This window comes from Castanea sativa, chromosome 5 (genome assembly GCF_040712315.1).
Source record: "Castanea sativa cultivar Marrone di Chiusa Pesio chromosome 5, ASM4071231v1".
Taxonomy (NCBI): Eukaryota; Viridiplantae; Streptophyta; class Magnoliopsida; order Fagales; family Fagaceae; genus Castanea; species Castanea sativa.
The window spans coordinates 286054-358142 of NC_134017.1; the positions used below are offsets into that span (position 1 = coordinate 286054).

Below are 72089 nucleotides of genomic sequence, written 5' to 3' on the forward strand. Positions count from 1 at the left end.
CCAAGGACATCGAGCCGGACCTTACGAACAAGGTCGTCACCCCCGACTCGTCCACGTGATCCGTCACCCTAACGTTGTTGCGTAAGGGGCATGGCTTACGAACGCGAGGTGTTAATGACAGCAGTTGACGGACAGCGTGTTGTCGTCAGCTTCTTGACGTGCATTCAATATGTAAGTGAACTTCCGTCACCTTCTTCATGTGTCGTCACCTTGTAATAACGTCACTATCAAAGAAAATTTATTTTTATTTTTTTTGAGGTAATAAAAATTATTTTATAATAGATAATAGTAGTTTTATTAGTGGTATTTGATTGAATGAGTACCTTGATAAAGAGAGAGTAAATTTAGAAAGTCAAAATTGTAATTGACCAAATTTAAAGGGTGAAATAGGAGTTTTACTGCCATAACTCAGTTGGTTAGTATTTATTGGTATTTTCAAGACATCAAATTCCCCATCTTTATTAGACTGTTTTGTAAATATTGTTATCGTAAGTTTCCTCTTCTCACTTCCTTCTTCCTTTCTTGTCGTAAAAAAAAAAAAAAAAAAAATTCCCCACCTCTATCCTCTCAAAAAAAAAAAAAAAAAAATCCGGAGTTCAAATTATCGACTATTTTAAGGGGTGTTTCATGAATTCAAACACCAGTGACACTAAGGATTTTGACCGACAATACAAAGGCTGCTTTGCAGCCTTGTCTATCTGAATAAGGAAGAGTGAAGAGAGAGAGAGAGGAGAGAGAGATGGATAATTTCAACTCAGGAGGAAATTGGAGTATGATCCCATCCATCCCGACCCACAGCCACAGCAACACCTCTACACCTTCCAATCAAGACCACCTCTACCTCAGTCCCCAACAACCACAATCCCAATCTCAACAGTTTCAACTTCATCCACAACAACAACAACAACAAATGCATTATCAGCAGCAGCAGCAGCAACAACAACAACAACAGCGTATCCTTCAACAACAACAACAGCAGCAGCAACAGCAACAACAGCAACAGCATCAGCACCAATCACTCGCCTCTCACTTCCACCTCTTACATGTACATGTACCCCTTTTCTTTCTTTCTTTCTTTCTTTCAATACCCTAACCCCTTTTACTTTCCTTACATTCTTATTCTGTTGGTGGTTACAGATGGTGGAGAATTTAGCGGAAGTTATTGACCATGGAACCAGGGACCAGCAATCAGATACTTTGGTACTCTATTGCTATTGCTACGCCTTCTAATTTCTATTTTACTATTTTCTTTTCTAATATTTTGCAAAATCCTTTCTTTTTTTCTTTTTGGGGGTTTTAATTAGCATATGCAATTGTTATGAAAGGTGACTGATTTGAACAACCACTTTGAGAAGTGCCAGCTTCTGTTGAATTCAATTGCGTCTTCAATTCCCACCAAGGCTATGGTAATTGCCAACTCCTTTTTTTTTTTTTTTTAGTCAAAGTTATTTATTTATTTTATCCCCTTGGGTTTTATATGAATTTATGTGATTTACGAATTATTGGTGGTGTTTGATTATATGGTGTTTGTTTTTCCATGTTATTTGCATTGTAGAGTATACGAATCCATTATTTGGAATCAATTGTGTTGAGAATGGTTCAACGAACCATGTTGAGTTGTTCATTTACAATGGGTTTCTCAAGTCTAAACCATGTATATAACCTATAATGTAATGTGGGCTTATTCAGTTTTCATACTACATTTGAGGATGACATTGTACTGTTATTGTTATTATTATTATTATTATTTTTTTTTTTGGCATAATCAAAGATTTTTATGGGGTTCATTTTACCTTGTGTTTTAGTTTGTCTGTGTATTGGGGGAATTTGAGAGTTATTGTTTTGTTTGTAGACGGTTGACAGTCAGAAGCGGAAGCTGGAGGAAAGTGAGCAGTTGTTGAATCAGCGGAGGTTGGTATTGCTTGATAATTTGAAATTTGTTGCAATATGTGCTTTAATTCAATATGTGTTATCTATTTATTATTTTATTTCATTACCAGGGATCTGATTGCAAAGTACCGAAGCTCTGTTGAAGGACTTATCAAGTCCGAGCCATAACCCTATCACCCTTGTTATATGTGGTAAGATATATGTTATATTTTGTTTAATGGCCATGTAAGTTGAATGGGGAATGAATGCTAAGTAAATGACATCAATTTTTGCTTTAGTTTTAGTGACTATTTTTGGTCCTTCCAAATTACATAAGATTTTTTGCTAAATGGTCTTCTTTTTTCTTGATGACCTACTTTGGCCTTTTCATCTTAAAAGTTATTCTTAGGAAACAAACTGAAATATAAATGAAGAAAGAAAGCTGTTTGGGGTTGGAGTTTCATTGTTTTTGAGAATAGAGGTATGTGGTACAACCTCTATGACATAGGAAAAATTGGAGAATTTGTCTACATATGCTTGTGATAGGTTCAGTGTTTTGGTAGGTAAAAGAAAGGGCTTGATTTGGGGTTATAAGGAAGAAGAAAAAGAGAGGTTTTTATGATGTTCAGGGGTTTATGAACAGTAAACGTGAACAATACTATAAGAAATAGAAGAAGAAGAAAAGAGAGAAAATAACAAACAAAGGACAACATGCCTTGATGCTCAAAACACTCAATAATTTTATTACTTGTCTCCATCTCACTCTTTCTTGTACTAGTAGTATTAGGACTCCTAGTGGTTACTTGGGTCTGTCTTGATTTCAATAAAATCATTATTACTTATTAAAAAATGACTCCTAGACGTTAGTAGTATAGCACCCATAGTTTGACTAGTAAACTAAAACTAAAAAAAGACTAATTTGGGTCCAAAGAAAATATTATCTAAGATAATTAGGATTTTAGAAAATTTTAGACTCAATTAAACTACCAAATACCCTTAGTTTGCAGGAATTACAGAGACTACAGATTTGCCCTTGACTACAAAAGTGACCATAACTAATAAAATAAATACCCAAATAAAAAAACTACTATAACCTTAAAAGACTCATTCGTAAACCTATAAAACCTCACAACTTTTACTTCATTTGGACTTCACACATGGACCCAGTAAAATAATTCTTGAATAAGTAAATTTGCATAGTAATGGCTGCATCACTCTAATGGACTTTGTTCAGCTGAGCTAGCTGGTGTAGTCACAAAGCTAATTGACGGTATAATCTTCAGCCTGAATAAGTGTACTATCATCATGTTCTTTGATGCAGAATGCATTTGGGCCTAGATTGTAAGGGCTCACTTTTTTGAGCTTTTTCTTTAACTTATTTTCTGCCTGTGAAGTTGATTGTCCAGTCTACTTGTGTATTGCAGGATGCATCTGACTTTGTGTGAAGTTTTGATTTTCCTAATCCCAGTTTTGTGATAAAGTTTGAGATGCAATTATCTCTTTTATATTTTTTGGTCTGCTTTTGTAGAATTTTCTGAATGGATTTTTTAACTAAAATTTTGCTTTCCCTATATGTAGAATAACAGAGTTTTCACTTTTCGGGCAACAACATTTACCAATTTTTTGGAATTTTGTAACAAATATTTTAAAGAAGAATCAATTTATGTGTATTTGAGTCCCTTTTTATTATTAACAAACAAAAACAGTACAGTAGAACGTTAGACACTTAATAATTACGAGGATAGAGAACTAAAAGTAGGAGAGGCAAAATGAAAAAAGGAAGAAAAGTAAATGCATGAAAATAGCTGAAAATCATGGGATTCCACTTAAGGTGCACAAAAGTTTATCTTCTGCCTCAACTTCCTTCTGCACTTCTCAAAATAGTATTTCTGGTGCAACTCGATATTGTAGATTGTGGAACATTCCTGGTAGCACTTCTAGATCTTCAAAAACTGCCAAAGTCTCCGAGCCTAGTTTTTGTTTATGGTGTAATATATTACAAATCCTGTCCATCTGTAAAAGAACTAAAGTTTCTCTATAGCCCTTCCTTCAAATCTCATAAAGTGCCACTCTGATAGCAAGAACAATCGCCAGGTTTTAACGGGCTAGGAGAAACACCCATTTAATAGTCTAGAGCATTTCGATCTTTGCAAATAAAAGCAGATCCCTTCCAATGGTATTTTTTTCAAATTTCAAAATCCCCTCCAATCATTAATTCCTATATTTACCACGTTATGTGAGGAAGTAGTTTCTGTCTCAGTCGACCTAAGGTTAACAAGCTTTTGGGAATAAAGCAGTACTTGACTAGTACTTCAAATCTTGCCTTCAAAAACAGCACTTAAAAAAAACTAGAATGTGAGTAAATCCCATTGTTGGAAAGATTTTCCAGTCAAACAATGATCCTCTGTGCAATTGAGTGCAGTTGAATCTCATCAGGCTGAATCGATTGGCCCGATCCAAACCAAATAGTCTGCATGTAGTCACAATCTAGAAAAGCTGATCTAAGGTTTCCTATGCATTTTTACAAAAAAGAGCATGAAGTTTCAACAGGAACATTTCTATGCTGTAGTTTCGCTTTGATGGTTTACGCATTATTGCTAAGGAGCTGCCACATGAAAGTAATTACTCTGAAATGAATTTTAAGACGCCACAGATTAGTCCTTGAAAGAACAAACTGGTGAATTAGTTGTAAATTCCATCCAAGTTCTTATTTATCAATAATTGGTAAGTCTTCTTAACCAGATATTATCCAATCACCATTATGCAAAATGGCAAGATTATAGTGCTTGGAAAGCCAAAATTTGAAATGCATTGATTTAGGATGTTCCGAGAATCACCACTGTGATACTGCTTCTTAACAAGTCCAATATTCCAGCTACCTAAATCAGGGATGATCAAATCATTCACTGTATCCATCTGGTTATTTGACACCCTAGATAAAATCTGTAGCTTTGGATGGCATTGATTAGTGTTGTTTAAGTCAATTTCCTTACCTGATCCAATTTGCCACTGAGGTTGGGTTAATAGGATGCTTGACAGGATATAATTCCCTTCCATTTCCATGTAGCACTTGGCTTTGCCTTTGTGTCCTAAATGAAATTTGGTTCTTAAAGTATTACCTTTTAAGTGCCAATGCTAGCAAAGTTCTTGGCTTCTGAACAATTCTCCAAAATTGCTTTGCAAGGAATTATTCAGACGCTAATAGTGGCTCCAATGTCTTACTGCTAGTTTAATATTGTGCAGATAAATGACTTTTCAATGGATGTCTTGGACATTGCTGAGGTTAAAACCTGGTTTATCAGCACACCCTTTATGTTGTTATCAGAGTGCTTAAGGTATTAAGTTCATGTTCTTTTACAGGGAATGTAAATTTTTGTTAGACGGAGCATGGAAGAGATGAAAAGAGCTCACCAAGATCTAATCCTGGTGATCATTCTTGTGATATATATATATATATATATGTGTGTGTGTGTGTAAGTTACACATTTGGTGGGATTAGAACCCATGATGTCACCCTCCACCTTACTCTTTTTTAATGAGGAACTCCCTCAAGGTATGGGCCAGTGGGACCACCTGAGGGGTAAAACCCTGGATGCCTACACACCCCCCAATTCTCCTCACTCTTACAAAAGGAGAACAGGAGGTGCCATTCTTGTAATCACCATTGCCTTGGTGTAATAAGCCCAAGCTGCAATCCAGCCCGATAGCATCACTATGCATGTGTGGAAGACAAGACATGAGACTAGGATCAAGAACATAGTGCAAGACTAAGACTAACCAAGAAATGTTAAATAGATTGTTACAAGTAGTTGCATGAGTTGTTAGTTGAAAAACCGAACTTTAGCTTTTCTTGGTGTTAGCTTTGTATAATCCTAGTATAAATACTAGGCAAACGTGTACTCAAGGCTCATTATGAAACTTGATGCAAATTTCCCTATACTCTTCCTAGACTCTCTTCTTATGTCTTATTCTTCTTCTCTTGGAGGGTGACTTTAGTCAAGGCAGTCACTGACTAGTGACTACCTTGAATAAATTCAAACCCCTTACCCTTTCCCCATGCACTTACCATTACTACAAAACATTTCATCTCCCATCCATGTGCACCACAAGCAGTTTCATTACACTTAGATTGCTCACTGTTATCTCTAAATAGTGCTTGCAACTTTCGCTTAAGATATTGGTTAGGATTTCCCTCAATTCGACCTCAGGTTTGCAAGAACAATGTTTCCTGTCTGTTCTTACCAAGGACTGGATCTTTTCTGCTGAATGTCATTAACTAGCCTTTCTAGGCTATTTTGTTGGCAGACTCCTTCAATAACATAATATCCTCAAGGCTTTGCAATTTCAGGTAAAAAAATATGGATAGGATTGATTTCATGGTTTTAGGATTTTCTGTCAAAAAGCATCGATGCCTTTGTAATGAAATTGCAAGAACACCTAATGTTTCCTAGGGATGATTTTTAAATATGATTGTTTCTGATTTCAAAGTCAGATATATTTTGCTCACATAAAACTTGTCTGGAGATAATATTTAATGTTTTCTCTGCTTGGCATTCTCATTTCAGGTCTAGTTGCTTTCAGAGCATTCTGTACAAGATCTAAAGGAAAGCCAGAGGTCCTAGAACTGGGGATTATATTTTTTTCTGTAGTTCTTCATGTGCTATGTTGTTATTATGTTTACCTATTAACATGTATGACAGCTCCATGAAATGGTCATTGGTTGATCCAGATTTAATGAGTCACTTTGGTGCCTAAAAGCTTTTCTCCAAACTGCTTCTATTTATTCTGTCCATCTTCCCTAACAATGTCGCCACAGCATATTATTTTGAGTAATGGCTTTGGTAGCAGTGTTACGATGAGGTTTCATTAGGGTAAAATCAAAAGTTGTAAACGGGACAAGATGTAAAAAGTAATTTTATAGACAATGACAATTTTAAAATTTTTTTTAAAAAGCACAGTAATTTGTGTTATGCAAGTGACATATTTAACTTGAAACTAGTTTGTAACTATGTGCATGTGTACATATACAATTAAGAGCAATCTCACACACACATATATATATAAGTTTCTACCTAGTTGTAAAGGCTAATAAATTTGAATTAAGGCCTTTTTATATTTTCGAGGTTTAGATAAATGAAATTGAGTCAAATTTGTATAAGATGGAATGTAAAATTCATGTTTTACTCCATCCAATAAGAGATTGCCACATCAGCATTTTACTTAAAATTCAAAAATACCATTCTTTTGGAGGTGTGCTCATGAGAGTATTGGAGTTAAGGCGTGCTTGGTTAGAAGAGGGATGTTGAAGAGATATGTCCTATTTGCAGAGTGGAGGTGGAATCCGTTATGCATGCCCTTAGAGATTGTGGTTGGGCTAAGGCCGTGTGGATGCAGTTGGGTGTTGATAGCACTAACCAAGCCTTTTGGATGACAGATTTGCAAGAGTGGCTTACGCTGAATGGGAAGATGAACCGTAGCTTGCTGCCTGGTCAAACCCATGGAAGATGATCTATCCTTTTGCAATTTGGAATATATGGAAAAGCAGGAATAATGTTGTGTTTAATAGGAAGAACCCCAATCCAAGGTTGGCAACAAACATCATCGCGCAAACCAGGGAGTTTATGTATTGTGTGTGCATAAATAGAGATCCAGCCCGATACTTTATGAAGGAAGTTAGGTGAGAGAGGCCGCCAGAAGGGTGGAGCAAACTGAACACAGATGGTTCAGTCTTGGGTAGCACGGGTCTAGTTGGGTGTGGGAGAATTGTGAGGAACAATCAAGGTGGTTGGGTTGCTGGGTTTTCTAGATGTAATGGATTAACTAATAGCTTTGTGGCAGAGTTGTGGGGTTTGCGTGATGGGTTCATCATGTGCTGCAATTTAAATATTACTTCCACTATTGTTGAGCTTGATACAAAAGCTATTGTTGATATCTTTCAAAATTCAGACTACGAGAATAACATAGTTTCCCCTATTTTGGATGACTGCAGATAGTTGATTTGCAGATTTCAACGAATCCAATTTAAGCACTACTTCCACCAAGCTAACCGGTGTGTCGATGTGCTTGCTAGGATGGCTGTTGATAGGAATTTAGATTTTATTTCCCTTGAAAGTTAGCCTGTGAACTTGGTTAATGTGTTTGAAGAAGACTTTCATGGCATGTATATGACCAGGCTTTGCCTGGAACATGATGCAGCTGTTTAGTTTCTTTGCAATATATCGTCTCTTTTACCAAAAAAAAAAAAAACTTATAAACAAAATACTCATCTGTTGATAATTCTACAGTACCTATATGAAGTTTTAGGATCCCTGAGCTTTCTAGTCAACTATATGAAGTTTTAGGATCCCCTTCCCCTATGTATATATGTGTCTATGTATATATATATATGTGTGTGTGTGTGTGTGTGTGTTTTAAAAAAAAAAAAAAAAAAAAAAAGATGCCGACTTGATATCAAGGCATACATGCTGATTATAACTCTCTCCTCAGCATTTTGGTCAACTAAATGTCAACTTGATATCAAGGCATATATGACATACACAATAAGGCTGCCATCAACATGCTCTACTTCCAACAAAAAAAAAAAAAAAAACATATTACCCATACCCCTTTGTCCAAACAGGTACAGAGTATATTAATATCCCCAACCCGAATGAGATGCAAATGGTAATCAAGGCATATGCATATGCCCTCCAAGGGTGTTCGCTTTCTCTCATTGCATTGAACTCGGCAATGAAGGTAGAGACAGTACTCAAACAGCCCAATCCAAGTTGTATGCCCGCTGCAACAGTATCACAAGTCTGGCTACTCACCTGCACCAAATGATTCAAGATTGTGGTCATGTGCTATGCACGTAACAAACACTTATGGAGACATCTTAATTTTTACATGATTTGGGAAATTCCCAAGATCGAATTTGCCAACACTTATGGTCCGTTTGGATTGAGGAGGAGAGAGGGGGAGTAGAGTAGAGTAGAGTAGATTTAGCACAAAATTAGCTTATTTTTAGCCAACTCTACTCTACTCCCCCTCCTTCCCCCCTCCATCCAAATATGTCATTACAGCTTTCTTCACAGTAGAGACTGCTGCCATGATGCAAGCTGCAAAAACATTGACCGCTAGAGTCCCAAATGGCACCCATTTAAACAAACCAGCCTTGCCTAACCCACGTCCATTAAGTCTGGCTAAGAACCACCTGATCCACACACCTGGAGGTCCAACAAAACAAGCCAACCATAGCTGAGCACCACTGCTGCCGCTGCTAAACTCCTCCCTCAACAATTCTCCACATACACCCCATAACAAGCTTAGCATCAAAGTCAACACCACCATGACTGCCAAGTGACGCTTGAAGCTGTCCACCCTCCAATTGCTGCTTGAGCTTGGAGTGCCACTTCCTGTACACGCATTTCGCCTTGTTAGAAGCCACCTGAAACCCTTGGCTGTCTCAATCCCAAAAATAATGGAATAGGCCGCAAGAAACAAACCTGAATGGAATCATACAGGTTAAAGGACCATCTCACTCTTAAGTGCCAGAGTAGGCTATAGACTGTTGTTAAGTTTTGAATAGACTAAAGTGGGATATACTATTCAAATCTAATGGACTAGATTACCTACACTACTACATCAACATAGTTCTTACAGTATGGATTTTTACCTACAAGAAATCCAAGCACAGCAAGCACCCAGTGGCCATCAACAATAAGATCAAGCATTTTCTGGTTCCAACCGCTGAAAGTTGTAAGACTTCCCAAATAACCAGTCGCCAATCCTATTGCTAGGTAGTCTGACACGCTGGATATGTCTGCTTTGAAAACAACACCCCACCACCCCATCAAGAAAGAACCAACCTAAAAAATGAAAAAATATATTATTATTATTATTATTATTATTATTATTATTTGAAGCAGAATATCTTATGTCTTCCAATTAATGTCTTTTGTGACCTTTATACACACATATGAAGGGTTGAAAGCAAGAAATCCTAGCTATCCTGTACTGTGACAGACCTTCATAATTTATGCCAGACATAAGTTGTAATTAGGAGCATATAATCATATAAGCGATTCTTCAGAGCTATGAAAAATGTAGGCTTAAACACTCGTATAGTCTCATCCACTATTGTAATTGAATATGGAGAGTGACTACCACAAACATCCCAACTCTAGAAGCAGATGTTGTCCAAAACAATTGTATCTTTGGAGTAAATGTAAAATACCTCTCAAACAATTTTACTTTGCATGACCATAAAGAATTAGCTACAATTGACTATAGTTATCATCAGCGCATGTTCAACATATTTAATTCATTTATCATAAATTAACGTATCTTGATTCTTTAATCATATTCTCCAAATACTCATAACTTAATTTGATTTTTAACAAAGTAAACATTGAACTATCACCACATAGTTCAAGAATGAGTGATTCCTCAACCACATCACCTGCCACTATAAATTTTCTCACAAAGCCCAAGCATGTGAATGATATTCACATTGAAAAAAAAGACAAATCGGTGATTCACAATGATTCTTCCAATGGAAATCAAACCCTTAAAATAACATTGAAATAAGACACATCTCAATGTCAAATGTAAAGTAGTTCAGATGCAATTTTTTCCAAGTGAATCCTTTAAATTGCTCTGAATGTGTGTGCATGCATCAGGAGAGAGAGAGAGAGAGAGAGAGAGACCATATTGGAAGGAAGTTCAAGGTACAAAATGTTTTCATCGTTTGTCAAGCCAGCGACTCTGGGACCAAACAACTTTTGTAGTACATACCTTGTCAAAACCTACACATTGTGGCATGTTAAATATCATAATATTACTGAGTATGCTTACCAACATGAAATTTACAATTAATCAAATGCAAAAGTGGAAATTCTATCTGATCCAAAGAAGATTGAAATTCCAACCAGGCCAATCACAGAATCACAATTCATACGTATAATAAATTAATAATTTTAGTTATTTCCAAATTCTTATGACAAAATGGAGGTAGTATGTCCAAATTATTGAGACACTAATTTGAGCCTCTCCAACTTTTGTCAAACACTATTCAGTTACTTCCAAGAGGTTGGATTGTTTAGAACTCCAGCACTATGGCTCATATCTGGTTATGTCAAATATGGATAATTAACAATAATAATTACAGTGACACTCTTAGAGAACTTCCTTTTTCTTTTCTTTTCTTTTTTTGGATATTATATCCTTTGATCTGTATACCTTTGGTTTAAAGAAGTTAGTTTTTAAACATATATTATCAGGCAACACAAAAATACATCTGCATCAAAATTCTTCCCCAAAAAAACCAAACATCACACACTTGTAAAAAGAAACAAGCACAATGGGATTATAAGTTATGAGCATATTGCATTTTGGAACTTGGAAATAAATAAATAAATTATAAATAAAATAAATAAATAAAAACTAAACTAAAAGGAGTGTGCATATATATAGTGCATACTAGCCCAAGAATCCCAAAAACAGCTAAATGAATGAGGCACAAAGCATATTCCAATAACTTTGGCAACCTTTCCTTATCGTCCTGCATATAGAAACATGAAACATGCGCATTACTTGAACAATCTAATTAGAGGGAAACAAGACTTGTTTAAAGTAGCCATTAAATAATCAACAACTACCAAAAAAGTTTAGGAATTTCATTTAACAAAGATAAAGAAATGAGAAATTGTTGATGAAAGCTCACTTGCTTTTTGTCTTTAGAGCACCCAATTGCATCTGTGGAAAGGGGAGATATGATCCTCAGGCAATGGTGTCACTACGGAGATCATAGTCATTGTTGGTTAATCACAAGACCAATACCTACTAAGGTGCAACAGAGTATCCCCAGAAGTGGGGGCAGATACTCCATTCTCTAATGCATGATCAACAGAAAAGTGGTGGCTGCTACTCTCACCGTGCCTGTTGCTATGAAGAGCCCGATCCCCAATATCTCCTGCCTCTGAGACAATCTCACTTTCAATGTCATCATCAATATGAACAGGTGTAGCTACTGACAAACTTATAGAATGCCTTCTCAATGAAGAATTGGCACTACTTGTGCAACTAAATGATCCACTTCGTCTGGGTTCAATGTCAGCAATCCCAATATCCATCACTTCCCACCAAAACCTCAAGGCTTGATTACTCTTGGAATAACTTCAATAGTCACTGAAATAAATTAGGATGTTCGCTCAGAGGCCAAATCTATATGAATATAATAATAATCTAGATACTGCTGACAATGATGATAGTGTTAGTACTTTTAATTCCTGCAAACAATTCTCAACTACTACACTTTTGAAAAAACTAATTATGTGCACACAGGTACAAGTGATGACACCCATTCTAATTCATTTTAATTAAAGGTCAATCTTGAGAAATATAAGCTCATTAATATGTGTTGGCATCTAAGTTCTGTGAGTCATGACATCAGAGAGATAAAGCCACAAAAGTAATAACATATGATAGTCCAAACATTTCAATTTTGATTGGTATTAGTAAATCTTCTCCCTCAAACAACCACTCAGACAAAAATCAAAATACTTTGCCTATAAGATCATGGACTTAATGAGTGATGTCTTTGAATTCAATTTAAAACAATTCGGAACATCGATATTGTCTGCCCAATCTCTAAGATTGCCATAATTTAAGACAAATCTTCTAGCATGGTCATAATTAATTTTTTTTCGTTTTCTAACCCATCAAATTTATCAAAAAAAAAAACTCTCACATTATAAGCAAATAAAAGTTATAAGTTTCTACATTACCAGGGAGAACATGAGATTCTCAATTAAAAGCACTGAAACATAATTAGAAAAACTTCTTAACCATAAAATAAATGACAGTTCACACAACTTTCTCAGCAGTACCTCCATCTCAGATCTAAAGTTCACCAAGAACAAAGAATATTTTTATTTTCTATGTACAAATTCTATTTAAACAACAGATAAATTAGATAAAAACTTTTGTATTTCTCAAAAAAAGAAAAGAAAAAGAAAAACTAGGGAACATAAAAACAAAATAGCATTCCTATCACCTGACACATAGGACATGCACCGGTGGATTTGTTAGAACTTACCCTTTTTTTATCAACTTCACAACAAAAGGGATGGTTAGGCCAAATGGGTTGTCATAATTTTATAGATTTAAGAAAGAGGGCAAAGCTGAATATTATAGCAATAAAATCTGATTCCACTAGTTTTGAAAATCCTTTTCGATAAGTAATAAAGATTTATTTATATATAAAAGAAAAAGACACTCAAGTACACAGGGAGTATGGGGTGTATATATCAAATACAAAAATTACATAAATCAAGTAAATCCAAAATTGAAGAAAAATGTTGGTTTCTCCACACTAAGAACTAGTCCAATAAGGTTCTGAAAAATAGAAGCTTGAGATCAGGCATAGAATGCTCAAAACACCTACTATTTCTTTCCTTTCAAATACACCACATCAAACAATGAGAAACAACCATCCAATATCTCCATTACGATGGCGACCAAATCAACCTTGCCAACAAGCAAGAAGCTCAACAACAGACATTGGCATAACCCAACAAACTCCAAATAAACCAAAAACCATATCTCACAACTCCAGAGCAACCAAACAATGAAGTAATAGGTGGTCAACAGTTTCACTATTACACTTGCACATATAACACCAACCCAAAATCCATACCTTTCTTTTTCTTGAATTGTCAATTGTCAAACATTTCCCCAAGGCAATAGTCTATACAAAGAAAGCCACTCTAGAAGGAATCTTTTGCTTCCAAATGCTTTTCGAAGGGAAAAACTGCTTACTATGGCCAACTAGAAGATGGTAGTACGCACTAACCACAATGGCCAATTGAAAATCCTTGCTCTAGATCTAATGACAGACATTCCAAGTGAAATGGAATAAGCAGATCCCATCTCCATGCCCAATTAATAAATTTTTTAGGAAAAAAACTCAAACTATTAACTAGAAATTTTATCATCTCTTCCAAGCCCCTTGTAATTGGGTGTAAAATATGTTTGGGTAGCTAAGCTAGGCAGAGGAATAGCATTGACTTTCATGTTCAAAACACAACCTACGCTAGATCTCATGTAACAAAAAGTCAAACATTAAAACTTATATGAAAAGATATTAAATTATTGATAATTGTCAGGTTCAGATAATCATGACATGAGAGAGCGATAAAGACACAAAACCAAGCTTAATTTAGTATTCACTCACTTCATTTTCTAAATAATAAAACAATTTACTCATGGATCCAATTTAATCAATGTGGTGCAGAGCATAACACCTGTTTTCTCTCTTTTTACGCTAGCTATGGACTTATCTCACCTATTTGATCAGCAGATTGCAAGATCAAATTTGATGCATATAACTTGTACGTTTCCACCAATTTGAAAAACTAGAATGAACCTGTCACATGGGTCTTCATGATGTTAGAAATTTCATGGTAAATTGGGGTTGAGCAAAACTAGTGTCACAACAAAAATTCTGAACAATTTCACCAAAAGCAATTTGTCTACCAACCCAAACTTGGTTTGTGTTTGGCATTGGATTAAAAAGTCACCTTTTTATACTATTTAGCTTATTTTTGATACTATTTATGGGTCCTATGGTATTTTTTGATATTATTCATGAGTCTCATTATACTATTTATGCTACCTTTTAGCTTTATCTATAGTACTTTTAGCAAAAAAATTTCAATTTAAGCTAAATAAGCTGTTCCAAACTCTTAGGCCTATCACAAATTTACAATCTTTTTTATAATGACCCATGTGTAACTAAGGTGGTAGGTAAAATTGGGTGTTGCTATGAAATTGCTGTGACTTTATCTTTATTGAAATTATTAAACTCTATGACCCAGAAAAATTAATTGATAGTTCGAACAACAAGCAGAATCTTCAGCAGCAAACTCATATTTTTAATAGCAATCCAATCATATAACTAAAAATGCTAATAGCTAAAAAATGTGTCCTCCACTAACAGAACATGAAAAAGGAAAAAAAAAATACAAAACAAACCCCACTCAAATACCATTAGGAAAATTTTCCTTAGACAAACTATCAAGACAAATCCACAAAAATGATTGTTTCTTAATATATTAGGATACAATCACCTACCAAAAAAATTAAAAGACATAAAATACTATTGTTTCTTAATACATTATCCATAAAAGGGGAACTTAACACTCTTTTATAAATTTATCTAATTTCAAATTATTAGTTATAGTATTATAAGTTAACAACAGGCACAAGTGAATCACTATTATCTTATTGAATTTGAGTGACAATTTAGTATATTATATGGTTTGTCTTTATCTTTATCTTTTTTTTCTGTCACTCACCCAGCCCTACTACCGACGCTATGAATTTATTATGGACTACTAACAAACACTTTTCCTAACTTTACCATTTTATTCCAGTGACAGAAAGATAAATCACTGTTCAATCTATTCCTATTTCTGTCATTTGCCCCAATTTGATTGCCCCACTACCAGAAAACAACAGTCAAACACTAATATATTTTCTAATTTCTACAGACTCTACTCTCTCTTATGATCTTTTCTATATAATATAAGAGAGAATCACAAACACCAAGAGTCACAACTCACAAAATCAGAGAGTCACAGAGCCAAAATGCCCAAACAAAAAAAAGAAAAACAATCAAGCACAAATTCATATATTCAATCCACAAACACAGATTCTGAGATTCACAAACACTATTTTAGATTTTGAAAGATAGATTAAATACTAGAGTGAACTGTGAAGGCTGGGCTAGGCAAATCGAGCAACCGGTGGCAAAGTGTAGGGATGGCCATACCCATTGGGTAATGGATATCCAACCCTACCCGATCCAAATATTCCGGGTAATACCCGGTCCTTGATGGGTAGAGCTTAACGGGTAGGGTATGGATATTACCCGAATTATTCGGGTAGGGTATGGATAATATCCATACCCAACCCGTATTTAAAAAAAAAATTTCAGATTTTTTTTAAAATTCAATAGAATGTTTCTTTCCAAACTTTTGTATTGCCTGTCCATAAATCTCTTCCTTCCATTGGTATCTACTTTCTATCAATCAATTGCGTTTTATTTTATTGGGGTTTGTTTACATTCTTCTTATTAATCTACATTCATTCATTCTCTCTCTCTCTCTCTCTCTCTCTCTCTCTCTCTCTCTCTCTCTCTGTTTTATTTAAATAATTGAAGAAATTCTGTATCTCTTGTGTTGTGTTGGGTAGGATCTCACAAGCCGCTCTTATATTCAATGGAAGAATTGGCAGATATGACTGACAATTTTAATGAAAAAAATTTGATTGGAGAAACCTTATTTACCAAACTGTACCGTGGGACAATCCGACATGGCTGGCTTCCTTTTGAAGATTGGGTTGTCACTGTGAAGATTTGGGATTATACTCTACAAACATCGTGTCACCTCGACGGAACTGAAAGCTTTAATGTATATATGGTTTTTACTTAATTAAGTTCTTGCAATTATTTTTTGTTTTTCCTTACTGATGCCATTTTTAAAATTATTTTCTTCTTGAAATTCATAAATGTCTATGATGTACCCTTACTGAGTTGAATGATAAGATTATACTTTTATATGTTGTTAAAAGTATAATGCAACTTTGCTAATTAGAGTTGTTAGATTGCTGAATAAATTATAATGTCTATTGATTAGTTTTTTATTTTTTAAGATAAAGCTATTGGTTAGTTTTTAAGTTAAAATGATTTGCATAAAAAAAAAAAAAAAAAGGGTTTCGGGTTTCGGGTAGGGTATGGATATCCATGGATAATAATTCGGGTAAGATTCGGGTATGGATATTAATGGATATTGATATTCGGGTATCCATGGGTAAGATTTTCGGATCGGGTATACCCATACCCTACCCATGGCCATCCCTAGCAAAGTGCAGATGGGTCTTGCTGCGTTGTGGCCAGTGGCCGTTTGGGTCTCGAGGTGGCGGCGTGGGCAGTGAGATGGTCTCGTGTGGTGGCGGCGGGCAGCGGCAAGATGGGTCTCTCTCGCCTCTCAAGTCTCAATTTCTCTCTATCTGCTGTATCGACTACTCTACTCTCTGGGTCTCTCTAGCCTCTTAATTTTTCATTCCTTTCTTTATTTTCTTTGTTTTTTTCTTCCTTTCTTTGAATTCGGACTTTTTTTTTTTTTTAAGAATATAACAATCAATTGGCTATACATACTTTTTTTTTTAAATATGGCTATTAATTTCCCACGGATTTCTTTTTAAAATTAATTATTCGACAGATTTAAGATGAATTTTTTTTTTTTTTTGAGGATAGATGAATCTTTCTTACTTTGCTGCCTTGTGATGATGCAATTTTTTCTTTTCCGCACATGTATATGTGTCTTTTTTTTTTTTTAATTTGTTTTTGATAAAAATCTTTTCTATTTGCCAATATCAACTAAAACTTTTTTTTTATGAAAAAAAATTAAAATATTTTAATATAAAATTTATCAACAAAATTAGCCGTAACCTAAAACTATAATCTTATTCAATATTTTTTTGTTAGAGGTGAATTTTAACAAATCTATCATTAAATTACATTTTCTTTTTATATTGTCCATGTTTATAAAATTTTTAAAAAATTAAAAATCAATAACTATATTATTAATACATTATTTAAATTGTAAGTTTTTATAGTTTAAAATTATGTATAAAATATAATTTTATAGATCATGTAATAAATAATGGCTCCGTTTGGTGGGACGTTTTCTAATTGAAAACTCGCATTTTTTATCAAAAACGCTGAAAGCTATGCGTTTGGCAATATGTTTTTTAAAAAATTACGTTTTTGGAAACTCTGATATTTGCGTTTGCAAAACACTATGGTGAATGGCTTTTTAAAAAACGCAGGAAAAAAAAGCAACTATCATGTTCGGTTGAAGTTTGAAATTCCTAAAATATCCTCACAAATACTAATATCTTGCCTGCTACCTGACTATCATCTATCTCCTCTACGCCTTGCGACTATCTAATTCTGCTCAGCTTTGATGAAATTTCTTCTCTATAGCTTTTTTCATTAATTGAATATTCTGGGCATGAAAAAATTGGAGCACAAGCAAAAATTACTTTGGTATGGGATGAGGAGTGGGTGACGCAAAAAAGATAAATCTGGAGAAACTTAGATGTAATTGAATGAATTTTTAGAAATTACTAAGGTTAGATGCAGACCATGTGATTGGCGGTAGAGGATTTTTGTCTAGCTACTCCGCAAGTGAAGGAGAAGCTTGTGGTAGTAGGAGATAGACATTGGGAAAGATAAAAATTAGGTGTCCTTCTTGTGTAATTTTTTATTATTATAATAACATAAATAAATTACACTATTAAATAGAACCATATTATTATTATTAAATTTTTATGGGACATTTTCTTGTTATTACATTATTAAATAAAAAAATATATATTATTACTCTTATTATTATCATTACAACATAGTCTGTTAGGTCTTTTTTTGTAAATTTTTCAAGACAGCAATTTTAGAGCAACATGTTTTACCAAACGCTCAAATATTACTTTAAAAATTGTGTTTTCAAAATGCTCATTTTAAAAACGCTATTTTTTAAAAATGCATTTTTAGAACAGCTTATCCAAACAGACTCAATATCTGATTGTCACAAAATTTAACTTATGTATTAAGAACACAAAGAACATGCAATCTAACGATTAGATTTGTAAAATATGTATTAATATTAATGATATTGAGTAAAGTTGTCACCTTAAGCTACAACCAATTTTGTAACTAAACTTTGTCCAACATTTTATCTCTAAAAACCACAAGTTTTATTTAGACTTACATGCCACTATCAACTGAAACATTTTATCTCTAAAGATTACTAGTTTTTTTTTTTTTTTATAGAGATAGTTTTATTTAGACTTTTTTTTTTTTTTTGAGAAGAAGTTTTATTTAGACTTACATTCATCTTCGTATACTTTATAATAAAATAATACAAATAGTATAGCTTATCATAAAACCTTATTATATGGCAATTGTATTGGATGTATTATTTAGATGCAAGCAACTACAAATATAATTATGTTTTGCGTTAGATGAGAGTTCTAAAAGTATGTTATAATTATGTTTAGTGGTTGTTTTTTCAACAAAATAATATTTACCATAAGTTCATAACTAAAACCGTGCAATACATGGGAATTCAATTAGTAAATATATAAAGTTCTAAATATTTAGATGTATGTTTGTAACTCAAAAAAAAAAAAAAAACAAAGTATGTATACTTATTATTATTATTTACTTTTTTGAGAGAGAGTTTCAACCTATGGCGTCCGCTCCTAATAATAGCTCTTTATTATCAGACCAAAACACCAATCAGTTTTTGATATAGGCGGAGATTGAACCCCAGATCTTTTATACAACCATCAGAGATTTTACGAATTGAGCTAACTGGAACCCACAAGTATGTATACTTATTGATTGCTAGAAACAACTCGAATGAGACTTTGAGTATCAATATTAAATTTTAATTTTCATCAATCTTCATTGAATGAAGAGCAATCATTAGTCAATGAAAAATAGAAAAAGTGGTGAATTTTACACATTTTTGTTCAAAAATTACTCACATCTATAGGTTTATAACACAGTACATATACAAATTTCTACAGTATTCGTGTATATTTACACGATTACCGTAACTTTCTATTTGATTATTTAAATCAACTTTTTCTCTATCCTCTCTCTCTTCCCCATGCTTTTTTCAATCCAAAAACAAAACAAAAAAACAAAGGAGGAGGAAGAAGAAAAAGAAATCAACTAAAAAAAAAACTCATCACAAATTCAACTCAAAATCAACCCAAACAATATCCAACAAAAAATATCCATTAAAAAAAAAACTAAATCAACCCAAAACACATGCCGAAACTGCTATCACCACTACCATGTGAGAGAAACTAAAGATTTGAACCTTACCAACCCTAATCAGGTCTTTGATGATTCAAGGGTCGAGTTTGCCTCAAATCTGTCTTCAAATGTCAAAAATATACTTGGATTGATATGAGTTTACGTCTAAGTGAAGTTTGGAGGTTTGTTTATGGAGTTTTTTGGTGTAAGAAACCCCAATCCCCAAACCCACATGGAACCGGAAATAAAATAAAAGAGATGAGAGAGAAGGAGAGGGCAGCAACCACTGTTTGTGGCGGTGCCGTTGAGTTTTGTTGCCACTGATGTTGGTGAAGGCTTTAGGGCTCTTGCCTCTGGATAGAGCTCTGGCTATGGAGGATTGCGAGAGACAGAGAATTTTAGAGATAAAGAGAAGATGGTTGGGTTGGAGAGAGAGAGAGAGAGAAAAAGAGAATGGGGCTGTTTGGATTTTTTTTTTTTATCACTCATTACTCCTCACTCATCACTTAAAATCCCCCAATTTTCTAATACCCACTTGTTTGGTTTTTGTTTTCACCTCACATCACTCAAATATTTCCACCTTTTTGTGGGTCCCATACCTGCACACTTGGTCAGAGACCCATACATGATTTCTGTTAGCCTACCTGCCTCACTCTACCTTGATCCAATCTTCAGCTCTCACCTCGCCTCTCATAAAATACCATACCAGCTTCGGCAAAGAAAAAAAAAAAAAAAAAAACCCGGACCTAGATGTGAAGAACAGAGCAGATAAAGCCCAGCAAACTTTTCTCACATTTCTCTTCCCCTGCGACGATCTCCACCATCACTAATGGCGGCACCAGACATTCCTTTTTTTTTTTTTTTTTTTTTTTTCCTTCAACCCCCAATACCCACAATGACGATCAGACCTGCAACGATCGAACCTGCAGAAACCTAGTGACGATCGGACCAGTAGCGACCCAGCGATGATCAGACTTGCACCGGTGGCGAAGATCAAATGGGTTTTGTGATTAAGGAAAAAAAGCGCCTAAGACCATCAAAAGAAAGAAAAAAAAGAATTGAAGGCAGCGAAGACCAAAGAAAGGAGAGAAGAAAAAAGAAAGAAAAGTGGAGAAGAAACAGTGCTTGAGATCATAAAAGCAGTGTCACGTGCGTTGCTCTGATAGTGGGTCCCTTCATGTGTGTTTAATTACAAAAATATCATTGAAAATTGAAAGCACCTAAAATGTGTTTTTAGTTTGCCATAACTCATCACTCAAAAATTAGAGATTTGAATGATGGAAACAATAACAGGAAACAAATCCAAATAAACTTTTTTTTTATGGGTCCCACTTATTTTGAGTTATGGGTGATGGAAACAGAGTTATGGGTGATGGAAAACATAAATCCAAACAGCCCCTATAATTCCGAAAAAATAAAGAGAGAGAGAGAGAGAGAGAGAGAGAGAGAGAGAGAGAGAGAATGTCTGTAAAGTGGGCAAGTGAATTCATAATAAATAAATAATTATGATTTAAAGACAACAGAGTGTATTATAAATAATTATTATTTAAAGGCTCGATTGGGCAAATCGAGCAACCGGCGGCAAAGTGCAGATGGGTCTTGGTGCGTTGTGGCCAGTGGCCGTTTGGGTCCGCGTCTGTGAGATGGGTCTCGTGTGGTGGCGGCGGGCAGCGGCAATATGGGTCTCTCTCGCCTCTTAATTTCTCTCTATCTCAAGTCTCGACAACTCTCCACTCTTTGGGTCTCTCTCGCCTTTCAATTTTTCATTCCTTTCTTTATTTTCTTTGTTTTTTTCTTCCTTTCTTTGAATTCGGACTCTCTTTTTTTATTTTTTATTTTTTATTTTTTTTAAAGAATAAACAATCAATTGGTTATACATATTATCTCTTAAAAAAAATGTGGCTATATATTTTCCAGGGATTTCTTTTTAAAATTAATTATTCGACAGATTTAAGATGAATCTTTCTTTCTGTGTTTTTTGAGGATAAATGAATCTTTCTTACTTTGATGCTTTATGATGATGTAACTTTTTCTTTTCCGCACATGTATATGTGTCTTTTTTTTTTAATTTGTTTTTGGTAAAAATATTTTCTATTTGCCAATATCAACTAAAACTTTTTTTTGTTCAAAGAAAAAAAAATTAAAACATTTTAAGACAACATTTAGTTACAAAATTAGGTATAGCCTAAAACTATAACCGTACTTAATATCTTTTTATTGGAGGTGAATTTTAACAGCTTCTAGAAAATTTCTAGAAAATTTCTTGCAAAATTTCAATATATTGTTTATATTGCTAGAAAATTTCTAGAAAATATCTTGCAAAATTTTTAGAAATTTAAAAATCAATAGCTATGTTATCAATATATTGTTTAAATTGCAAGTTTTTGTAATTTAAAATTATGCATAAAATATAATTTTATAGATCATATAGTAAATAATATCTGATTGTCACAAAATTTAACTTATGTATTAAGAGCGTAAAAACATGCAATTTAACGGTTAGATTTTTAAAATATGTAGTAATATTAATGATATTGAGTAAGATTGTAACCTTAGGCTACAACTAATTTTATAACTAAACTTTGTCTAACATTTTAGGGGTGTTTGGTAAGTAAGTTTTAACACATTTTCACACATTTTAAACAATTTTACACACATTTCAACACACTTTTTCACTCACGCGTATATCAAAAACACTTAAACAACATTATTTAAACTAACCAACCAAACAGTTTTATTTAGACTTACATGCCATTTTCAATTGAAACATTTTGGGTCTGTTTGACATGTAAGTTTTAACATAATAACTCATATTTTAAATAACATAACACATATTTTTACACACTTTTTCACCCACACGTATATCAAAAATACTCAAATAACATAACTCAAACTATTCTACCAAATACCCCATTTATCTCTAGAGATCACTAGTTTTTTTATTATTTTTTTTAGAGATAGTTTTATTTAGATATTTTTTTTTTGTTGAGAAGAAGTTTTATTTAGACTTAGATACATCGTCGTATTCTATATAATAAAATAATACAAATAGTATAGCTTGTGATAAAACCTTAGTATATGGCAATTGTATTAGGTCCACTTGTGTTGACTTGGGCTTGGCCATTGAAGCCACACGGCCCACATCAACAGACCCAAATATGGCCGCCCAGACCACCTTTGATAGGGAATTTGCTTGGAAATTTCCAAGCAATTCTCATATAGTTTTACTCCACTGCTAAAGGAATCAATAATTGAGCCAATAAATATGCCAGCTAATTCCCATTTTCCCATATCTGAAAAGACACATTCAAAGAAAGTCTCCTAAATGGTTTTCTTAGCTTTGATTCTTTAGATCATTTTGCTTTTATGGAGAGGTTGTGAATTCTTTCTTGCGTCTCATATAGCACATATTCTACCATAAAAGTGGTGGTTTCTACTGTAGGTTCAGCAGTGGCTTAAACTGGGATGGCTTTTTGTGCGGATCTGTCTTCTTCAAAAAGCTGAAGCATCAGAGAAGAGTGTGGTTATCTACCAGCTTAAGTTTGACACAATCACAATTGCATTCTACCAGGGTATGAATTAGTTTCTTAAATTTAATTCTAGTTTAGTTCTTATACACTTTGTCTTGTCCTTTATTGTGGGTTCATTTCGTTAGAAAAATTAATAATGAACAATGTTTATCACACACAGCGTGGTCTATTTTGAAAGCACGATTTCAATTAAAATTGTGAAAAAACACGATTGTACTATTTCACAATTATAACTAAAATCATATTTTGAAAATACAATTTCACATACTGTGTTGTGCAGTTATGTATACCTAGTTGTGTGCAACAATAATTAAGGTTTAATAATTTATTAGATCCTTTTGCCTGCTGCAAGGCACTGAAAACTTGTATTCTTGTGTTGTGTAGCTCTTTGGCTTCCAGTATCTCACATAGCAAAATCCTGGGATGGAAGTGTTGGCTTCCAGTATCTCACTAGTGGTAACACCTGCCAGGCTTCTTTGTAAGTGTGTCTGTTCTAAGATCAATACAACTATCAATGTCCAATCAAATCTTGACGATGTTGAGAAGGAGATGAAAAGCCTTATTGATCGTAGAAAGGAAATCATACATGAAACAGAGGCAGCTAAGAAAGAAGGGAGCCAAATCAGAGCTCCAGTCATAACTTGGCTTGAGGATGTCGAAGTGCTTCAGCCTAGAGTCAATCGGATTCATGAAAATCAGCCTTCTACATGTTTCTTAAATTTCAGTAAGCGGTACAAAGGTAGCAGGGAAGTTGAGGAAATACTAGATAACATCAAAAGGCTTCTAAAAGCTGGAAAGTTTCCTCACTGTCTGGTTTATCCTACTAGAGTTCCCAGAGTGGTGGAGCATATTCCTGGACCTTCAATTCAGGGTCCAACAACAGCATCAAAAGTTTTAGAAAAAACTATGAGGCTATTGTCTGATGATAGATTTCAGAGGATTGGTATTTGGGGAATGGGAGGATTAGGGAAGACTTCTATGGTAAGAACTCTCAACAATGAGCTCAAGAGTACTTCAAGGAACATTTTTGGTGTCATCATTTGGGTTACCGTTTCCAAGAATTTGGACATGAAACTGGTACAAACACAAATAGCTCTGCGATTGAATTTGGAGACGAAAATGGAGGAAAGCGTGGAGAGAATGGCCATTAGACTTCATCAAAGACTTATGAATGAGGAAAAATATCTACTCATTCTAGATGATGTTTGGCAGAAACTTGATTTGGACAGTTTGGGTGTTCCACATCCTGATGTTCATAAAGGTTCTAAAATCATATTGACAACTCGGTTTTTGGAAGTTTGTAGGAAAATGATGACCGATGTGGAAGTTAAAGTTGATGTTTTAAATGATGAAGAAGCTTGGCAATTGTTCAGTCAAAAGGCAGGAGATGTGGCTCATTTGGAAGGAATTAAACCATTTGCAGAAGCAATTGCAAGAGAATGTTGCAGATTACCTCTGGCCATCATCATAGTGGGAGCTGCTATGAGAAGAACGACAAAGGTTGAGCTATGGGAAGATGCCTTAAAAGAGTTGCAAAGGTCAGTGCCTTCTGTAGAAGGCATTGAGGATGAGGTCTATAAGCCTTTGAAGTGGAGTTACGACTCATTACAAGGTAACAACACAAAATCTTGTTTCCTATACTGCTCTTCGTTTCCTGAAGACTTCTCAATTGAAGTCAGTGAACTAGTACTGCATTGGCGAGCAGAAGGTTTGATAGATGGACAGCAGAACTATGTGGATTCAGTCAATAGAGGAATACCTTTAATTGAAAATCTAAAGGACTCTTCTTTGTTGGAAGATGGTTCCAAAAAGGGCACTGTGAAGATGCATGATGTTGTTCGTGATGTTGCTATATGGATCACATCATCATCTGAGGATGGATGTAAATCCCTTGTTCACTCAGAGTTTTGCTTGAGTGAGATTTCAGTTGGAGAGTTTTCAAATTCTCTCAAAAGAGTTTCTATCATGAATAGCCATATAGAAAGTCTACCTAATTGCTTGATACAATGTCCAGAGGTCTCAACACTGCTACTACAAGGCAGCTGCCCCTTTGAAAAAGTTCCTTATAGATTCCTACTAGGATTTGAAGCACTCAAGGTCTTGAATCTCAGTCGAACCAACATCCATTCATTGCCTGATTCTTTACTTCAACTTGGTGACCTCTGTGCTCTTTTTTTAAGGCATTGCAAATATATTGAAGTAGTACCCATACTGGGAAGTCTCAGAAAACTTCAAATTCTTGATCTTTGTGGCACTAGTATAAAAAAATTGTCAGGAGAGATAGTCTACTTGAGCAGTTTAAGGCAACTAGACTTATCCTACACAAGAAAGCTAAAAACCAGTTGTGCTGGAATTATATTTTGGTTGTCTTGTTTAGAGGTTCTAGATGTGACAAACAGCTCCTACCAGTTCCTTGTGAAGGGAGAGGAAGAAGGAGAGATAGATTTAGGTTTGAACCATTTTTTAAGACGAGAATTTGATATATCCCATAATTGCAGAATTGAGTCTTGTGTGAAATCAATTTTACTTACAGCCGCACTTTTGTCATGTGTAGTTAGGAAGGCATATGCTGTTGGACCAATTAAAATTTGAAATCTTCTTAATCTATTTATCCAGGAAAGATCATCAGAGCTGAGCAATGGGATACTCTTCAATTTGATGGATAAATTCAGTGTATCTAAATATAAGCTTTAGCTCAAGGTCTTGAATCTCAGTCGAACCAACATCCATTCATTGCCTGATTCTTTACTTCAACTTGGTGACCTCTGTGCTCTTTTTTCAAGGCATTGCAAATATATTGAAGTAGCACCCACACTGGGAAGTCTCAGAAAACTTCAAATTATTGATCTTTGTGGCACTAGTATAAAAAAATTGTCAGGAGAGATAGTATACTTGAGCAGTTTAAGGCAACTAGACTTATCCTACACAAGAAAGCTAAAAACCATTTGTGCTGGAATTATATTTAGGTTGTCTTGTTTAGAGGTTCTAGATTTGACAAACAGCTCCTACCAGTTCCTTGTGAAGGGAGAGGAAGAAGGAGAGACAACTTTTGAAGAGCTCATACAGCTCGATGGATTACTTGTTTTATCCATCAAATTGAAGAGTATCCCATTGCTCAGCTCTGATGATCTTTCCTGGATAAATAGATTAAGAAGATTTCAAATTTTAATTGGCCCAACAGCATATGCCTTCCTAACTACGCATGACAAAAGTGCGGCTGTAAGTAAAATTGATTTCACACAAGACTCAATTCTGCAATTATGGGATATATCAAATTCTCTGTCTTAAAAAATTGTTCAAACCTAAATCTAATGCTTGACGACTTGGTCATTAATACTGTTGTTGGCTTTATTGGTTTAAAATCACTCACGATTGAAAGATGCACAATAACGAAGTCATGTCCAGTTAGAGGATTGGCTGCCTGCTGTGACCTACTACCAAAATTTGGAGGAACTTACTCTTGGCCATTTGAATGGAATAAAAAGCATTTCAGAACTATTTGGACAGCTTGGGCTAAGATTTCTTAAACTAAAATCAATTGAAGTGAGGGGCTCTTCTGAGATGAAATATCTTCTCTCCTGTGGTGACATCATTCAGACCCTGCCAAACCTAGAAGAAATCAAGGTAAGCTTCTGTTAGGCCTTAGAGGAGCTCTTTAATTATGATTCAGGAAAGAATATGGCTCCAGATCCTGTGGTTCCGAAACTACGGACATTGCAATTGGAGGACCTTTTCAGTTTAAGAACTCTTGGCAGACATGAAGAGATATGGCCTTGTCTAGAGGAGGTTACAGTGTTCCGGTGCAATTGTCTAAGAAGGCTGCCTTTTTCTATCCAAAATACAGGTACCATAAAAGAAATAAAAGGAGAATCAGAATGGTGGGATGCATTGCTGTGGGATGATGATGAAACCAAAACAAGTCTGCTGCCTTATTTCCATCCAGCTCTGCGTTAGTGCTAGGAACTTGGTGGCTTTGGTCTAAATATAAGCTTTAGCTCAAAGTGGAGAAAATTCAGTGTATCACAGAGATATATCACCACCCACCCCCCGATATGTAATAAATCCCCTAATGAGTGAGTTGACAGTCTGTTCATTATCTTAGTGTGAGAATACTAATAAGCTTGAGAGTTTGTTCATTATTGAGTGTGAAAATATCAATGATTGTATTGAAAATTTGGAATTCTTGAGTGACTTTTGAGCTGGGTGTAATGAGTTTTAGAGTTGTTAAAGTGTTAAAATTTGTGACATAAATAGTTGATTATGGATTTTGGTTGGTAACGGATAATGTTAGAACCTCGATGTATATTTTAATTTCTTGTTTGAATTGATATGCTTATATGATAAGAAAATTAGTACAATTTACATTCCATAATATATATCAAATTTTCAGAATCAAGGAAAATTACAAATAAATTGTACGTTTCATTCTAGACAGCTAGTTAGAAGCACCATCCTTTGAGCACCACACTTTTAGCTTTTATCCTTTTTGTGGTTTCTTCTTCGTTTTTCAAAGATGATCCATGCAGATAATTTATCTCCTTGCCAATGTTAAAAATTATCTGCAGATAAAGAGATTCAGATAGGCAATTTATGTATATTATTTCTTAAAATTTTCATTTGTTGCTTCTTTTCTAGTATTTATCTGCGTGCAGAGGTCCTATTTTTGAAGTCCTATAATAATCCTCCTGTTCGTGTAAATAGCCTATGCTTTCCAACTCGTTGTCTAAATATTAATTACATATTGAAACAATATAGAAGAGGTCCTAATTGCATGGAATTAGGTGATCTTCAGCAAAAATAGGACACTGCTATAAGTAGAAGAGCTTTTTAATCGATTCTTTCATGTGCTTAGTACAAGTGATTCATGACCATATTATCAAGTTGTTTATGCAAATAAGCAGTACCATGTTACAAGCCTAGACAACTTTCCTAGGGAGAGACTCTAGGTATGATTATGATTAAAATGCGGTTTATATTTAAGAAGAAAATTGTTGCACTCATAGCTGAAGTCCACTGTTTCTCCAGAAACTTGACTATGACAGAAGACCTTTGCAGAATAAGGTAAGATAGAGGTTTCAGACTAATCCTAGTGGGATAAGTGACAAAATCCCGAAGTACAAACAACTGTAATTCACTAGTTCTAGAGCTAGGCCTATTTAGATCCTATGCCTGGCTTTCAGGTATTTTCTTGATTTTAATATGGATTGTTATCTAAGCTGGCCTGGTGAATTTTGAATAACAAGGATAACCAGTGAACTCAAGTTCTAAAAGCAAAATACAGAGTAAGAAGAAATTGGCTTTGGGCTGAACCAGTGAAAATTGTGTCTTGGTCATGGAAGAGCTTAGGGACTGCTAAAGCTACGCTCATAGCTGGAGCTTGCAAGATGATACATTGTTGGGAGAATACACTAATATGGGAGGATCCGTGGGTCCCGGATCTACCAAATTTTAAACCGGTGCCTAAGTCACATGATAACAGAAACTCTTGTCTAGTAGTATCTCAATTACTTAGGCAAGATAAACCTGGTTGGGATGAAGAGAAGCTAAATTCCTTATTTGATGAGCTATCAGCTAAGGCCATCCAAAGGCTTCCAGTAAGACCAAGAGAGCTACTTGAAACTTGGTATTGGGCCAACACTCCAATGGTAAACATTCAGTCAAAGCACTGTACTGGAACAGATCAGTGGAGTTACAAATGAAACTCCATTGCACTTATTTGCCCAATGCCAATTTGCAAAAGCCATCTGGTTTAGTAACAACTGGAGCATAAGACCAGATCAGTGGAATTTAAGCTCCACTGCTCATCTAGTGGACTTAATAATGACCCCCCCCCCCCCCTCCCCTCCCTTTGAGTTGGTTGTTATCCCCGCTCTACAAGTCATTGGGGCCTTGGCCACAGACCAAATTTGGAGATCCAGAAATGCTGTAATCTTTGAAGGAGCAAAGATTGATATGAAGAAAATCCAAACTCAACTTTTGTGCAGGTTTGAGGAGCACTTGGCCTCTACAAATCTAGTCATTACCAGGGAGCACACAGTGAGAACTGAAAGATGGATCAGGCCAGAGCAAGGAGTCATCAAAATAAATTGTAATGCTGCAGTCAATCAAAACAGGTCTTATATGGTTATTGTGGCCAGAGATTGGAGAGTGACATAGGTTTTTGCTATGTCCAAAGGGTGGAAACCATTATCCCACTTCAAGCCGAAGCTGAAGCCATCAATTGGGCAACTCAACAAGCCTTGAAGTTGGACGCCAAGGTGGGAAGTGATGCTAAAGTTTGTGGAAAGTGATGCCAAAGTTTTTGTAAAGGTCATTCAAAAGCAAAGCAGAGAGGATCCATAGAGAATTGCAGTTCTAATTGCTCATACAATTAGGCTAGTGCATCTTTCACAAAATACGCAATTTAACTATGTTCCAAGATAAGCAAATGGTGCAGCCCATTGCTTAGCAACCTGGTCTTTATCGAACAAGCTGACTGATTCGTTTGTTTTAGGCTCTGCCCATCAAGTTTTCACAGATGTAGTTATAGCTAAGCAGGTTTAGTTGGAAATTAAGTGAAGTTTGTTCAGTTTTTGTTTCAATAAAATCTTCTTGATTTTCATCACCAAAAAAAAAAGAAACAAAAAACAAAATATACGGACTGTAATTTTTACAATGGCTCTTGAAGTTGGCACGAACCAAGTTATGTCAATTCAAGTTTATTTTGTAACAAAGCGATTAGGGTTTCCCGCGCCAACTAAAATTAGAATTTAGTATTCTAATATGAGCAAAGTATTTTACTTCTATCAAAGGGAGATTATTTTGATGAGTACATTCCAATTCAAATTGTATCTATGTCTAGTGCTAATTCTTGTCCATCGTAGGTGCTGACTCTTAGTGATTTTTTTTTTTTCACTTGGTGTATACTCCAATCAAACCTAAATGCTAACTCCTAGGTTCTATCATTTATTTTCCTACTGTTTAATTTTATTGTTGAATTGTTCTAGTTTTTCTTGTGCGATTAAGTCAAATAATATGTTCTATTGACAAGGACACTTTGGAATCCACCAAAGAAGGAAAAGAAGAAAACCTCTTTAAATTTTATTTTGCAATAATATGAATACACTTGGGGCTACGACCTCATATTAGTCATTTGGAGATTAATGGATACTTGGAATGGCAATTCCGTGTTTTGAAATTCATAATTTACCATTTTTTAATTTGCTTTTTTGTTCAAGAAAGATACTTCACCAATATTTGAAGGATATAGCAAGTTGGCGTATGTTTGGAGGGATATCATTTCCCCCATCCAGCTTTAGTATAAATCCCTGTGATCTACCCACCCTAGAATTTCAAATAGAGATCACTTCCCTATAGATTAAGAAAACAAAGATGTGATATTTTAGCTGTAGAGGAATAAAAACTCCAAATCCTACAAAGCAGAGGTCAAGATACCAAAGTCTCCAAGTAACCAAAATAGCTTGGAATGCCCTTAGCAGTAGAATTATTATACTGAAAGTAATTTAGCAGTTCTAGCCTGAGTAATGAAGGGTCATCTTTCCATCTAATAGTAATCTATATCCATCAGCATAATATGAAATTCCTTTTGCACTTACATTGTCACTGTCCATCTACAGAAATCTTCTTGAACAGACAAAGACAAGCAATTTTGAAGGATTTGTAAGACCTTTGAAACTTTAAAGGGCTTTTTTTCTCCTTCTCATTGCAAGTTACATTGGAGCTTCATTGCATAAGTTGAAGTTGTAGGATATTTACAAAGAAAACTACGGCAAGAGAAGCACTTGAATTATGAAAGATATAGACAAGATGAAGCAATAATTAAGGAAGAATTAGGTTAAAAGGAAACTTAACACGTTCATGGCAAGCTAAAGCAAACGATTATGATTAAATAGGCTTTTAGCCAAAACAAGCCATCATTGCTTAGCTCAGAAATATTTTTTTTTGCCTTTGTTTATTTTCTCTAGTAATTAACCATGGTGATCATTTAAATATTACCATAGAAAGAAGTGGTTTATCGTTTGTGGTATGATTTTCATGTATGCTAGGGCCATACTTCTCTTAGGATTCTAAATAGGACCTTCAAAGTTCATTAACTACAAGCTTTCTTACAATTGGGAGAAAACATCAGGACACTATTGAATTGACTTGCAGGTGGCCAGTTTCATGCTCATTTTTGTACATTCAATACAGGTTTACAAGACAAGCTTTCATATTACAAAGGCCTCTAGCCAAAGCAAAACTTACCAGCTTTTAGCTGATTACCCTGTGGTCACGTCCCACTTCTTACAGATGTGAGATACCTGTTCTGAATTCTCAATTAAGAAACTACATACCAGTAGCAGATAGATGCCTAAGAACATGCAAACATAATATAAAAGTGTCATTCTGACCAAGGTGAAAAACTGGCTTGAGCTGTAGTAGCTTTTGCAAACATAATGAAGGAACCAACATAGCCTAGCCTGGTGATGGGTTTAATCATCACTGTCTTCTCTAATTAAGCACAACCTTTGATTTACTTAACATCTTCTTCTTGTTTCTTCATCCCCCCCCCCCTCCTCCCCCAACGAATTGGAATCTATTCATCATAAACAATTAATAAAGTATAAAATTTTGTGTCCTAAACATATTTTTGTTCTTTTAGATGATTGAGAATTTATTCCTTAGAAACAACTACAGCAGTATCAAGACAAGCAGACTAGCAAAGAACCAAAACCATACAGAGATCCCTATAAGAAAAAAGGGATAAAATACTAAAGATAACAGGACAACATATCATCAAAAGCAAATAGGAACATACCAATCCAACAGCTAAGACTTAGAAATCAAATACAGTCCATCCAACCTTTGTTTCTAGCTGAATCCTCATATGCCTGCTTGATGCCATCTGCATCTAACCTTTAAGACAATAATCTTGAAGATAGTTTCTTCATCTTTAGATTGTTATCATGCCAGTGGGTGTTTTCTTTTCTCCATCCAACTGTGATATAAATGAGCAATCCAAGCAACTTTAAGAATGAGAACAACAAAGTTATTTTGCTAGGACACCAATTGCCCAAGCTAACTCTGCATACCAAGTACCACGTCTTCCAGGACTGGAACGAACTTTAATAGTTACACCCAAATATGTTTTAATATCTCTACTTTCTCCATCTTCTAAAAATGCAATGAAGTACACCATCTTGGTAATCCCATTGCAGCCACCAATCCCTAGTGGATAATCTATTCTTAATAGCTAACCAAGTGATGAAACTATGATTGCAAATTGATTTAGAAAACTAGATGAGCTTGCACTACTCAAATTTTGGTAGAGTAACTCCAATAGACTCCAAATTCGAATATTCCAGATTTTACAAGTTCCAAAGTGACATTTTCTTTTGTATTATTATCAATGTTCACCTTAGTATACCTACCTTGAATATAAACCAGAGCCTACTTATCAAAAAAATAAACCAGAGCTGCAAACATTGCTAACTGCCAACTTTAGGCACCCACAATATGCCAATTGTGTCTCTCCTGTTTTGTGTTCTGCTTTGTTTCTTCAATGAATATACCATTTCATCGTGTCATAAAAATAAAATTAAATAATAAAAAAGAGGACCCGCAATATGCCAATCATCTAGCCAAAGATAAATAAGTACCATTCCCATCTTCAGTAAGATGTTTGAGAAACTGTCCACCTAAATAGGAGTCTAAAAATTTATAAAACTTCCATATGCCAAATAGCTAGTAAGAGTCTAGATTCCCTTACAGTACCTTTTCACTATAGCTCTTCTGCAAGCGTGACATGATATTATATGAATAACATCTCTCTAAATAAATGAAATCATCTAGCTTTAAATATCCCAAAATTAAAGGAAAGCACCGCTGAAAGACATGTTATTCTGAAGAAAATTAACTATTATTTGGAAGACAAGAAAATAACTTTGAGAATATTCTCCTCAAACCTTGAAGGCCAAATTTGGCAGGGGAGATGTAGACTTCCTTCATAGAAACGAGTTGGAAGGGATCCAACGGATAGCCTTGGAATTTGTTACAAACAAAATGTATAGTTTGCGTAGTCATAAACAATCTTGATGTCTTTCGCTTAGAGTTTACAAAGTGATCACTATTAAGAGATTTTAAAGAGAACCCTTAGCTCGTCTATGGGGGTAATATATCATCTTTTATTTTCAAACTACACAAAACAAAGACTTGTTGTCACTTTAAGGTATAGCACACTGCACTTAATGAATCAGTTGTTTGTATGAACTAAAATTTAGTTCCACTTCTAATCTACAGGAATTAAATAGACCTTCAAAGTTCATTAACAACAAGTATTATTGCAACAAAAAAAAAAAATAATAGAGGTAATATATATACTATTGCATCTCAAGGTTGTTATGTGTTGTAATAGTAACTTAAATTTATTACATCAATATGTGATTGTAGCAATAATTATTACGTTACATCAAAATGTGTTGTTGTAATAGGTAACTCTTTTTATACATTTAGATATGTTGTTGCAATAGATAATCTTTTATTTCACATCGAACTATATTGTTAGTATAGTTCCTAAATATGGTTTTTGAATTGATAAACTGGTTAATAAAAAAATTATTATTTAAGAAAGTGATTTATTTATTTTTTAATTTTTTTTTGATAAAAAAATCAACCTATTGCAATGGGATTTTTTCAACCTATTGCCTCGGAGTTTATTACAATAGCTTGCATCAATTTTTTTGTCATTGCAATAACACCTATTGCAACGAGATTTTCAAGATAAATCATTGCAATATGTGGAACTTATTACAACGAAAATCTAGTATTGCATAAACCTATTGCCTCGGGTTTTATTACAACGGCTTATATCGACTTTTTTATCGTTGCAATAACACTTATTACAATGACATTAGTTGTTATTGTAACCACTTATTTTGTTGTATTAAGTCTTTTTTCTTGTAGTGCCTGTCGCTCGGAATCGATGCAACGAAACTCAGAAAGTCCGGTGCAGAAGAAGAAGAAGAAGAAGAAGAAGTTAGGAAGAAAGAGAAAGGCAAGGAAATAGTTTGAACGAAGGTTAAGAATCATCAAGCCTGTATATCTATGCCCAATCCATGAAGATATGTTCCCAGCAAACCTATTTTCAGCAACATCAATAATTACCAACTCTCCACAATTTTTCAAAGATGATGGTAATTTTCCAGAGAATTTGTTTTTGTATAGGTGCAAAGATCTAAGATAAGTCAAAGATCCCATGGATGCTGGAATACTGCCACTGAAATTATTGTTCGCCAAATTCAAGACCACCAAGTGGCTCCAATTCATCAAACAATTGGGTATTCTTCCTGATAAAAGATTTTTTTCAAGATTGAGATGTTCCATGTTTTTTGTCTCATTCACTCTAAAACAAAAAAAAAAAAAGGTGAGAAATAAATATGGAGAATGAATTGTTAGAAAGATCTAGCACATACACATTAGGGGATATACAAGGTAATAGACCTTTGAAATGGTTTGAACTTAAATCAATCACTGAAGCAGACAAAATCCCGGGATTGTTTGGAATTTCTCCATTGATTAGATTGTGGGAGAGATTTAGATATTGGGACTGTGAAGTCAAGTTCCAAAATGAAGGAGGAACCACATCTGAAATCCTTGTATCAGAAATGTCTAAATACAGCATACGCCTTTGTGAACAAAGCCATTGGGGAAATTTTGGCCCTAAATTCCATGATCGCAAGGACAAAACCTCAAGTTGAAAAGGAGGAATCCAATGTAGACTTGCTTTTAAAGTTAGTTGTTTTCCATCTGCAGTGAGTGCCCTCAAATTGGTTAAATTGGAAAAAAGAATTTCAGACACAACACCTTTCAACTTATTAGAATCAATACGTAAAATCACAAGTTTAGAAAGCTGTCCAAAATTTTGAGGGAGGGTTCCTTTGAATGGATTGTACCCAAGATTCAGGTTTCTCAAAGATGAAAGTTTTCCCAAAGACACCGGAAGTGGACCTGAAATTGAATTATTCCCAAAAACAAGTACGACTAGATTTTTAAATACCTCAAGTTCATTCGTCAAATGACCATGTAGTTGAGAATCCCTTAAGTCTACGATCTCTAGTCTATCTATAACACACCCTGATAAACTTTTTAAGATTTCAGATATCTCTTGACTCCATTTGTTTTCTGACAATCTGATTTCCCTTAAGTTACAGAGATTACCTAACGGTCTTGACAACTTTCCTCCAAGTTCATTTCCTAACAAGTCAATACTAATAGCAAATGTTAGGTTTCCAATGGCACTGGAGATTGTACCCTGCAAATTATTGTGGCTAAGGCTGAGAAACTCAAGATGACTAAAACAATACAACCAATTGGGAATTGAAGAGTTGAAATTGTTTCGATATAGATCGAGGTGACTAAGAGAAGTCATGTTTTGGAGATCAACAGGGATTGGACCTTGAAAGTCATTGCCAGATAGATCAAGAGAAGCAAGATTACGAAGACCAAAGATCCATGATAGGATCAAAGTGTTTTCAAAATGGTTCCATGAAAGATCGAGGGTGAGGAGAGATGAAAAGTTAACAGTGGGTGTTGGTGGAATGAAAGGCCTAAGTTGGCAATTAGACAATCGCAAATCCAACAAGGAAGGGAGTGTGTTTGTGAGTTGAACCCAATCAGAGGCTTTGCTAAGATTTACACCACTCATATCGAGATGTTGTAGCAAAGGAAGACCCAAAAGCCATTGAAGGTTATTCACATATAAACCATAACTTTCACTTTCGAGATTGAGATAGAGCAAATTGGAGAGATTTTCAAGTTGATGAGGTTTTACTCCCACAAATCCCGCATAAGAGAGATTAAGATGGGTTAAACTGCTCATTAAATCGAGAAAAGAGGGAATAGGAGTAGAGGAGAAATTATTGAAGCTGAGGTCAAAGTAATTTAAATGCTTCAAATCAAGCAAAGAAGGATTTAGCTTACCACCAAACTGTGCCCGCTCATAAGCTTCAAGTTGTTCATCACTTGTAAAACCATCTCTAGGAGTATTGAGATGGAGTTCATGAACATGACCAGTGAGGTTGTGTCAAACAACACCCTCCCAGAGACAACAATCCCCATGGGTAGTTCAAGAGGAGAGCCGGTTTGAATGATCAATAAGGTCTTGCTTGAAGTTGAGAAGAGCCTCACTACAAGAAAAAAGACATAATACAACAAGTATTATTGCAACAAAAAAAATAATAGAAATAATATATATACTATTGTATCTCAAGGTTGTTTTTTGCTGTAATAGTAACTTAAATTTATTACATCAATATGAGATTGTAGCAATAATTATTATGTTACATCAAAATGTGTTGTTGTAATAGGTATCTCTTTTTATACATTGAGATATATTGTTGCAATAGGTAATCTTTTATTTCACATCGAACTATATTGTTAGTATAGTTCCTAAATATGGTTTTTGAATTGATAAACTGGTTAATGAAAAAATTATTATTTTAAGAAAATGATTTATTTATTTTTAAATTTTTTTGATAAAAAAATTAACCTATTGCGATGAGATTTTTTCAATCTATTGCCTCGAAGTTTATTACAACAGCTTCCATCGACTTTTTTGTCATTGCAATGACACCTATTGCAACGAGATTTTCAAAATAAATCATTGCAATTTGTGGAACTTATTGCAATGAAAATCTAGTATTGCATAAACCTATTGCCTCGGGTTTTATTACAACGGCTTGCATCGACTTTTTTATCATTGCAATAATACTTATTACAATGATATTAGTTGTTATTGCAACCACTTATTTTTTTGTATGAAGTCTTTTTTCTTGTAGTGCCTGTCGCTTGGTATCGATGCAACGAAACTCAGAAAGTCTGGTGCAGAAGAAGAAGTTAGGAAGAAAGAGAAAGGCAAGGAAAAGGAATGAAACGGGTCTGAAGGAAGCCTCCATTATGAGATGACATTAATAGAATTAGAAGTAGATAGTTGTGAAAACAATAAGAGTAATTGGTGGGTAATTTATAGGAGAGTGATGATGAGGGTCTAGTGCAATCAGTTTCTTTCGGCTCTTTCTCTCTATTTGCTTTTGTTTTGTTTTGTTTTACGCTTAAAATTCTACACATCATTATCTCCAACCACTACTAGGTCTATGACTAGTCTTAGTCGAGCATTGACAGACTTTTGTAAGTGCTGAATTCTAGTTCCTCTTTTTTTTTTATCTTTTTTTTTTGTCTGAACTTTTCTTATCGATTCCTTCTTTCATTTTTTTTCTTCCCAATTTGGAAGGAAAATAAAATGGTGAACCCGAGTGAAAAACTCCATCCACCCCCACAAATAAAAAGAAAAACTCCAATTTATTTCTTCCAAGTGCTTGAAAATTTTGATATTGTTATGATTAATCAAAGTTATTCCAAATGTCATTATTTGGAACTGTATAATTATTTTTCTATATTTCCATCTGAATGTTATCAGGGAAATGTCCACAGAAATAATTGGACAAAGAGTTTGAATAAAATTTTACTTGATTTATATCAGAAAATACATTGAGATGCCTATATTAATATAACATGTTAAAATCCTATATAAAAAAAAAGCATGTTAAGTTTCTTATTAATAATAATAGAGTGAAGTTTAATTAGATTCTTGAAAAGAAAAAAAGACGATAACAGTTCTAATGATATTTTATTTGTATGTGTAAGTGCACAATTGCACCTGGCCCCAAGAACAGTTACGGGCTCAGGCCCAATGAGCCTTAAACAATATGAATTTGTAGAGTGTGGGCTTGAAACCCAAGTTAGAAGTGTCTGAGGACTAAATGACAAGCCAAAGATTGCAAACACTTGAAAACAACAAGGAATATTGTAAATCAACCTGCTCGGACGTAAGCCGAGAGCTGTTCTTATATTATCTCTTTCTCTTTTTTCTTTTTCTTTTAGATTACAAAAAATGGACCCCCTCCTTCCTGTTCTAGGTTGCTCCTTAAATACTCCTCTTTTTGATACTTTGTACACGTGTTGCCCCAACTCCCCCTTAGCCTAGATATTTCTTTTCTCAGTGCCTTTGAATAGTAACCAGAAGTTTCCCTTCCACTGTTCAGGTGTCACTTCCCCATTAATGCGGCCAGGGTGGTAGGTGCAGGGTCTTTAATGTGGAGGTGGCAGCCTTTATCTTTGGTATTTCTCTAACATCGGTGCTTCTAGGACATTCAAGGGTTCACCCCCTTTTAACCATTGGTCTTGACCGTGTCATTCCCTAACCTTTACCATGAAGTCCCGGGTTCTCCGGTGTCCGTCCGAAGGGAAATTCACCCTCGGCTGGATACTCGGATCCTCGGCGTATGGGCCGACCCGTAGTACTAACAAGTTCTAAACCCAAGAGCAGGTCGGCCTTCCTTAGCATGGCCCAAAGGCCCACATCCCCATCAAGGTCTTTTTACTCCCCACAGTTTGCAAATAACCATTACTGAAATTACAAAAATTAGGTTGTATTGAACTAATTCTGGAGCTCGAAGGAATACTGTCACCAAATGATTTATTGATTACACCATAGGATAGAGTTTACAATACAAAATAGTTGCATTGGATTTGGGTGACAGTCTGCCCATGAAATGCTGGTGCATTCTCAAGTCAAATGTATATGTCTATTGGTCCCTTTTGTTTGTTTTTTGTTTTCTTAGCAAGTAAAAGCTTCTCTTTCAGCATATAAAATTTGTCAAGTGGAAAACATTCAAATATTGCAATCAATTCATGTTTCCATGTTTCTAGAGTAGTAAGCTTTCTAGATATCAAAGAAAAATGAAAACTATTTAACTATTTAGCTTATTTTTATTACTATTTATGGCCGCATTATACTTTTTGTTACTATTTATGATCTTACTGTACTATTTCAACTTACTTTTATTTTTTACAGTATTTTCAGCAATAAATTTTCATTTTCAATTTCAACATACTAAATAATGTTCAAACGGAACCTAAATATACAATAAACATTTTCTCTGCAACGCATCAACCAAAGAGTAAAGGCTGATCTTTTGCTTGTTGCGTGTGATCTTTTAGCTATGTACTCTAGACTAGTATATGGCCAGCAGGTCTAGCTGGAAGGGGTCCCACCATTCTTGTTTCGTTGTCTAAATTTGGGTGTAAATCAGTAAATGTCGTTTAAGTCAATGGAATTGTATTTGTTCTGGGAAAAAAAGAAAAGAAAAGCTAGTCTCCCAATTAAAGTCTTCCATTATAAAAAGTTGTGTTTATTAAAAAAAAAATTTGGGAAAAAAGTTTCTTATTTTGTTTTGTCAAAAAAGAAAAACAAAAAAGTTTATTAATTTGTCTCACAACTGATGGAAAGTGCGCTTGATAAAATAAAAACGATGTTAATTTAAATATCTCATTTTCCCTTCCATGAGGCAAAACCTTTTATTTATTTATTTTATTAAAAATAAAATAAAACAGAAGGCTTGTCTTCCACTATAAAAAAGAAAATAGAAAAAAGAAAAAGAAGTCTATGAGGTGCAAAGGTAAAAACAGAGTTAAAGTCTTTAGAAAGAAGTTTCACATACACGTATATACAAAAATTAGGCTAGGGTTTAGATTAGAGAAAACACTACGTCATTTTCTCACAACACATTAACCCATTTGCTTAATCTTCCACTATCAAAAAGCTTATACTTTAAAAGTCTTCCACCATAAAATTAAAAAAAAAGTCTGTTTTTTAAAGATAATAATTGCATGAGTAATGTTATAAACATACAATATTTAAATTGCTAAATTTTTTATTTATTTTTATTTGATCCCACACATTACTAATATTACATTTTCATCTATTGAATTATTAATAACAATTTATTTCCCGATAGTGGTTTTTTTTTTCCTATGGCTCTAGACTTATATTAATTGTATTCTTTTTTAGCAACTTTATTTGTTCACTAGTCTCATCACACGCGCTTCATGTGTGCAATGAGGCTTTTTTTTAACAAAAAAAATTGTGTTTTTATTTTTATATATATAATTTTTATTTTGAAAATTTAATTTATAAGTGGATAAAGTAATTTAAAAATTAACAGGAGAGTGATCCTATTTTTTAGGTAATGTTTTAGTGGGAGTTAGAGTTGCATTTTTACCAAATTGTTCTCTAGTTTTGTCTCTACTTAAACATAGGGGTGTAAGGTCATTTTTGTACTAAAATATGAGAAATTCAAACAGGGGAAGCCTTTAAATAATAGTATAGATACTTCATACTGACTTACCAAACTTTTTTTGGATAAACTAAAAAAAAATTGTAAATAATGTCTTATTCCTAAGTATTCTCCTTAAAATTCTATATATAATGAAGGGGTATACATATATACTTATACGTATATGACCTGTAAGTGCACAATTGCACTTGGACCAAAAAACAACTACGGGCTCAGGCCCAATGAGCCTTAGACAATAAAATTTGTAGAGCGTGGGCTTGTAACCTAGATTAGAAGTGCAGAGAACTTAATAGCGGGCTAAGAGTTACAAACACATGTAGATAACAAAAGATAACTAAAAAAAAGGTCTCCTCAGACGTAAGCCGATGACCACTTCTGTATTATTGATATTTCTTCCTTAGAAGTTATAATTCTTAGTTTCTTTCTTTGTTCTCCTCCCCCCTTTTTTCTTTGACCTCCACCCCCCTTAAATACTTTCTTTCCTCATACCCCCTGGACAGTGACTAGAAGTTTTAGTCTTATTGTTCAGGGGTCACTTCCCCATTAATGCGGCCAGGGAGGTAAGTGCAGAGCCTTTAATGCGGAGGTGGCAGCCTTTGCACTTGATATTTTCTTTAACACTGGTGCATCTAGAAGGTTCAGGATGTCCCCCTTTAACCATTAGTCCTTCCAGAGTTATGCCTTGACCTTCATAATGAAGTTTTGAGTTCTCTTGGATTTGTCCGAGGAGAAGCTCTCTCTCGGTAGTACCCTCGGATCCTCGGCGTATGGGTCAATTTGTAGAGTTTAATTCTGGAGCAGGTCGGCCATCCATGCTACAGTCCAAAGGCCCATATGCCCATTTGGGTCCTTCTACCCCCCACATGACCTTTTTTTTATTTCACTTTTTATGGAATAGCAACAAACACATTGATTAAATTAAAAATCTTAATTTCAATAGGATTTAAATTCTACACAGGTATACATTCTTTCTTCATTATTATTTTTTCATATTATTTAAGCTATCTTTCTTTAACTTTAAAAAGAATTAATAAAAACTTCTCACACTAGTACTTAAATTCATGAATTCCACATTATAAATTGATAGATAGATTAACCCAATTCATAATATTAAACTTTTGTACTCATTTGTTATCTTCATAAATTCATTTAGAAATTGAGAAATAAATTAACTCGATTCATAACATTAAACTTTTGTACTCATCTATTATTTTCTTCAATAATTGGTTCAAGTTTTCGTCACATACTTACACTTTATCTCTTAAAATGATAGAGGAAACATATAGGTATATTCTTTGTTCTCTTTTCTACATTTATATCTTAATTTATGATTTTTTTAGTTTCTTAATTTTAAATTATGACTAAGTTAGATTATATTCTTAATATTAAATCTAAATTATTGTTTATAGGTTTTTGGCAACAATGATAAATAGATAAGCCTAAGAAATGTTTACTAATAATAGTTTTATGACTTTATCAGTAATTTATTAATGTGATATAAATTTGAATAGATAGTTAATTTATTAATGTGATTTAAACTCCACTAAATTTTTTCAAAGGATTGGTTTTTAAAAAAATTTCAAAGTAATTTGCAAATTATTAATAGCTTTGCATGTGCTAACTTCTAACTACAAAAGCTAACAATCGAAATACTAATCTGTATGAAATACCACTTTTACATATTGGTATGAAACAAATGGATTATAACAAGAATTAGCTAAACAAGGATCAAGTATTTTTTTACATTTTTAATGAACAATATTTTGGAGTGATTATATTTATATTTATTTATGGTTATAATAAGTGTTTTTGGAGTGATTATATATATTTATATAAGATTATAATTATTTAATTATTTTTTAGTCATTCAACAACATTAGTTATATTTTTTATTTTTTATTTTTAGAGTAATGTATAATCATTGAGTTGATGTTAGGCCAATTTATGCCTTTATTGGGACATTTTGACTAAAAAATATACACACACAAGTAGCACCATTTCCCTGGGACAGATTAGAAGATTTGCTCGAGATTACCTTCGGGATTTAAAAAATCTAAATAGTATTCCTTCTTGCCCTGTTCGCACAGTCCCTCGAAGATGGTGTCCACCTGCAGATGATATGTGGAAGATAAACTTTGATGGCACCATGTTTGGTGAGTCCGACGAAGTTGGAATAGGTGTGGTTATCTGAGATTCCAGGGTGAAGTGAAGGCTGCCTTGTCCGAGAAGATAAAGAAGTCACCTACCGTTGATGTTCTAGAGTTGCTGGATGCTAGGCAAGCGGTGACTTTCTCTCTTGAAAATGGTATTACTCGAGCTGTGTTTGAAGGAGATGCTGCCTCAGTGATCAAAGCAATCCATCTAGGTAGTTGGGAGTTAGCTTAGGGGGTCACCTCATCAACGATATTTCGACTTCAAAAAACTCTTTTCAGAGTATTTCTTTCTCTTATGTTGTATGGTAAGGTAATGCAATTGCACATGTCTTAGCTCATAGAGCTAGACATTTTTTTCCTTTATCTGTCTGAGTGGAGCATGTTCCACAAGACATTGCATCTTTCTTTGTGCATGATCTTAGTCCCTTAATAAAAAGTAGCAGTATGGTTCTCCTCAAAAAAAAAAAAAAAAAAAAGCACCATTTTTACTTTCAATTATATAAAATAATAATTCATTTATTATTTAGCCATTATAGAGTACGTTATAATTTTATGAGTTTATTATATTTAAAACCGTGCAGGTGCAGCGCACGGGTTTTAAACTGGTATAAATATAAAAAGAAGAAGAGAGGTAGTCGAAATAGAAATAGAAAACAGATTGGGTTTTCACTTTTCACTCACAAGAAAAAGAGAGCGAAAGCACATTGGAGAGGAGAGGTTTTCAGTCGATGGCGCCGGAAGCCGATCACGATGTCAAGGACGATGATGAGAAGAATCCTCGGCCTCTCGACGAGGATGATATTGCTCTGCTTAAAACTTATGTAATCTTTCCTTCCTTCCTTCCCTTTTTCTTTCTTTTTTGTTACAAACCCTAATAACAACTATCTGGATCTCACTTTTTTATTTTCAGCTCGATTTATTCATTCACGCTGCTATTTTATTGCTATGCTATGTTTTAAGTTTTCATGTTCAAGATTGGATTTTTATTATTAATTATTTTTTTCTTACTACAACAAAATCAAATCATGCTGGTAAACTGGGTTGGGGGGATGGATTTACAAGTCTAGAGCGCTTGAAATTTTGGATATAATTGTTTTGCTCTCTGTCTCTGTCTGTCTCACTTTTGGGGTTTAGTTTTTTTACCTCAAATTATCAGGAATGAAATTGGTTGTTTCTGATTCAGACGACTAAGTACTAATTTTAATTATGAATCGTAGTTCCCATTATTATTTTTATATTCTTAATGTTTTTTTGCAGGGTTTGGGTCCCTATTCTACTAGTATCAAAAAAGTAGAGAAGGAAATTAAGGAAATGGCTAAGAAGGTCAATGATTTGTGTGGTATGACTATGCTTCCCTTTCTCTTCTTTTTCAGACTGTCTTCTCAACTGATTACTCTTAACTTCTAAAGAATTTTGAAAAAGACTGTAACTTCAATCCTATACGTGCAAGAATTTAAATGGTTGCTGCCTTTCCTGGTTTAATTTTTAACTTCTCTGATAACATTGGGTTCTTTTCTGCTTTCAGAATGTGTCTCTTGAATACCCTATTTATTTGATGCAGTGTTTGTGTGTGTTACAACTTGGTCTATATGTTTCTGTTTGATGTCTTTACTGCTTGGCCTGGCTGTTTTTTTTTTTTTTTAAAATGAATACGCGAAATCATAATATTTTGATATGTACTATTCTATAGGTATTAAGGAGTCTGACACTGGGTTAGCTGCACCGAGCCAGTGGGATCTGGTATCCGATAAGCAGATGATGCAGGAGGAGCAGCCTCTCCAGGTCTGTATTTTGCTTAAGGTTGTGTTTTGGCAATAAAGTTTAGTGTTTTTTTATATATGAATCTGAGAAGCATTCACTGCCTTGTCAATTAGGTAGCAAGATGTACAAAGATCATCAATCCAAACACTGAAGATGCCAAATATGTAATAAATGTTAAGCAAATTGCAAAGGTACTCATCTATTTGCCATTCACTTTATGTGGTACATTTTCTTTTTTGGGTTTGAAATATGATCACACACACCAGAAATAAGTCTGTCATTTTCAAGTATTTTCCTTTTATTTTCATACTTGGAAATCTTTTCTGAGCTGAAGTTCACCCAGATTTTGTTTCGGTACCTTTTCTTTGTTTCGTAGAAATATGAGCAATTCTGATTTTCTCTTTGAAAAAAATTTAATAAATTGGTTAATCTTTCATGATATCTGGCCTTTCTGGAAGTTCTTTCTGTAGATTATATTTTATGCTGTGCAAGCATGCTATAACAGGTTTTTAAATGGATTGTTTCGGTGGCATTTTTCTTTGAACATTCAGAGACAGAATCTTTATCTTTTTTAGTAACTCATATAGTTATTCTTGTAATTGTGGGATCTGATATAACTCTACTTTCTCAACTGCAGTTTGTTGTTGGGTTGGGTGACAAAGTTTCCCCAACTGACATAGAAGAAGGCATGCGTGTGGGGTAGATTCTAATTATAAACCTTCTCAGATTTTTCTAAACATATTTGTATGATGCATGTCTTTAATGCTGTCTCATTTGAAAATTCTGATTATGTCATTTCTTATTTTACATTCTCTCAACATAAATTGCATGGGGTTTGTTGCCAAAGGGAGGTCATTTATTACCTTTTTCTTTTAAATTTTTATTTATATCATAATTTGTATATGTATAGGACATCAGCAACTTTTAGGCTAGTCTCTTCAAAGGTTTTTAGAGACGAAAGGTTAGAACTGTATGTGAGACTGGATTTAAAGGCAGGAGAGATTGATTTGAGTTAGAAAAGTCTGAATCTTGGAGAGGTTTAAGGTGTTGGAAGATGAAATTTTGATTGCAGGATTTTATTTAGCAGCATGGGTTTGTTGGGTTTTGGGATGCCTATGGCTAAGATTTTATTTAGATCTACTCTAGACTGGAATTTGATGAAAACTGCTAGAAAATTCAAATGAAAAAGGAACAAAAAACTTAGCTTCATAAATCATAACTCAAATGTAGGAAAATGTACTCTCCATTGAATAGAAAACATTACATCCATTTAAGAGATGGCTAATACCTAGGCCTAGAACAACTGAATGGGCTTGACTATTAAACCTAAACTAAATAACTGATATAAACCACAACCCCAAGGGGTGCTACGGTTGGTTGGAGACCTCACTTCATGAAGCAGAGGTCACTAGTTTGAGTTTCTCCCTCTCTTCTTGAGGCCAAAACTTATTTAAAAAAAAAAAAACCTTAATAAAACACAAAAATAAAAATCCTGGATGAACAGAAAATCCCTCCTCGGCTTTCTTTTACTGTATATCCTCTACGGAATATGTGTGTACAATGGTATTGATGTGGATTGTTTATATAGAAAGAAATCGGTGTCCTTTTGTGGATACTGAGAAATCCTTGGTTCAATTACAAGCTCTATGCTAGAAGACTTTGTTTGATTGGTCTAGGTGTTGGGGCTTCTCGAATTTTTCTTCTATCATTGAGTTTCTTTTTTCTCTTAGTATTGCACCTTAAGTTTTTTCCTTCTTGTTTATTGCTGTTTGTTGTTTGTTGCTTTTTCTTGTGTTCACCATCATGAACACCTTGTATTTGCTTTCTTTAGTTTTAGAGTTTGATTAATAATACTCTTTTTACCTATCAAATATATATATATATATATATATCCTTTACGGAATATGTGTGTACAATGGTATTAAGAAGCAGAAATTGTACTCCTTTTTATTTGTGGATTTACCTTCAGCCTGTCATTGCAGGGTTGATCGCAACAAATATCAGATCCAGATTCCCTTGCCTCCAAAAATTGATCCGAGTGTGACTATGATGACAGTGGAGGAAAAGCCTGACGTGACTTATAATGATGTTGGTGGTTGCAAGGAGCAAATTGAAAAGATGCGAGAAGTGTGTATATCAATTTTCCCTATATATTATTCTTCATTCTGATTTATTTCTTTGTTTAGTGAGAACGTGGGTATATTATGGAAGAGATAATGAGTGACTTCAAAGATAGGTACTAGAACTTGACACCATTGGCATGTATGCATTACTGATATAGATTTTTTTTTTCTAGGTTGTTGAGCTGCCAATGCTTCATCCGGAGAAATTTGTTAAGCTTGGAATTGATCCTCCTAAAGGTGTCCTCTGCTATGGTCCTCCAGGAACGGGTAAAACACTTCTTGCTAGAGCAGTGGCAAATAGAACCGATGCTTGTTTTATTCGTGTTATTGGGAGTGAGCTTGTTCAGAAATATGTTGGTGAGGGAGCTCGGATGGTTCGAGAACTTTTCCAGGTTATCATTAGTGCATGTTCAGTAGTTTCAAAACTTATGTTTTTTAATTCATAATGTTTTAATGATCGAGTTATCATCTAACTCTTACCACTATATGCTGCAGATGGCACGTTCAAAGAAAGCCTGCATTGTATTTTTTGATGAAGTAGATGCCATTGGAGGGGCTCGTTTTGATGATGGTGTAGGTGGGGATAATGAAGTCCAAAGAACAATGCTGGAAATTGTCAATCAACTCGATGGTTTTGATGCACGTGGAAACATCAAAGTTCTAATGGCTACAAATAGGTTGGTTAAGTTGCCTATTATGGCTATATTTCTGCTTGTGTTGGTACATTTCAAGCTCTTAGCAAACCTCTCTTTTCAGTTTTGAAATAGAGCTGGTAATCTCTCTTCAGGTGTATTTACAATCTTTAGCAATTCGTGTACTTACATTGTGGATTTTGTTTGCCCCTTTTTCCAGGCCCGATACGCTAGATCCAGCACTTTTACGGCCTGGACGATTGGATCGTAAGGTTGAGTTTGGCCTTCCTGATATGGAGAGTCGGACGCAAATATTTAAGATCCACACACGAACCATGAACTGTGAAAGAGATATCCGATTTGAACTTTTGGCTCGGCTTTGCCCAAATTCCACTGGTAAGAACCCTTAGTGATGGTGAGGGGGCAATTTCAACTTGTCTTCTTCCCTGATGTTTTCCAATAGTCCTCAATGGCCTCTTTGCTTGTTTTTGCTCACTATGCCAGTGGTATGTTAGTACATTGGATTTCTGACATGTGTTTCTCTCACAGGTGCCGATATAAGGAGTGTGTGCACAGAAGCTGGCATGTTTGCCATACGAGCACGGAGGAAGACTGTGACAGAGAAAGACTTCCTTGATGCAGTGAACAAGGTCATCAAGGGATACCAGAAGTTCAGTGCAACACCCAAGTACATGGTCTACAACTGAGTCAACTGTTTTGCTTCATTCCCTAAGAAAAACCTTGAGTGCAGTTATGGGCTGTCGAATTGGGCATGATATGAGCTATATGTTTCATTTGGAGACTATTGTTAACTTCATCTGTCATTTGAGCTTGAACTTGCTTCTTCTCGGATTATATCACTTATCATTTGTTATAGAACAATTGTATTTCTGTGGGTTTCTCCTTGTAAAGTTGAGAAAGTGTATCAAACTCTGTTTTGCTATAACATTATTCCGTGATTATTTCATCTTTTCTGGAATCGCTTTAACTTATTAGGTATTTGAAAGCCTCTGTTCTTATTCCCCCCCCCCCCCGTTCCTCTCTGTATGCTTGTTTATTATGATTCATCTAGATTAGAAATCTCTCTAATTTTCCTGAAGGGGAATGGATCCATTTCATGTTTAGATTTAATTTTCATGAATCTAAGGGTATATACTATATATAGTGTCATGTGGTTTGAAAGACTAATTGGTCAAATAATAAGTATTAACTTATTTTAGAGTAATTATTAGGTATTTTGGAGTACGATTAGACGGTGATCTCTTCCCTTTAATTCATAATGGGTTACAGTAATTAAATTCATGATGAGATTTATCATGAATGTGAGAGGAAAGAGTACAACGTCACCGTAAGAGTATTTTTGGAGTACGATTACGTGGTGTTCTCTTCCCTTTAATTCATAATAGGTCACACTAATTAAATTAATGATGAGATTTATCATGAATGTGAGAGGAAGGAGTACAATGTCATCGTAAGAGTCTCTAATAATTTCCCTTATCTAAGTGATAATCAAGTCTTTTTAGTTGATAGTATAGTACATTACAACTATTCAAGGTATCATCTTCCTTTTAGTAAGTGTATAAAATGTTGAATGAAAGTGTTATTTTGAACGTACAAATTTTAATTTAAAAAAAAATTACCTATTTAAGATTTCTAAATTTTAGTGTTCTCTTACTTTAATTGAGACCAGCCTCTTCACATGTGCTATGCCCAATTTTCATCTTATTTATATTTTTGTATTAAATGAATTTTTTGAGGTCAAGATTTGAAAAAAGAGATTATTTTATGATCCTTTTCATGGAACTTCTCTCCCATGAAATGTGGGTTTCCTCCACCTAATGAACCATCAAAATTTTTATTAAAGAATTTGTATAAGCTAGTGGAAATTTCTTCTTAGTGTTTTTTACCTATCAATGAACATAGAAAAATGTGATAAAACTTTAACGTGTTTAGGAAATGATGACACCATTAAACCACATTGGCCTTTGTACCCCACACTTAACGTGCTTTCAAACATCACCGTGCATGTTTTCATGTACAATTTTGGTTCCCTTCCAACAATCTTTGACGAGGAAAAAGGAAAAGATCCACAAAATTGATACTTAAAAAGCACTGGTAAGTAGTTTACACCCAGACAGAAGCTTAGATTCATACCATGTACACCGCAGAAATCATAATCAGCCAAGGTTAAAAGATCAAATAGATCGGAAGTGCTATTATCATACACTAGAATAACAAATTTTGAACCAACTATCTAAATAGGTGTATACACAAATGGCCTCTTAATTCACAATACATCACTCAATTTCTATCTTCTTTCATTCATTATCTGCTATAAAGTTTGGCTCTTCACCTTGGCAGAGGTACTCATCACACATAGATGCTGACCCCCAATCCTTCCGGAGTCGCAAGATGTCCTCTGTGAAAGTGGACCCAGGGGCTCCAATGAACACACTTGACATTGCACAGATTGTCTTATCCAGCATAGCTTCCACCTTCAAGATGAAACCAGGCAATGCATGTTTCTTAATACATGGATTGGGTTCAGATGATTCTTTGTATTGTCCAGACCAAATGTAAATCAAATATTGTAAATGCACGTTGAATTTTGCTAGGGTGTCAAAGTAACATTACCATGTGCAGTGAGAAGATAGAGGATAGTTTTCTCATTGACAATTTTTGTATCCTAAATATAACTACTTGTCTCTAATTCACAAAGCATTAAATTAAAATAGATTTCCATAACATTATGAAAGCAAATCAACTACTCTATTAGGAAAACCTTGGGGGAGGGGCACAAAGTTGGATCGGGCAATTTAGAAGCTTCAGGGCAAGATGGTGATTGATAAGATAAGGAAGAACAGCCTTGGTTTATCACATTATGCTAGAGCACAATGACAGAATTTTCAAGTCAACATAAAAAAAGATCCAACAAGATATCACAATGAAATTTATGGGAGAACATAAGTTTGTCTTGAAGACAACAAGCAATGAATGAGTTTGTTTAGCAATTGGAGCGCGAATGTCAACTTCATTTCTATTATGCAATGCACTTCAGGTTTGGTGATCATTGGTGTTCTATACATGCAATGTGTTCTGCACTTTATCTTTGGCTCTATCTGAGCAAGTGGTGTGTTATATATGAGATTTCCTTTCATGCAAGGGGCAAAGGATGCATGTGACCATTATTTTGTCGCAATAAAAATTTTCAATTGACCAAAGAAAAAAGAAAAAAGCAATACTGAACAATCCATGGCTGATCAGTGACAAGACACTTCAGCCCTATGTGGAGAAGCTCTTCTCCCTGTAAGAATTTCAAGAGTCAGAAATGTAGGTGCCCCATATGTGAATGTTATCTGGAGATCAGGATGCTTTAATTCTAGGGTCCACAACCATGCACAAAAGCTAAATCATATTCTAGGAGCAGTGTCTTGTTAACACCAGTCGTGGTAACCAAGGACAGCCACCTACAGGGCCATACAATGATCCACAATCCAGTAGATTTAAAACATCTAGAATGTACGAAAAAAGTAATAAAAATTCCAATGATCATAATATTCATTGTATGGCCATTGCATTAGCAGCAAAAAGTTATACTACATGAATAGAACGACTGATTCTATTAAAGAGAGAGAGAGAGAGAGAGAGAGAGAGAGAGAGATCCTCAATAATTTGGACAGTCTAATATAAACATGGGCCAAAAATTTACCCCTTTAATATGAGTTTTTTAAAGAATAAATAACTCTAAATGAATTTAATAACACATGATGGGTTGAGCATTGAAGAGTTTGCTCTAACAAAAACACTCGTGATGTTATGGATTTGAAACAACATCTTACACCTAATCATTTCAAAATCCACATATTAAATGGGCTTAAATCCATCCTCAAATAAATTACATCCATAGAAAAAAATTTATCCTTTTCATGGGATAAATGAAAGGATAAATTTTGGCCTTGTTGGAGAGTTGGAAAGGAGGGTTTGGTTGGCATTGTATGGCAGATGTTTGAGGTGCTGTTCCATTATGCCTAAAGTGGATTATTTGGAGAGATTGTAATAATATTATGTTTAAGGGACAGAAGGCTTGCCTTCAGATATGAAGATGGTCTTTTTTCACACTTTTTTATGTCTGGATGGCAGCCTTAAGCTGTTATTCTCTCTCTGATATGCTAAAGTTTTTGGATTTATGCTCTTTCATATGATTCTAACAGCCCTTGTACGCTGCCTGTGTACAATGGCTGTTTTGTACTCATATTTATTTGAAAAAATTTGACATTTACTGATAAAAAAAAAAACATACTTTCATATATCATATAAATCATTGAAACTAAAAATTCAAATCCTTCTCTTCAAATAGTTTCATCCAAACCAACCAACTGTTCTTTGATACTGTATTAACTGATTTCATGGGGCTATTTAAGATTTGAAAACATAGTTCATTTGTGTCTGCCATTGTATTTGCTGAATTTGAGGGGCTATTTAGGATTTTTTTCTTTTAAAAATTATTTGTCTGCTGTCTGATTTCATGCTTCATTTGGGTTTCAAAATTTGGCATTGCATGGCTTCAGTTATCACAAATCTAGGACTGGAAGCCTGAAATACATTTCAACCTGCCTGTTGTGATAGTTGTCAATTCACGTATCACAAGGTGGCATTTGTGCCAGGAAGCATATAAATATTTGAATTAAATTGGAAAGAAATGACAATGATGTAAAAAAATCCAATCATTGGGAAAAGTTATAAGAACTTGTAAAATATTTGTTCCTTCAAGTCTAACATTGTAAACTTGCATTTTATAAAGATAAAAAGTTTCACCAATTCCACAAGATTTTCACAACATTGTGCTTTGCTCTTGATGGGATTTTCTTTGAATCATATCTTTTAGCTTAAACAGACCGACTATTATGTGTATATTCCAGGTAAGTAGAATCTTAAGTAGTGCAGAACTTAAATATCAGTTTACATCACTATCTTAACATTGAATCCAATAGAAAAAGGTATAAAAGCCCATTACCTAATTTTGGCCTCAACAAGGAGTAAGGGGTGAGCACTAAGCACTATCTTTTTTTTGTTTTTGATAAGTGATAAATTTTATTCAAAGAGAAGAACACAAAGAAACAGAGTATCATTAAATAAAATGTCTACATTCAATGGCCAAACAAAATATGAAGGTGATCAGTCAGCCATACATTGAGGCAACATTATTGAAATCAATTACATGCACTCATTAAAAAATATATGCAGGTATTCATGTGTGCAAGTAATATTGTGAATCCAAAAAAATCTGACATAACCACCCCAAAACAGAGACCTAAGAAAGCAAATCCTATTGGCAACAAAACATGCAATCAGATTAAGAAAAACTCCCACAATACCAAAGCAAACAAACAAAAGATACTAATTACTGGTATGAAGAGCAATCAAGCATCACAGAAAAAGCTCTTCACAATCAACATACTCGTTAAAAAAGCTCAAAAAGGGGTGCAACCCAAATACACAGGAGGTATACAAAGGAAGAGACAAAAAAGAGTATTAAGACATTCACAAATAGTGATATGATGTATGCATAATGACATTATTTGGGCTGCTTCTCAAAAAGCTTGTGCTTGCAAGGAAATTGGCTTCACTTGGGCTGGGCAAGTACAGTTTGGTAGGTAAAAGGGAAAAAATTAACAATAAAAAATGGTACACAAAAAGTTAAGCGTGTAATGTAAAATCAAATAAGATGAAGATAAATTTTAGTTTCAGGTGGAAAATCTAGGATAAATAAGAAGGTTGGGATCAAATTACTCCAAAATTACGAGGTTTATGGGTAGGGAAATGGGCCAAATGGCTATCCCCTATTGGGTCAGAAATTTGGGGTAAATTCTTTGCATTCAACCTACAAGTCATTGATCAGCATCATCCAAGCTAAAGAAATATGAACAGGAGAAGAGAAGCACAATTCACCTGAGAGTCACCCTCAAGGCCATGTCTGTATAACAAAGCATCCCATTTTTCAGCTGAATTACGAGGAGGCCTTTTAACAAGTGGTACAGCCTTTCCGTTCAGCACAACTAGCGACTGCAGCAAACTAGTTTCACTTTCTGCTGCATCAGTTGAGAGATAGATGACCGGTGCATTGGCCTTTTCAATTACTCGGGTGATGCAGTCTGCAGCTTGGGGAATGGGGAAAAAGCAACTGTGCGTTTTGACATTGCTGGAAAAATTAAACAAGATTACAGGCGCTTAGAAGCCAAAGTCTACACGATACTTGAATAAAAGTGGGATTGACTACGAGCCCCACCACACAGTGATTAAAAATGCACCTTAATTGAAGTATGAATAAAATACCAATGTTTATTAATTACCAATGTTTAAGATCGTTTAACTCTCTCTTATATTTATGCCACCTATTTGGGTTGTAGATGTACAATATATTTGATAGTATGCAAATTCTTCTAGCTATAAATAAGTTCACCAAAAAATTAACAATGAAAAATAATAATCTAGCAACCTAAAGATGAACCAGCTTGATACACTCCCAAAATTAGACAGTAGAATTCAAAGTGATATGAGAGAAACAAACTTAGGTTGATGTAAAAGGAGGCCTGACTTAGAACATACGTGAAACAAGGCAGGGCATGTGGTATTGGATAAGTGTTTAAAATATGCTACAAACCAAGAAGGAATTCATTTGTAATCAACAATGGAACTGAAAAGAATTACAAGAAAAACGAGCGTTTAAAAATATGCTACAAGCCTACAACATTAAATTGGTGATAAAGGCTGTGGCATTGCTATTCCAATTCACCACTTATAATTCAAATGCTGATCATTTCTAACTTTATCCCTCTAAAGATTTTCAACAATGTCAACAAAACAAACTATATATGTTATATGCATAACCATAAGGGATAAAGTTTCATTTTTGAATGGTATGCAGCACAAATGTGATAGCTTGATATCCAATTCTAACAGGTGGGAAAGGCAAAACATACCAGAACTTCAAAAACCCATGTCTGCGGAAATGTAGAGCAACGAAATTTTTTCCCAAGAAAGTCTGAACAAAACGCTGGGCAGTGAGCATAATAAGCCGACTGGGTTCGATCAGCGTCTTGCATTGATGAGCAATGGGACCACCAGGCTGCATTACCCAATCTTGCTCCAAATCCGCAAAGAAAACATCCCCTATTGCAATCACATCCTCATCCGATGAGAATTTGGACTCTACATCTTGCACAGTCCTCTTATTGGGGTTCTTAATATCCTCTTTCCAAATAGGTTCAGGCTTTCCCATGGAAACCCCTAAAGATTTGAGCTTTTTGATGTGTTCCTCATCCAAATAACAAGGCTGAGGCAGCGAAAAATAACAAAATAACCTATCTATATGCAAGTGATTCTTCTTTGCCTCTAATAAATCTTCAAACGAAACGATCACCTTTCGTCCAAGGCATTTATTTATATGATCAAAATCCAATACCCTATCGTATTGGTAATCGAATTTGGAGCTGGGAATGACCAAAACCCGGTTAAGCAAAGCGGCGAAGAACATGTGCTTCTCCAAGCAAATCAAATGGTTGGACATTTGCCCCGATAAGCAAATCGCAAACAAGTATTTATTCGGTTTCGGTTTCCACTCAATAGTTCTTCGCTCGTTCTTGTTCTTCTGACCCACCTTGGCACACGCGTCGAACCCGAAGCGAGGATCGGAAACATCGATGGGTTCGGAGCCCTGAGAGGAGTCGCCGGTGCGGTGTGGGGATAAGAGAATTTGTTGAATTTGTTTGTTCAGTGAAATCTGGTTGAGCACAGCGAGGTTAAGGTCAGAATGGGAGAAATTGGAAATGGAAGTGGAATTGGAGTTAGATTGAGAGTGGTTCCACAAAGTGAAAAGCCCTAATTGTTGTTGTTTGAGCAAATAGAGAGCTTGAAGCTCGGATTCGCGCATGCGGTCGCGAGAGGAGAGACGGAGATCGGAGTTGGAGAAGGAGAAGGAGAAGAGGTGGCGGAGGTCGGTGGAGAAAAAGAGAACGAGGATGAGGAGAGGGAGGAGAATGGCGAAGAGGTACCTTTTGTTGTGGAGGAAATGGTGGAAACGCCGCCGTATTACGCCTGAGTCGACACTAATGTGGAAGGTAGAAGGAGGTTGAGTTTGAGTTGGTGGAGGAGAATAATGGTGCTTGGTGTCGTTTTGCTCGATCAGGTTCTGGCGATCGTCGTCTTCGTCTGACGAAGACGAATCTCTCTCCATTTTGCCACCGCGCCCAAAATAAACGCCAATGGCCAGTGGATTTGGATATGGAAGCGAAAGAAGCAGAGAGGAATTTGAATTGAAAGCAAAGAAAGAAAGTGAAAAGTGTTTGATTTTTTTGTTTTGTTTAAAGTTTAAAAGCAATGTGAGTGTTGAGTCTGGGAGGAGTCTGTTTGTGGCAGTTGGAGAAAGGAAAGGAAAATGATTGTGATGATGATGATACCGTGTATTCGTCGTGACTCGTGTGTATTGTGTCGGTGGATGAAAACGATCGGGTAGCGTGTATCGGCCCATGACAGCCCATTTTAGACATTCCAACCTCTGGTTGTTGCCCCGCCCCGACTACTACCTTTTTCTAAAGTAATTAATTACTACTTACCTATGCAACTAACTAACGAAATTGGATGAGGTGGATTTTTTTTTTTTTTTTTTGACTTCATGGATGAGGTGGATTTGAGTACTCTAAATTTCAGAATTTTGTCTAATTTCGTTAAAAAAAAAATTCTTGTTAATAATACAATTAACTAATGAAATAAGAATTTTGATAAATAGTCTTATATATAAATCTATAAAATATTTTTCCATGTAAAAATAATTTTTTTATGGGTAATTTTTTTAATAAAACTGGTCTAGGCCTCTAGGCCTGAATTTTATAAATTGAAAACTTAAAAAATTGAAATAAATTTCAATCAAATTTTAAAAAATGCAATTTATATTTAGTAAAAAATAAATAGTCTAAAGTTACACACAAATCCACATCATCCAATACTTTAGGTTACATCAATAATTTGAATTTTATTATTAAATTTTACTATTGATTTCTATACACGTACTTTCTCAAGAAAAAAAAAAAGAAAAAAAAAAAGAGATTTCTATATGCGTACATAAGTACATTGATCAAATAAAAAAGCCCAGGTCAAAATCTTAGCAAATTAAAGAGAATATATATATATATATATATATATATATATATATATATATATATATTATTGGCAATTGAAAATATTAGATCCCATGCATGCATATGTAATTAGCAATTGAAAATATTAGATCCCATGCATGCATATGTAATCAAATCAGGTAGCTTAGCTGCTCATTCTTAAAACAAACTCGTGATCATGGATGATAATGCACATATATATGAAACCCAAAAGCTATGTTTAGTCGAAAATGCACTTTTAATTCTTCTTTTATTAGCCAAGCCAACATCTAATATGCCATATATGCACTTTATTTGCTACGTATGGATTTTTTGTTACTGAGTTGATAGTAGAGACCAAAATGGACATAAATTTTTAATTTCAGAGATTAAGGTAAGGGCAAAATCAAGTTAGGAACCAAAATAAAAATAGACCTAAAATGTAAATGTTAGGGACATATTTTATGTAATTGGCACATCCTTTGACAAAAACGTATTTTACTTGTATTTGGGTAAATCTAAGTAGGTTCAAGATGATCATTACAAGTGGTTACATTGAAGACATGAAGATTACTCAAGAATTGCTCAAGAAAAGTGCAATTTGCAGGTCTCGATATCTCTTCAACAAAAACTTGATTTGTCGAGATTCATTAAAGCTCGACACATGTCTTGATCTATCGAGCTTATGGGATTCAGACTATAGCCAGCAATGTTTTTATTTTAAAAGATTATTTTTTTATGAGTTTGTATAATCTTTATAGGACTAGGAAAACCCAAGGTTTGAGGGTTTGTATAATTCTTATTGGACTAGGAAAGCCCAAGGTTTGTGTAAACCTATTTGGAATAGGAGAGCCCATTAAGCTCCTATTTAAAGGAGGTAGAAAAAGAAAAACCTAACCCTAGAGAGCTTTATAAAATTTTCTTTTTGAAACCCTAGCCTTCTTCTATAGAAGAAAGAGTTCTTGCAGTGTTTCTTGTATGCCTTTGGATTTTGTAACAAAGCAAAGTCTCTTACACCAACATTGAAGATCTTATTGATGTTTCTATATGAAGCTGTTGCAAATCAACTACAAAAATCAAATGATTGTTGTGGAGTTAGTTACGTACAGGGATCCGTGTATTATTAGTTAGTCAAGTATTGAGATTCGTGCATTGATCGGAGAGATTGCCGCTACATTACAAGTCCAACTGGGTATTGGGGTAAGGGTTCAACAAAAGAGAGTTCCAGTACAGGAGATGTTAAATACAATTTATTTAAATATCAAGTAGAAATCACAATTGAGCAGCGGAACCATGCAATGAAGATTGCAAAGTTGAATGCAAGAATGCTAAACGCAGTGGCATCTCAAGTCCTGCCAGATGATGAGCTCAATAAAATGGCACATCTAAACTTGGGTGAATGACCATGAAAGTTGTGTTAGGGTTGCGTTTTTTTGTATGTGGGTACCTCTATCATTGTTATGTAAAACTTGGATGTGTATATGTTTATATTTTTTGTGACTAGAATTTTGTAATGGATGTGCATATATGATGTGTATAGGTATTTTGAAATGCTCAATTGTAATATAGGTATATATTTTTGGCATTTTCTAGTAAAATGTTTTACATTGAGGGGCCAAACCCAAGAAAATATTTTCTGGAAAAATGCTTTTACATGCATGACCAAATACTGAAAATATTTTTCTAGTGTATTTTCTAAAACCCAAAACAAATATCTGAAAAATATTTTCAACTAAAAATATTTTATACTCGAAAAAAGTTTTACATCTTACCAAACACAACCTTATTTTCATTCATTTTTAAGTTATACATTTTTTAAAGTCAAGTCATAAATTTTTAAGTAAAATAAATATTTTTAATTTTTATTTAATTATCTCATGCATCACGCGATCAATGACTAGTTTTAATTTTAAATAATATGTCATTGGATACATTCGAAAATATATCCAATTTAAACTACGTACGAATCTTGACTAGAGTTGTAGCATGCATAAAAAAATTGAGACCTGACCAAAAAAGAAAAGCAGACGTGTGGATAGTGGACCCTGTATAACGTGTGGACACACACTTTCATTCGAGGGGGATTTTTCGGGAAACTCCTCAAAAAAGAGGTTGTGTGTGTGTGTGTGTGTGTGTGAGAAAGAGTGTAAAAGAAATGGTTTATTAAAGCAAAGCCAGAGCGTGTCCCGGAAGCATCTAGTCACTTCAGTCTTCGTTCTTCAGTGCCCATTTTCCAATTCATTTCCATCGTTTCCACTTTCCTTCCAGCTTCTCGGTGGTTCTTAGGTAAAAGATCATCTTCCAAGTCTATACAATATACATGTATTATGGGTTTGGTATAGTTTATTTAATAGAGACTGAAAATTTTTTGCTAAAAATACTGTAAATAAAGATAAAAATTAGTTGAAATAATACAGTAAAATTCATGATAATACTAAAAATTAGCTAAATAGTAAAATAAGCTCACTTTAAACCGTGGCGACGTCACGTGCAGCTCAGGGTGTTCCTAGGAACATACTGACCTAAAAAAAAATTATATATAATAATTAAAATTTTTTTATATTTGCTATGTATTAGGAACACTCTCAATCACAAAATTGAAAACACCCTCAAATTAATATATATATATATATATATATATTTTTTTTTTTTTCTTTATACTTTCAAGCAAAAAAAAAGGCCCCCAAAAAAAAATTTTGAACTAAAATCTGAAAAAAAAAAAAAAAAAAAAACAGAGCCAAGCCCACAGCAAGCCCAACAAATTACAGAGGTAGCAAACCCACGGATTCTCAAAAAAAAAAAAAAAACCAAACCCTAATACAAAGCAAATCACTAAAGGCCTAAAGCAAACCTAAAGACAAAACAACGTCTTAGGCTCAAGCCAATAGACAACAGACGGAGATTGATCACGTCGCTCGCAGCTTGCTCGTCATCGGAGAGCAGTCACGTCGTTGGAGATCGGTCCAGTCTAGAGCACATCGTCGCTCGCACGCCCCTCGTTGCTCATTGCTCGTCACTGCCTCAGCGGCCTTAGCTTTCAAGCCTCCCTGCTTGGCTGCTCCGGTGCTCCTTCCCTCAAGGTATTTCATTTTACTGACTTCTCTCTTTTTTTCTCTTTGACTTTCTCTCTCTCTCTTTGAATCACTGAAATGAAAATTATGAAATGAATGAGTCTCTCTCTCTCTCTCTCTCTCTCTCTCTCTCTCTCTCTCTCTTTATTCTTTAAGACTAACTCTCTTTCTCTTTCTCTTTTGAACTGTGAGTCTGTGATTGGCCGAATCTTTAACTTTATTAATATTTTACCTGTTTTTTTGACTTTTTGAATTTGGCTTTATCTTATCCGTTGGTGTTGGTGAGATATTAAAATTGTCTTTTTAGTGTAATGTGTATTGTGATTTATGATTGTGAAATTTTTTGATTGGCAGTTGGCTCTTGTGATTAAGGGCATCAGGCATGAGGCTTGTGCTTGTCTGTTGAGTGGGGGTGGGGGGTGGATGGGCACATTGGGCTAGGTAAACAATAATTAAAGTAGTGTAATGTGCACATGGGATGTCTAATGTGCACATGACTGACTCTTTTAGTGTAATGTGCACATGAGGCCGGGTAAACAATAATTAAAGCAGTATAATTAACCAATACATTATAAAAGAAAAAAAAATTATGTTAGGCTAGATAACAATTAATAGTTTTATAATTAATGAAACAACAATATAACAAATTATAGTTTATAAAAAACAAACAAATTAATGAAATAACTAAATAACAATAATTAATAATTTTATTAATATTTCAAATGAACTTATAGTTTATTGTTTATTCTTTTGCTAGAATTATGGAAAAATATTTGATAAGAAAACCACGTACCTAAGATTCATCTCCTGTGCAAGATTCATCTTCATTTTCTAAGCGAATTTGTGTTGACTTTAACTTATAAAATTTTCCTTCAAATCCTGGGCTACGAGAAAAGATATGATCTTATCATCCTAATAATCATGATGAAATAAGAAGATATTATTTACAAAAAGTCCCTTGTCAACTTGTTTTTCACCGTGATGATTACCCTATATCATATTTTTCTGAAAAGCCCCGTTGATTTATATCTGAATGGTATGAAAATAGAAATTGGTTGTAATATAGTATAGACAAGGATGCAGTATTTTGTTTTTATTGCTACCTATTTGGGCAAAATGTTGGTAAGCAAGGAGGAGGTGACACATTTGTAACGAAGGGATTCAAACTTTAGAATCAAATAGAGAAGTTAAATTCTCATGTTGGAGGAGTTAATAGTGCTCATAACTAAGCTGTCAAGAAGAGTGAAGATCTATTGAAGGAAAAGTAACACATTCAAAGTCTTTTGGTTAAGCAATCAAATCATGATAAAATTGAATATTGGGTTTAATTAAATGCAATAGTTGATTGCATAGGATTCATTTTATGCTGGGGATTAGCTTTTTGTGGTCACGATGAATCTCAAGGTTCAAGTGATAAAGGAAATTTCCTTGAGCTTTTACATATTTTGGGAGATCACAATGAATCTATCAATGAAGCGTTGCAAAAAGCGCCGAAAAATTGCAAGCTTACCCACCATGATTTTCAAAAAGACATTGTAAATTCAATTTCACATGAAACATCCAAAGCCATCATCAAGGATCTTGACAATGGGTTTTTTTCAATATTAGTTGATGAGTCACGTGATATCTCAGTGAAAGAACAAACGACCATTGTTTTTTGTTATGTGAACAAAAAATGAATTATTATAGAGTGGCTCCTTGGTATTGCACATGTAGCAAGTACCACCGCTTTGTCACTCAAATATGCTATTGAATGTTTACTTTGTGAACATAATATGAGTTTATTGAAACTAAATGGGTAAGGTTATGACAGGGTTAGTAATATGTAATGTGATATCAATAGTCTCAAAACTTTAATTTTAAAAGAGAATAAATCAACATTTTATGTCCATTGTTTTGCTCATCAACTTCAATTGAAACTTGTTGCTGTTGCTAAAAATCACATTAATATTGTTGAATTTTTTTATGTGGTTAGTAATTTAGTAATTTTTGTTGGAGGCTCTTATAAGAGACGATATGCTCTTATAAGAGACGAGATGCTCTTATAAGAGACGAGATGCTCTTCGAGATGCTCTTCGAGATGCACAATTTGCCAAAATTAAAGAAGATTTAGAGAATGATGTACGTAGAAGTGGGCAAGGTTTGAATCAAGAGACAAATCTTAAACATCTTGGTAATATACGTTGGGGATCATATTATGGGACTATTCTCAACTTGACTTTGATGTTCTTTGCTGTTGTTGATATACTTGAGATTATTAAAGAAGATAGCTTCTCCGACCAAAAAGTTAAAGCTCGATCTATTATGAAGTCAATTCTATATTTTGAATTTGTCTTTGCTCTACACTTGATGAAAAACATTTTAGGGATCACAAATGAGTTGTTAATAGCATTGCAATGAAAAAAAAAAAATCAAGATATAGTAAATGCTATGGATCTTGTTAAAGTGTCTAAGCAATGATTGCAAGTGATGAGAGATGATTTTTATTGACTGAAGTATTTTCATTTTGTACCATACATGATATTCCTATCTTGAACATGGATGAAATATTTGTAGTTAGTGGGAGTGTCACACCCAACAAAATACAAATTTACATCATTATCGTGTTGAGCTATTCTACACAGTCATAGATATGCAACTTCAAGAGTTTAACAACCGTTTTTCAAAGGCGATTACCAATTTGCTACTTTGTATGGCTTGCTTGAATCCAAGTAATTCATTTGTGGCTTTTGATAAGGAAAAGTTGATACGTCTAGCAAAGTTCTATCAATCTGATTTTCTTGGGATAGATATCTTGGCACTTGACTCTCAAATTCAGAATTACATTTTTGATATGCGCAACAATGATTTGTTTTTAGAGTTTCAAGGAGCTAGTGAAACTGTTGAAAAGTTAGTGACCACGGGAAAGCATGAGACGTATCTATTAGTCTATTTGCTTGTGAAGTTAGCTTTAACCTTTCCTGTTGCTACTGCAATAGTAGAAAGAAGTTTTTCAGCAATAAAATATATAAAGAATGCACTGCGCAATCGAATGGGAGATCAGTGGATGAATGATTCCTTGGTTGTGTATATTGAAAAAGATGTAGCTTGTAGCATTAATAATGAGACTATCATGCAACGATTTCAAAATATAAAAACACGTAGAAAACAATTGTAAATTTTATGTATTTGCATGTTTTTTGATTGTTGTTGTTATTGTCAATATATGAATTTCTCTTTTTATTAGGTTGTGTAATTTATGTTTCTTAAGGAACATCTTGAGAAAAATTCCTAGAGCCGCCACTGATTTTAAACTCTATGGTCTGTTTGGAATTCGTTTATTTTACTAAAATTGAAATTTTTTTGCTGAAAATACTGTAAATAAAGATAAAAGTTAGCTGAAATAATCTAGTGGAATTCATGAATAATATCAAAAAGTACAGTAAGATTCATGAATAGTAGCAAAAATCTACGGCCTATATATCCCACCAAACATGGTGCACTGTTTTTAGTCAATTTGCTCTGCTGTCGTGGCCCAAGAAACCTGTTCTTCTTCATCCTCATCCAACCAGGCATGGAGTTACGATGTCTTTGTTAGTTTCTATGGCAAAGATCCCCACCTTAAAAAAGTCTAACCTTTTTACGCACTTTCCTTGGTGTTTCTTAGAAAATGACATTGAGAGCATCTCTAGCAGATTACCTAATTTTTTGTATTGTTTGGATAATAAACAGTGACATTTAGCTTTTACCTACCTATTTTTTCTAATACACTTTTCAATAGATTTTCTATTATTTTCTCCATCTCATTTAAATATTATTTCTTCATTAATTCTTTATTCATTTTTTATCATCATTTATTCTTCCTATATTCATTCCCAACAATTATATTTTTTAATGAAAAGTGTTATATCCACAACAATTTTTGCAATACTTTCACAAGAATCACATCAAAATCTTATGTGGAAAGTTGCTACTAGTTCTAATTTGAAAATACTAGTTAGCTAATAACAATCTATTTCTTAAAATTTATTATGAAAATATTGTGGTAGCATTTTTTAATTGCCATTTCTTATTTTTTATATTATTTTTCCTTTCTTAATTTCATCCATATGTTTCTTTTTTTTCTCTTAGGTTTTTTCTCCACCACACACGTATCCCACTCCCATCTCTACCTACTTTTTTTTTTCTTTTTCTAGTTCATTCTGGATCATATCTCTAGAACATATCTCCACTTCTCCCTCTCTCTTTCTTTCTCTTTCTCTTACACACACGCACACACACACAAATTTCTCTCCCTCTATCTCACACAAACAAATTCTCTCTCATACACACATAGATCACTGGCAGAGAAATGGAGATTGGTGTTCTACATGTGTCTTTTTTTTTTGGTTTGATTAGTTTTATTTTATTGTTCAGATTTCATTAGGCTTATGAGAAAGATTGTTTTTGTGTTTCAAATCTTTCGATTGAGTTTTGTGTTTTTGTTTTGATTGTGGTATGTTTTAGTTTGTAACTGTTGAGATTGAGAAGCACGAGAGAGTGAAGAACGAAAGAGAAAAGGAATGAGAGAGAAAGAATTATTTTTTTGTTCAACCGGGTATTATTTTAAGGGAGAATATTGTTTAGAGGTGTTATAGTAATTGCTACAGTGTTCTCTACTTGTAGAGAAGTACTGTAGCAATTCTAATTTAAAAAATGGAGATAGAGAAGCTATTGGAGTAGATTTTTCAAGTGTTTTCTCTCTAAAATTGGCTTTATAAAAGCCACTGGAGATGCTTTGACGAAGAAAACCACCCAACTACTACAATTAGATTTAAAAAAGCCACCGGAGATACTTTGATGAGGAAGACCACCCAACAACTACAATAATAAACACTCAAGTAGAATACAAAAAAAAGTTCTCAATAAAAGAGAGTTTTATTGTTACTTTTAAGTTTTAACATTAGGAATATTTTGCTATATACACAACTAGTCAATGTTTTATTGATAGTCGTTTCAGTTTGACCTATATATGTTTTTTTTAAAATTTTTTTGAGGACCTATATATGTATTTATTTATATTTTTATAAAAATATTAATATTTAAAAATTTATATATTTTATGCGCTCAAATATTAACCTAAGTAAATTAACCTAATGTATTAGATTTAAATAACATAAACATTAAAAAAAATCTAATATTTTATTAGTTCCATTCATTTTAGAAAAGTCTGAATACTGATACTGATTTGACAGTTGCATGATATATATATATATATATATATATATATATATATATATATATATATATATATATATATATATATTTTGCATGTTCTTAAAAAATAATGACTTTTTTGGATCATCATCAAATATATTTGTTAAAGTTTAAGAATTGGGTGTCACACTCACACATCAAATGGCTCCCCTTTCACGCAGGAGTAGCTTACAATTTGATCTGCATACACAGAAAAAAGACCGTATACGTGAGGGTCGCAGGGTCTGTAGTATTGTCTAAACTGGTAGGTCTGGCCGAAGGCAATGAAAGTCAAGATAACGAAAGGCTATCTGAATCTACAAGGGAATGGCAGTTGGCCTTTCAGCTAAGATTTAGGACCTTGTTTTTCTGGACCTTCTTCGATATCTTTTGAGCTTCAAAAAGCTTAGCTATGCTTCTTCTCTAGGGATCCTAGGGAGACCCCAATTGGCTTTAAGATTAGGTCATTTACTCCAAACTCCAAAGTTCGTATATTTGTATTTGTATTCTACTTGAGTGTTTATTATTCCCCCACAGTGCAGACTCCAGTGGTCTTCATCAATTTGTCCTGCCTTCATGGCCCAAGAAACCTGTTCTTCTTCATCCTCATCCAACCAAGCATGGAGTTACGATGTCTTTGTCAGTTTCCGTGGCAAAGATACCCGCTATAAGTTTACCGACCACCTATTTGCCGCGTTGGAACGGAGCGGGATTCACAGCTTTGAAGATAACAGAAAGCTTAAGAGAGGGAAAGATATCTGGACCGAGCTAGAGAAGGCAATACAGAAGTCCAGGATTGCTGTTATAGTCTTTTCGGAAAACTATGTTGATTCGAGATGGTGTCTCGAAGAGCTGGGGAAGATCATGGAATGCAGACGGAATCTGCAACAAATTGTGCTGCCCGTTTTCTACGAGGTTGATCCTTCCCACCTTCGAAATCAGAATCGTTTAGAGAAAGCGTTTGTCAGGCATGAGAAGCGTTTTGGGGTAGGCAAGGTGGACAGGTGGAGGGCTGCTTTGACTAAGGCTGCAAGCTTGTCTGGCTGGGACTCGCAAAATCTTGCACATCGGTAATTCATTTTTTTGCTTGTAAAAATGTAGCACACTAGCAGGGGCAGCTTTAAAAATTTTGTTTAGGAGTCACGAACAAAACTTGAATGAAATTTTTTTTAATAAAAAGAAGACTTAAAATATATTGTGTTATAAAAAAAACAAAAAAGTTTTACAATTTCTTTTTACAAATTTTCAAATTTTGAATTGTTACATAATAGTTCATTATGAGTATTTATTGTCCTTGTGGGTAGCTATGACCATGTTATTTTAAGTTTGTCTAATATTTTTATTTTTATGTAGTTGTTATTATCTATTTGTCTTTATTTTTATAAAAATATTTTAAGCTAAATGAATAAACTTAACTCATTGACTTTTTATTAATTATTGACGCACATGTATCAAAAAAAAAAAAAAATATTGATGCACACAACTACACTCATTCATATAGGAATAATACATTACGTGTCTACTTAACCAATCAAATACTTAAACAATCACTAACTATACAAATTTCTTCTTGAACTTTTTTGACTTTATAACAAAAAATTATTATAACATGATAACAATACACACACATGCAACAAACCCTCTCTATTACTAAATTATATAAAGTTATTTTATATTTAGGACCATGTTAATGGGTGCCCTTAGGACAATTGTTATATTTCTTATGAAAGTAGTATCAAACATTTCCCTTATATTTATATTATACACACATACTTCCACACACATCATTATTTACATAAATAACATCATAACAAAAAGTAATGCACACAATCAATATTTGACAAACTCACACGCATATAATATAAATACATAATAAAGAGTGACACTTATTATTCACAAACACTTACTCTTATTCTTAGAGTTGGAAATACTTGTAATAAGGGTGTAAAAAATTTAAGGCAGGGTGTGAAAAATAATATTTTTAAGAATAAATTAAAGTATTAAATTAGCAAAAAAATATTAAAAAAAAACAAATTGAAGTCAGGGGTTCATTTGAACCTCTGGAACAAAGGGTAGAGTCGCCCCTGCACACTAGCGCTTCTCATGAGACGCATATATTATAGCATCCACAAGCCATAAAATTTTTTATCTATTTTACCTTCTCACTTTACAATACACCCAACATTAATACATCAATGTATCTATATTTTTAGCTATTTGATTAAATAATATAAAAAATTTATTAAAAAGTAGTGTGAACACAACCAAAAAAGATTTTTTATTATTAAAAAGTAATGTGAACACAACAATTTAATAATATATATATTTTTACATATGAGGTACAGTGCACAGACAGTGCACAATCAAAAGTAACTGTGCACTGTAGCTGTGGAGCAAAAAAATATGATCGACTTTGGCTCCACCAATGTAGTCACATTTTGGTATTTGGTGGTGCTAAAAAAAACAATATAACTTTTTAGCACTGCCAATACTAGTGCTCTTAGTGAGATATGAGTTTTATGAGATCGACACATACAATATTTTTCTCCCATTTATATTTTACACTGTTGATTTTGAATAGGATTCAATATTATATAATATATTATTATCATAGGTGTACAAAAGATATATACCGAAAATGTGCCGCATAGTACCGAATATATGCACTATCCCTTTCTTCTTATATTGTCAATTAATTTTCCAAAAAAAAAAAAAAAAGTCCCTGAAATCAGTTGAGAGGAAAATTTTCGAACCAAACTACTTGGTGATTGATAAAACAATTTAAATGCACTTTTAGTCGTATAGCTTATTTTAATGTGATAATATAACTTGTTTAAATAATACACATGAGAAAATAATGTAGTTTCAAATAATTTTAGAGCTATTTTTCTCCAACTCGTTATAAGATGATTGAAGAGATTATTCATGTGTAATTTTAGTCTTATGACTTTTTTAATAAGTTATGTGATTTGTTTAAATAATATACATGGATAGTTTTATAAAGTACCATGTAATGAGTCTAAGGAAATAACTCTCATTTGGTTTGGAGCTAAACTTTGTCTATACACACGGATGATTTTATTAGTCACTGTGTAATGGGTTGGAGGAGATCTTCCAAACTGGTTTGAAGAAAAATTTTGTCCATTACTTTTGAAGTAGTTTATTCGTTATCCAAAAATACACATAACCAATTACATTTTGTGGGATTTTGCTGATTTATTATGTTTTCTAGGTTAGTTTCATCTTATTAAATTATCACTGACTTCTATTTTATGGTGGAAACATGTTGGTAGTTGTGAGTCAAAATTAATAGAAGAAATTATTGAAGACATTGTCAGCAAACTAAATGAGATGACACACCTTACTGTTGCATCCTATCCAGTTGGGATTGAGTCTCGAGTGCAGGAACTCAATAAGCTATTAAGTAGTAGTTCAAGTGAAGTTTGCATGGTTGGAATTTGGGGGATTGGCGGCATTGGTAAAACAACAATTGCCAAAGCTATATATAACCAACTACAAAGAAACTTTGATGGAAGTTGCTTTCTTGCAAATGTAGGAGGAGATTCTAAGCACCCAGAAGGTCTGATTCATTTACAGGAGAAAATTCTCTCCAACATCCATGCAAAGGACAATAAAAAAATAACACTTGTTGATCAAGGAATTACGATTTTGAAAGATAGAGCATGGTGTAAAAGGGTTCTTCTTGTTCTTGATAATGTGGATCACCAGGACCAATTAGATAAATTGGCCATTAGGCGAAGTAATTTTCAGCCAGGAAGTATAATTATCATTACAACAAGAGATAAGTCTATCCTCAAATTGGCTAAGGTGGATGAGTCTAAGATATATATGCCACCGACTTTGGATTACCATGAGTCTATTAAGCTCTTCAGTTGGCATGCATTTGAAAAAGACCATCCTAATGAAAATTATGCAGAGTTGTCAGAGCAAGTAATCGGTTATGCTGGAGGGCTTCCATTGGTGCTTACAGTTTTGGGTTCCAATTTGTCTTACAAGAGCATAAATGAATGGAAAGATACATTGGATACATTAGAACGAACACCTGACAAAGAAATTCAAGAGAAGCTTATGGTGAGTTTTAATTCACTATGTGACACACAGAAAGAGCTGTTTCTAGATCTTGCATGCTTCATTGTTGGCATGGAAAAAAAGTATGCTTTCAAAATACTCCGAGACTCATATTTAGGCCTTGAAAGAAATCTAGGGGTTTTGGTCCGTCAATGTCTTGTAGCATTTGATTGCTCGAACCGGTTGACAATGCATGATATGATTAGAGACATGGGTAGAGAAGTTGCCCGCAGAGAACACAGCCGACTATGGAATCATGAGGATGTCCTTGATGTATTGGAACATGACGAGGTAAGATTCAGATGCTTATGTTGATTGGATAAGAATTTAGGGCCAACTTACCTTATTTAGAGAAATAAAAGATGATTAACTTACTGTATTGCACACCACTAGAAGAACCGTAGACATAGTACCTGTTTCTCAAATTGTGTGTTGTAGAGTCACTTTGCCTTTGCATCACAATCAATAATAGGACGCTACCCTGTTTTATACACAGTGGTGTGCTTATATATATATATATATATATATATATATATATATATATATATCTATATATATATATGCAATTATGCATGTAAATTACAATTTCCCTAAAATATGACTTTTGCACAATGTTCTGTTCTATTAGGAAAGAAAATTAGTTAAAGGCATCATGCTAAATTGTCCCGGGGTTCACGATTTGCAAGTTGATGCCAAAGCCTTTTCGAAGATGCATCAGCTAAGAGTGCTTCAACTAAATTATGCACGCTTGAAGGGGAACTTCCAATGTCCTTCCAAGAAGCTAAGATATCTAGAATGGTATGGGTTCCCTATGGAATCCATACCAGCAGACTTGTACTTGGAAAATCTTGTTGCTCTTTACATGCCCTATAGTAGCTTGATAGAACTTTGGACGGGAACCAAGGTATGCAAGTGTGTATGTGTGTGTATATTCTTGCTCATATTATTTCTGTTTTTTGATATTTTGAATTCATATGGATATTAATTTTGTATTTCCTTTTTTGTGTGAGGGAACAGATTCTGAAAAAGTTGAAATTTCTTGATGTCAGTCATTCCTACCACCTAAGAAGAACACCAGATTTCTCAGGCATAGATAATCTGGAGGTGCTGCTTCTTAATGATTGTACTAATTTGGTTGAGGTTCACGAGTCTGTTATAGATCTTAGCAAGCTAGTTACTTTGGATCTTAAAGACTGTAAAAACCTTTGGAAGCTTCCCCCAGGTATTTTCAATTTAGAGTCTCGTGTAAACCTTTCTGGCTGCACAAAGCTAGGCATGGTACCGAGCTTTGGATTCAAATCGCCATTAACATGTTATTCACTCCGTATGTCTTCTGAAGTTCCATTGGGAAGTGTCGGTTTTATCAGAAAACTTTTAACGCATCGTATATCTTCTGAAGTTCCAATGGCAAGTTTCTGTTTTAATAGAAAGCTTTTCCTGCAGAAGGTCTCTTCTCTTCCTCTCTTTTGTCTGATGAAAATAGGCTTTTGGGATTTGGATTCTCTCAATTTCAAATTGAAATAACTCTCTATTTCAAGGTCATAATTTAAAGTTAGAATAAAAAATCTAAGGTCTACCTCATTTAAAATCTAACCATGATAAACATTTAACTATGGTTAAACTAAATTAAATGAGTTTTAAATGAGGTGGCAAAATTTAGACCCTTGATTTATTAAACATTAAATCATTGCCGGATTAAACATTAACGACTAACAAGGATGTCGATGATTCGACTTTTGCCTCAACTCATTGCAGGATTTCACCAAAGGTGGTGTTCAGGGGAAGCGAAGGCACTTGGAGAGTGCAGTAACTCATCATCCTTTTCTTTCACAACCACTGGAACTAATTGGACCGAATCTTGAATACTGTGAAAATCTCTACCAGCTTTCCGGCGAAATTTGTCGGGTTGCAGAGCTTCTATTTGGTAGAAAAATCAGCAAAATGAGACTGATCATCCCGCGGGACCTGCAGTTCCTGCACGACATGGAGTTTCTTCTCCCGGCTGGTATTGACATTTCCAAGGGGCTTCCTCCACCAGTTAATGACAATGTTAAGGTTAGTATAATCCCACATGCTTTTCTGGAAACTTTCTATCATCTACGTAATTCATTGTCCCTAGTACTTGGTGATGGCTCAAACAGTTGAAGCATTATGCAAACATGAATCCTATCTAAATGACTTATAGTAGATTAGTAAAAGAATAAATACCAGAATGGTGGGGATTAAAAGAACTAGAAGATTGGAGAGACAAGGCATGAAAGTATTTGTTTTCATCTTAACGTGTTTTTATCTTTTGAATTCAAATTGATATTGATTCAGAACTTTTCTTTTGGGTGGGGAAACAGATTTGTGTAAAGTACTTGCACCGTGGTGTTGTCCTTCATTCCTATGTCCCAAAGAGAACACCGAATATATTCCTAGGAATCACCAATGCCTACTTCAAGGTCCTAAAGGATCTATATGGAGAAATCTATTATGCATCCCCTTTGTGAGAGGTGGATACATGTGACGCCACTTCATCTTATATGGGCCAACTGATAGCTTGGTCAAGATTCATGAGGCCAGAGATTAAGGCCCTATTTGGATTTTTTTTTTCATCACTCATCACTTAAAATACCCCAATTTTCTAATACCCACCCGTTTGGTTTTTGTTTTCACTTCACATCACTTAAATATTTCTACTGTTTGTGGGACCCATTGCTTGAGCACCATGTCTGTGAGTATAGTTAGCCTACCCGCCTCCCTCAACTCTTTTCATTTCATTTTCTTCTCCTTTACCATTGCACTATTACTCTTCCAACACAAACCCTAACCTAGGTAAGAGAGAAGACGATCGGTGTTGATCGGTGTAGCAGCGGTGCCAATCGGTGCAGTGGCGGTGCCGATCTCCCACCTTCGACGTATAGCGGCGTTGATTGGCGTTGATCTCCCACCTTCTCAACCCAGCACCGATCTCCCACCTTTTTTTGTTTTGTTTATGGTGCTTGTGGATACCTCCGTTAGTGCTTGGCTGATGAGAAAGCACACAAAAACAAGATTAAGGAGAGAAAAGTTTATGGGTTAGTGTATGATCAGAGTGGGCAAGAATTTCGAATCAAAAGCCAAGGGAGTATACATCTACTTGGGTCTCATCGATTTTGATCATGGGAATCGACTCGATTGCCGACTTTGAAGTCGGCGGGTTCTCGTACCTCGCGACGACGCCGTTCAATTCGATCTGCGACAGTTGCTCCAAAAGCCAATTGAGCTCGGACCCTAATAGAAAATTCGACATGCTCAGTGGCAACGACCTAAGACCCATGGTGAATATGTTTGTGGATTTGTGTTTCTGTGTTAGTGTGTATGATCTAATTCATGTGTTTATGGGTTTGATTTTCTGGGTTTGAGAAATTGGTACCCATGTTTTTTTTTTTTTTTGTTGATAAAGTATATTTGACCTAGCGGCGCGGGTT

General features: G+C 34.3%; 4 protein-coding genes and 3 pseudogenes across 7 annotated transcripts in view; 4 read left to right on the forward strand and 3 right to left on the reverse strand.

Annotated features, from left to right (window-relative positions):
• Positions 1-489: 489 nt before the first annotated feature.
• On the forward strand, positions 490-6728 carry LOC142633367 (mediator of RNA polymerase II transcription subunit 9). Its single transcript, XM_075807592.1, has 6 exons — positions 490-1045; positions 1138-1200; positions 1326-1406; positions 1853-1911; positions 2001-2081; positions 6435-6728. Exons 1-5 carry the CDS (start codon positions 740-742, stop codon positions 2056-2058), a joined length of 567 nt encoding a protein of 188 aa, XP_075663707.1. The 5' UTR covers positions 490-739; the 3' UTR covers positions 2059-2081; positions 6435-6728.
• Positions 6729-8357: 1629 nt separating this feature from the next.
• On the reverse strand, positions 8358-13866 carry LOC142634158 (uncharacterized; annotated as a pseudogene).
• A 9306-nt stretch (positions 13867-23172) lies between these two features.
• On the forward strand, positions 23173-27493 carry LOC142636921 (disease resistance protein At4g27190-like; annotated as a pseudogene).
• Positions 27494-29678: 2185 nt separating this feature from the next.
• Positions 29679-37202, reverse strand: LOC142637199 (receptor-like protein EIX1; annotated as a pseudogene).
• Positions 37203-43221: 6019 nt separating this feature from the next.
• On the forward strand, positions 43222-48078 carry LOC142634113 (26S proteasome regulatory subunit 7-like). The gene is made up of 10 exons (XM_075808392.1): positions 43222-43416; positions 43853-43934; positions 44286-44377; positions 44470-44547; positions 44994-45055; positions 46339-46483; positions 46653-46871; positions 46975-47156; positions 47332-47507; positions 47661-48078. Exons 1-10 carry the CDS (start codon positions 43324-43326, stop codon positions 47816-47818), a joined length of 1287 nt encoding a protein of 428 aa, XP_075664507.1. The 5' UTR covers positions 43222-43323; the 3' UTR covers positions 47819-48078.
• Positions 48079-49174: 1096 nt separating this feature from the next.
• Positions 49175-55576, reverse strand: LOC142636303 (O-fucosyltransferase 36). Its single transcript, XM_075810480.1, has 3 exons — positions 54092-55576; positions 53061-53310; positions 49175-49606 (listed from the first exon to the last, which is right to left on the reverse strand). Exons 1-3 carry the CDS (start codon positions 55342-55344, stop codon positions 49430-49432), a joined length of 1680 nt encoding a protein of 559 aa, XP_075666595.1. The 5' UTR covers positions 55345-55576; the 3' UTR covers positions 49175-49429.
• A 9381-nt stretch (positions 55577-64957) lies between these two features.
• LOC142634343 (disease resistance protein RML1A-like) overlaps positions 64958-72089 on the forward strand; it is a 21643-nt gene continuing 14511 nt past the window's right edge. For 3 of the 4 annotated variants that reach the window (XR_012844123.1, XM_075808639.1, XM_075808638.1), the window contains exons 1-5: positions 64958-65618; positions 67842-68928; positions 69266-69541; positions 69655-70083; positions 70393-70692. Coding sequence is in view for 3 of the 4 variants with exons in the window: in XM_075808639.1 (XP_075664754.1) it covers positions 65125-65618; positions 67842-68928; positions 69266-69541; positions 69655-70083; positions 70393-70692 (2586 nt within the window). In the remaining variant the exon portion in view is untranslated. The remainder of the gene's footprint in view (positions 65619-67841; positions 68929-69265; positions 69542-69654; positions 70084-70392; positions 70693-72089) is intronic. The other variant, XM_075808640.1, reaches the window with a different exon arrangement.

Bases quoted from the DNA above. Each gene is read 5' to 3' on its own strand.
- LOC142633367 (XM_075807592.1), top strand. From the start codon at position 740: ATGGATAATTTCAACTCAGGAGGAAATTGGAGTATGATCCCATCCATC. The intron at 1,201-1,325 runs GTACTCTATTGC...TTGTTATGAAAG, and splicing joins ACCAGCAATCAGATACTTTG to GTGACTGATTTGAACAACCA. The intron at 1,912-2,000 runs GTTGGTATTGCT...TTTCATTACCAG, and splicing joins CAGTTGTTGAATCAGCGGAG to GGATCTGATTGCAAAGTACC.
- LOC142634113 (XM_075808392.1), top strand. From the start codon at position 43,324: ATGGCGCCGGAAGCCGATCACGATGTCAAGGACGATGATGAGAAGAAT. The intron at 45,056-46,338 runs GTAGATTCTAAT...CTGTCATTGCAG, and splicing joins GAAGAAGGCATGCGTGTGGG to GGTTGATCGCAACAAATATC. The intron at 47,157-47,331 runs GTTGGTTAAGTT...CCCTTTTTCCAG, and splicing joins GTTCTAATGGCTACAAATAG to GCCCGATACGCTAGATCCAG.
- LOC142636303 (XM_075810480.1), bottom strand. From the start codon at position 55,344: ATGGAGAGAGATTCGTCTTCGTCAGACGAAGACGACGATCGCCAGAAC. The intron at 53,311-54,091 runs GTATGTTTTGCC...TAATTTTTCCAG, and splicing joins CATGGGTTTTTGAAGTTCTG to CAATGTCAAAACGCACAGTT. The intron at 49,607-53,060 runs GTGAATTGTGCT...TTCATCTTGAAG, and splicing joins GCCTTGAGGGTGACTCTCAG to GTGGAAGCTATGCTGGATAA.